The sequence below is a fragment of the Gossypium arboreum genome, chromosome 8 (genome assembly GCF_025698485.1).
Source record: "Gossypium arboreum isolate Shixiya-1 chromosome 8, ASM2569848v2, whole genome shotgun sequence".
Taxonomy (NCBI): domain Eukaryota; kingdom Viridiplantae; phylum Streptophyta; class Magnoliopsida; order Malvales; family Malvaceae; genus Gossypium; species Gossypium arboreum.
This window is the reverse complement of record NC_069077.1, coordinates 75,187,996-75,260,084: the sequence shown is the minus strand read 5'-3', so window position 1 is coordinate 75,260,084 and position 72,089 is coordinate 75,187,996. Positions and strand designations below refer to the sequence as shown.

At 37.0% G+C, this 72,089-nt stretch overlaps 1 pseudogene; it reads right to left on the bottom strand.

Moving 5' to 3' along the window:
• Nucleotides 1-46,013: 46,013 nt before the first annotated feature.
• On the bottom strand, nucleotides 46,014-55,335 carry LOC108466638 (mitochondrial carrier protein MTM1-like; annotated as a pseudogene).
• Nucleotides 55,336-72,089: the final 16,754 nt, after the last annotated feature.

The window sequence follows — 72,089 nt, the reverse complement described above, 5'->3', positions numbered from 1 at the left end:
TATGAATTTTGGTGATTTTTCACATTCACGCCACTGCAGCTGGCAGCATCTGTTTTAAGGTAGGTCTTACCTATTTGGTAGTCTCCATGAACCAACTAGTCTTGCCATACATAGGTTCATATATGATCATTTTAACCATGCCAATGGCTGATCATATGACCAACATTCCCATTTCAATCCATAGCCACATCATGACACCAAATATATACATACAAACCACAATTAGTCTAAGTTCATGCTTCCTTTTCGAGCCATTTTCGCATGGCCGTACATACTTACATTACAACATATTTAACAAACAAGAGGTAGTCCTATACATGCCATCTCAAGTTCAACCAAAATTTATACCAAAATGGAGGCTTGATAGTGTGGATGACTTGACTTCAACGATCCCGAATCCGATTGCTATCGGCGAAATCTAGAAAAGCGAGAGCCAAAGCAATGAGTAAGCATTTTTATGCTTAGTAAGTCTCAAGGAATATAATCAACTCTAATTACAGCAATACATTCACATAGTTAAATGCATCATTTCATTAATGCACATTCACATAATCATACTTACTTCACCATCTCAACTCTTATGTTCATACACAAATAACGGCTTCATTAAGGCCGATAACTCGCTCCATCATAGGAGCGGATATTCATACGCTCTTACTCCTAGCGCGCAAAGCACACACCGCACTTACCTTATCATTGGGAAATTTCACAAGTGCATTAGCTGAAATTTTCCAGCAAGCTCATAATTTTCAAATTACATACCTTGGAGTTTATCCGGATGTCGGTACTCGTTCAATCGCCTTGGGACATAGCCGGTTATGGTAACCCGCACCAAGGCCTCACGGGACTTTACCGGATATCACGATTTGCACAAATGCCTTGGTCTTAGCCGGATTTAACAACTTGCACGAATGCCTTGGTCTTAGCCCGGATTTAACAACTTGCACGAATGCCTTGGTCTTAGCCGGATATAGCTACTAGCACAATTGCCTTGGTCTTAACCGGATATAAATTTCAGCATAATTGTCTTGGGGCTTAGCCGGATATCATTCAATTTCTCATGCACACATACATCAATAATCATTGGACATACATATTTCATTTTCGTTACTAAGGCTCAAACACAATTATAATCATTAGCATATTCGCCTTGGGACTTAGCCGGGTGGAATTCAAATACTCATACACACATGATCAATAATCATACACATCCATGTTTCATCTTACATAATTCAAGTAAGATCACTTCTTGAGGACTTACCTCGGATGTTGTCGAACGGCTTTTTCGGCTATTCGATCACCTTTTCCTTCCCCTTGTCCAATTGTGGCCCTCTAGCTCTTGAGCTAATTCAAACAAATTCAATTTATTAAAACCTCATTGTGCTTGCTTATGGCCGAATATGACAAGGATTTTAAGTGGTCATATGGCCACTCTTTAGCTCGAATACACAATGGTCATGCACATTTTATACTACATCAAGCAATTCAATACAATTTGTTTGAACATCAAGGAAATGCTAAGGCCTTCAATGGGCTACCCAAGGCCGAATATTCATGTACTTGTTGAGGTCAAAATTTGCACTTAATACCTCACAAAAACAGCATGCAATCTACTAATTAATGCTTGCACATTGTGGCCCAAAACTTATAATATAGCATCAAGCACTTATATGTGTGCTAGGCCGAATTGTGCTTGCAATTTCACAAGCATTCTTCCACATTTTCTTCTTTAAATCAATATATTCATCACTTAGTTCATAACCAAACAAAATGTGCAATCATATATATGCATATATGAGCATGGCGAATTTTCAAAGTGTCCATAGCCATCCAAAACACAAACTTTTAACTAACATGCAAGAAGCATGAATCATGCTCAAGAATGCATCATGGCCAAGTATGACAATCATGCTCCTTTTCAACTTTAATCATGATAAAACAAAGAAAACTCAAAATCTTACTCATGAGTAGAAAATCCATCATTGCATGCATCATCATCAAGCTTCACACTTAGCATGCAATGGCTTTATCACTATAACAACTTTGGCCAAATACCATTTCCATGGCATACCAAAGATTTGAGCCATGGTTAACATGCACATCAAGTTAGCAACCAAAACATGCATGAAACTCCCAACACAACCTCATACATACCTTAATCTTGATGCAAACTTAGCCAAATCTCCTTCTAGATCTCTTCCAAACCAAGCATGAAGCAAAATCCTCCTTCTTCCTTAGTTTTGGCTCAAAGAAAGGATGAACAAAATTTTTTTCTTTCCTTCTCTACAACTCACGGCAATGGGGGATTACACACACACACATTTTTTTTTTTTTTTTTTTCATTTTTTATCACCCATACACCTTTGTTTATTATTTCACCCTAATGCACCAACAAAACATGTTTCATGACATGTTTAGCCCATCCTCCTTGTCATGGCGCCACCACCTATAAAGGGGGAATTTGACATGCAAGTCCATTATTTTGCATGCATGCTTTAATTAGTCATCACACATTTCCCTATCATACTTTCAAAGTTCATTACTAAGTCCTTTCTTGTGGAATACACCCTTATAACACTAAATCAATCATCATAAAATGTCATACATGAGCACACACATATTATAGGCATCAAAATAAATTTTTAATTATTTTTATGCCTCGGTTTTGTGGTCCCGAGACCACCTTCCGACTAGGGTCAATTTTGGGCTGTCACAAAGAAACGATTTGACAACAACATATTGAAGTGCAACTTTCATCCTGAGTAGGGCATTTCTCTTTCGCCACAACAAGATTTGGGTAAACAAGTCTCCAAAACCATCTCGAACTTAAAGTGGAAACTTTTTGCAACCATCCTGGAAGCTGCTTGCCTTCACTGGTACGTGAGTTCTATGCCAATCTCTACTATCATGAGTTAGATTTTATTTTTGTTCGAAAATGTTTAATACCATGGGACACTGCAAACATCAACGAGTTATACAACACCAAGGTCGATGTCGGTAAACACTCTAAGTTCATGGATGACATCACAGATGAAAAATGCAAGCTATTGGTGAGAGACTTGTGCGTAAAGAAAGCAGTTTGGATAGGTTCTCATCAAAAGAACTATACGATGCATCGTCACTTCCTGACACTACAAGGTAAAATTTGGTTTCACTTTGTCAACTGCAGACTAAAGCCCTACACTCACAACACCACAGTCACCCTAGACAGAATGTGTCTAATACATTCTATATTCAAGGGCCAAAAAATTGATGTGGGTGCAATTCTTCACCAAGAAATAGCTAACTGTGCTACAAGGCAGACTGGGATCTTATTTTCACATCCCTATTGATGTTATTGTGCCAGCAAACAGGAATCATGCCCCGTGCTGGTGAGGAAATCCTAGAAAATAAGTGCCCAATCAATGAAGCTTCTATAGAAAGAATGACTCGAGGTAAGGGCACACCAATAGTGAAGGAGACAGAGACCAGCAAGACAAGAAAGAGCAAAGCCAAAGTCGACAGAAAAGAAACAAGCATGAATACAGAGACATCATTATGGCGCAAACTGAATAATGTCAAAAAAAATGGTAAATTCCATCAACAATAGGCAGATCAAGCTTGTTCCTATAGTAGAAGATATGGAGCGATCCTAGAATTTGTTTTATGCTTATACCAGAGCCTGGAACAGTTCTATTGCAGCCACATTAGGCCAACTAAGCCCATCCCCACTACTGGAATTCCCTATGTTTCTACCAATCATTCCTAACTATTACCACTCTTCCTCGAATGATGACTTAGAAGACTGAGATAGACCAATGGCATCCTAACCCATTATTCAAGTCTCTGATACTAAGAAATAAGAAGAATCCAAGGACATCGACGAATGCCTGCGAAAGATTGATAGCTTATTTGAGGATAGTGTCTTTGCTGATCAAGAAGACACTATTGTTGAGAAGGAAGTTGGTGCTGCAAAAGAAGAAGTTATTGGTCAAGAAGAAGAAGATGCTGAAAAGGAAAAAGAAAAATAAGAAGAATATTTTGTTGAGAAGTTTGTCACCACATCTAAATCTGTGGGTGCAAATATTATGAATTTGGAGCGAATTGGAGTAAAACTGGTGAAAGTTGCTGAGATCACCAGTGAGGAGCAATGCAATTCATTGGCAATAGTGGTATACACTAGACCACTCCAAGTGGACTCTCTTACAAAAATAGCAGCCGATGATGCCGGGGCTAAGCCAGGAACTAAGGAGCAATCTGTAGACCGTGCAAAGCCCAAAGAAAAGAAAAGTAAGCGCTCCAAGGATAAAAAAAAATGAAAGAATGAGGATAAAGAAACATCATGCAGCCACATCGACGGCTACAGATAACTGGGTTAGTTTGTTTTAAACTTTAGTTGTAGTATTCATGCATTGCATGTAGCTATAGGTTTTATTTTGATAAGTATATATTGTCGTTGCATTTCTATTGTCATTGCATTTAAATTTTACTGTATTGGGGACAATGCAAACTTTAAGTTTGGGGGAATGCATATGAGGTTTGGAATTACACCCACATTTCAAAACTTTTTTTTGAAATATGCAAGGTTTATTTATGGTTAATGCAAATGTGTGTGAAAATTTTTGTTACATTCGATGTTTAATTCTTGAAACACATAACTTATTAGTGAATGACTTGGATAAATTTGATAGAAGATTGTAGCTTCAATTTTTTGATGAATGGATTAGGTTGCATGAGTAATGGATGACTGTCATCATTCCTTAAATCTTGAATAAATCCACCTTTTACAGCTGCTTATATATGTATATATAGTTATAAAGTAGAGATACTCCAAAGTGGGTGTAGTATGGAATGTTAAAAAGGGAACACTTCAATACAAGCGTTAGAAAAATCAATCTGGCCAAAGACTATCGCTGCATGGGTGAGTGTCGGCGTAGTTACGTACTCCCTGAGCGTTTGTTGCACCCCATCGTTACTTCTCAAGAACAAAGGTACAATAATGCAACGATATCCCTTATTCCAAAAAAAAAAAGTATATATATACTTAGTATCATACAATAAATGTTGTTATGGTAGATAGAGTTTAGGGTTTGAAGCATTATGCTAGCATTGATGAAGTTGTAATCTTATTGTAAGCATGATACAATAAATGCTAGCATGATACATAAGTTGTATCATACTTATGTATTGTCGATGCAATATTCTTTCACCTGAATATGATTCATTCATTGGGATTTTAGGTGATTCAAGTTGCAAAAATGATCATTTGCTTTAGTGAATTTTTGGGTAGCCTTACTAGAATATTTCAAAATGGTTGTTCGTGTGGGCATGATAAGTGACCATTCGGTAAAAACATTGCTTCCTTTAATGCACTGTCCAAGTGAGAGAATGAATAAGACTCTTTGGCAGCCTTCTAGAAGATGGTTATTGATTATTCATATGCTCAATTGAATGCCACAATCTACAAATGAGCTAAATGTGCTTCTTGATGAAATGGTTTAATGAATACCATTTTGGTTGTTCGATTATAGAGAAGATATTAACACATCTTAATTGTTAAGTGAAGTTCATGTACATCATTTAAGGTTGAATTTAGCCATCCATCTACTAGGTGTTCTATATATATTTCATTTTTATCGTTTTTGTAAGGTTAGACTATTTTTTTATCAAAAATACATTTTGAGTTTCAATTCTTTTTTCTTTTTAGAACTTCCTGAACTTATCAAGAATTCCATTCTTGTGGCATTCACCAAACCCAATCTTATCACTTAAACCTATTCCAAAGTGTGGCGATCATCATATACCTTTGGTTCCTATCTCAATATAGATAGTGGGTCAAGGTTTCATCCATTTCCAAACTTTGCGAGTTTAAGCAATCCTATAGAATTTGGATCGCATTGTTTTATAACATCGATTCTTTTCTAGTTCGTTTAAGTTCGTAAGTTATATCCTAAATTTACCTTATTGTTTATTTTTCTTCATAATTAACCATATTTCGAGTAAGTGCTTGTTTAGATGATCAAGACCATTCAAACCACGAATCAAATTTCAAACTCATAACCAGGTTCACGTCAACTTTATTCGTTGTTTAATCAAATTTATCTTCTGCACAATTTGTCAAACTAAATTTTTAACCCAGAATAAATGTTGTTAGTTTAGAATATATATCAGAAGTTGTAAGATTTTGCTTTTTCATTTTCGTGTCTTAGTTGTAGAATTTGTCTTTATCATAAAATTAGTTAATAAGAAATTATTTCTTTTCATAACCAAAGAAAATTATGTTCGAATTGCTGGGATTAATCTTTTTAATTTCACACACCTTAAGGAAACTGTTATAGATATTGTCACAAAATTTAAAATTTAAAATTTAAATTAATATGTTATCATTTATGTAATCATATTTTTCATAAATTTAAATTAAATAAACGTCAGAATAAAAATATGTAGTAAAGTAGTGGTGGCCACTAGTAAACCTCTAAAGTTTAAAGGCAGTACATGCATGTTTTTTATAAGGATTTTAAATTATCAAATATATATGGTTGAGGTTGATTAAGTTTTACCATTGATGGTGAAGGAAATAAGCACCGTACCATTAACGGCGTTAATGTCGACATGTAGAATTTCAAGCGAGAGGTGTTTAAGGCAGACATTATTTTGACTAGCTGACGAGAAAACTAAGGAGACACCATCATTGAAAGAAAATTTTTTCCTGAAAACTTCACTTTCACGTTGACTGTTGGAGACTTGGAGTTTGCAACGAGCTCGTTAGTATCATCCACGCCATAGCCATGATGATTTCATGGTTTGAGTCCCTTGTTGAGTAAATAAACTTGGCTTAAAACAGCTTTGAACTATTTTGATGCCCAATTCTTTGAAAGCTTATATATCTGAGACAGTCTTAAAACAGATGCTGAAGTAGTTGGAGATGTGCCCCTAAAATGTTAGTAAAGAAAATGTAACATCTATGTTCCACCCATTTTAGTAAAGAAAATTAGTTAATAGGGAGTACTTGACAATAAGTGTAACACCCCGTACCCGAGACCGTCGCCGGAGTCGGACACGAGGAGTTAACGGGCTTAATCCACTTACTTGCACAATTCATTTTAAAAATTTCCAGACAGCTGGCTAACTGTGTCACTGTCACCTTAAAAATCATATCTTGAGTTCCACAACTCGAAAATCAGTTTTGTGATTTTTCCCTGAAACTAGACTCATATATGCATCTAAAAATGTTTTTCTAGAATTTTTGGTTGGGCCAATTAGTACATTTTATTAGTTAAAGTCTCCCCTGTTACAGGGTGTGACTACACTGACCTTCCTGCATTACGATTTTGATATCTCCCTGTACAGGGCTTCAATACTGATTCCGTTTGTTTCTACGGAAATTAGACTCAAAAAGGAATCTTTACATATATGGCATGACTTCTAATTATCTCTGGTCAATTTATAATGAATTTCCAAAGTCGGAACAGGGACTCCAGAAACCGTTCTGGCCCTGTCTCACGAAAACTTAAATATCTCTTAACATACTGCTCATATGATCATTTCGTTACTCTCCTATGAAAATAGACTCGTCAAGGTTCGTTTAAATAATTTATTCACTATTTAATTCCATTCCTAATATTTTTAGTGATTTTTCACATCCACGTCACTGCAGCTGTCAGCATCTGTCTTTAAGGTAGGCTTTACCTATTTCATAGTTTCCATGATTCAACTAGCCCTTAAACATAAATAGCACAAAATATGATCATGATTAACCATCCCAATGGCTAATCGTTTCCAAACATTTCCATACCTCTTAATGAACAACATACAATGATTATAATACCATGCCCAAAGTATACTTAAGCCATTTTCGCATGGCTATCCAAATTTACACAAAACCGAAAGGTACATGACCTACAATAAAAGGGTAGTCCTATACAAGCCATTTCAAAGTTCAACCAAAATAGTATACCAAGAAGGAGCTTTGATAGTGTGGGCGACTTCGACTTCAAAATCCGAGTCCGATTGCTGAAGAACCAAAATCTATAAAATAGAAAATCAAAGAAAAGCAGAGTAAGCATTTAATGCTTAGTAAGTTTGAGCCATGAATTTAAACACAACCAAAGTATAGCATTCATGTAGCTAAGCAGATAATTTCATATGCACAAATTCTCAATATCATACTTACTTCACATTACCAACCCTTATATTCATACACAAAGATCAACTTAGCCAAAGGCGGTAGCTCATTTATCAACTGGCGAATACTTATTTGTAAGGGCTCAACTAATTCAAAGCACATCTGAAACATACCTCATTGTTGGGATTTCACAAGCGTATTAACTGAAATTTTTACAGCAAGTTCATTCATTCCCGAATCACGTACCTTGAGTTTAACGGATATAGCTACTCGTTCAAATGCCTTGAGACATAGCCGGTTATAGTAACTCGCCTGAGATGCCTTTGGGACTTAACCCGGATTTAGTAACTCGCACAAATGCCTTGGATCTTAGTCCGATTTAGTAACTCGCACGAATGCCTTGAATCTTAGTCCGGATATAGTCACTTAGCACAAAGCCTTGGGACTTAGCCGGACATCATTCGAATAACCATGCACATTTATCAATAAATCATGACACATTCGTATTTCATTTTCATTAGCAAAACTCAAACACAAGGCACTTTTCACACTTGCAATTTCAGCTCAATAGCCACACACAAAGAGCATGATTTTGATTTGCTTAAAACATGATCTAATCAAATCATAATCTAAGTTCCATTACTCGAAAACTTACCTTGGATGTTGTCGAACGATTTCGATGGCTATTCGACCACTTTTTCCTTCCCTTTATCGGATTTAGTTCCCTTTGCTCTTGAGCTTAATATCGACCTAAGATGACCGATTGCTTCACTCCTTTCTTCCCCCTCTCAAATCGGCCAAGAAGAACCAAAGAACACAACTTGTTTTTTTTTCTTCCTTAGAATTTTCAGCCAAAAGAAGTGAAAAATGATGGACACCTTTTTTTTTTCTTCTTTCCCTCAACTCACGGCAATGGGGGGGGGGGGGAAACACTCACACCATTCTTTTTTTTTTCCCATTTCTTTATTACCCATACTCCTTATTTTATTTTTCCTAACATACACCATTGTCACAACATGTTTTATGACATGTTTTGCCCATCACCCTTGTCATGGCGGCCACTAGCAATTAAAAGGGGAAATTGACATGCAAGTCCACCCTTTGATTACATGCACTAATAGATCCTTATAGATTTACCTATCACATTTCAAAAGTGTCACACATAAGTCCTATCGACTAACTTCACATGCAATTTACTAAATCGAAGCTTAAAACCTTCACACATTCATAATCACATATTTTAGAAAATAGATATCATATTCAAATAATTTGGTGACTCGGTTTAGCGGTCCCGAAACCGCTTTCCGACTAGGGTCACTTTAGGGCTGTCACAACTCTCTCCCACTTAAGAAATTTTCGTCCCCGAAAATCTTACCGGTAAATAGGTTTGGGTATCGCTCTTTCATAGAGTTCTCGGGTTCCCAAGTAGCTTCTTCTATCCCGTGTTTGAGCCATAACACTTTTACTAACGGAACCCTTTTGTTTCACAACTCCTTCACTTCACGAGCTAAGATACGAATCGGTTCTTCTTCATAACTCATATCAGCTTGAATTTCGACCTCGGAAGGGTTTATTACGTGTGAAGGATCGGATCTGTAACGTCGAAGCATCGAAACATGAAAAACGTTGTGGATCCTTTCGAGTTCAGGGGGTAAAAGCAACCTATATGCAACTGGGCCAACTCGTTCAGAGATTTCATACGGCCCAACGAATCTCGGACTCAATTTGCCCTTACGGCCAAATCTGAGTATCTTTTTCCAAGGCGACACCTTAAGAAACACTTTGTCTCCCACCTGATACTCAATATCTCTTCGTTTTAAATCCGCGTACGACTTCTGACGATCTGATGCTGCCTTCAGACTTTCACAAATTATTATTACTTTCTGCTCAGCATCTTTAATCAAATTCACTCCGAAAATTTTACTTTCACCGAGCTCGGTCCAAAACAATGGCGTACGGCATTTTTGACCGTACAAAGCCTCGTAAGGTGCCATCTTAATACTTGACTGAAAACTATTGTTGTAAGCGAATTCAATCAAAGGTAAATACCGTTCCCATGAACCACTAAACTCGAGGATGCAACATCTCAACATATCCTCAAGTATCTCGAATTATCCGCTCGGATTGACCATCATTTGTGGATGAAAGCGGTGCTAAAATACGACTTGGTACCCAAAGCTTCTTGCAATTTCTTCCAAAATCGTGAGGTGAATCTCGGATCTCTATCCGACACGATAGAAATAGGTACCCGTGTAATCTCACAATCGAGAAACATACAATTCAGCTAATTTATCCATTGAAAAATCCGTGCGTCACGGGGATAAAGTGAGCCGACTTAGTCAATCTATCAACAATGACCCAAATCGCATCTTTCTTACTTGCCGACACTTTGGCGGCCGGATACAAAATCCATCGTTACTCGATCCCATTTCCATTCAGGTATCATGATCGGTTGGAGCAAACCCGTAGGCACTTGATGTTCCGCCTTCACTTGCTGACATATTAAACACTTCGAAACAAAATCAGAAATGTCTCGTTTCATACCATGCCACCAAAACTGACGTCTTAGGTCGTGGTACATTTTTGTACTCCCCGGGTGAATTGACATTCGGCTACAATGAGCTTCGTTCAAAATCATCGAAATGAGTTTTGAATTTCTTGGAACACACAACCGATTTCTGTACCTCAAACAATCGTCATCATCAATTTGAAACTCCGATTCCACATTGAACACATTCACCCGTCTTGCAACCAACTCATCGTCGACTTTACGAGCTTCACGAATTTGATGAATCAATAATGGTTTGGCCTTTAATTGGCTACTAACACATTGTCGGGTAGAACAGACAAGTGTACATTCATTGCTAAATAAAGCGACGGTGATTTCGGCTTAAGGCGTCCGCAACCACATTAGCCTTTCCCGGGTGATAGTCAATGACCAACTCATAATCTTTCAACAACTCAAGCCAACGCCTTTGTCGCAGATTCAAGTCTCTTTGAGTCATCAAATATTTAAGACTTTTGTGATCCGAAAATAAATGGCACTTCTCACCAAATAAGTAATGTCGCCATATTTTCAAGGCGAATACGATGGCAGCTAATTCGAGATCATGGGTCGGATAATTTTCCTCATGTGGCTTTAATTGTCTCGACGCATAGGCCACATGTGACAGCCCAAAATTGACCCTAGTCGGGAAGTGGTTTTGAGACCGCTAAACCGAGTCACCGAAATGTTTGAACGTAATATTTATTGTCTAGAATATGTAATTATGAATGTGTGAAAATTTCAAGCTTCGATTTAGTCGATTGCATGTGAATTCAGTTAGTAGGACTTGTGTGACACTTTTGAAATGTGATAGGCTAATCTATAAGGACCTAATAGTGCATGTAATCAAAAGGAGGACTTGCATGTCAAATTTCCCCTAATTGATAGTGGCGGCCATGACAAAGGATTATGGGCAAAACATGTCATAGACATGTTATGTTGGTGCATCATGGGAGGAAAAAATAAATTAATGAGTATGGGTAATAAAGAAATGGAAAAGAAAAAAAAAGAAAGAATGTGTGAGTGTTACCCCCCATTTTTGCCGTGAGTTGAAGAAAAAAAAAAAAATTGTTGTTCATCCTTTTTCATTTCTTTGAGCCGAAAATTCTAAGGAAGAAGGAAGGAGTTCTTGCTTCATGCTTGGTTTGAAAGAGGATTAGGAGGAGGTTTGGCCATACTTGTGTCTAGATTAAGGTATGTTTGAGGTTGTGCCATGAGATTCATGCATGTTTTTAGTTGCTAGCTTGAGTTCTAATTAGCCCATGGTTCAAATCTTTGCTATGTCATGGGGATGATATTCGGCCAAGGTGGATTTTGTGTTAATGCCATTGCATGCTAAATATGAAGCTTGTTAATGATATATGTGATGGTGGGTTGATGACTCTTGGATTTTCTTTTTAGCATTTTGAGTGAGACATTAAGTTCTTTGTTTAACCATGACCAAAATTGAAATGGTATGGTGTTGTGATGTATTCGCCATGGTATATCCATAAGTATGATTTATGCTTATTGCATAGTAGGTAAGATTTGTGTTTTGGATATATGTTTATATTTGGTTATAATCAACTTGAGATTGGCCCTTGCACCTATATGTATATATGTTTGCACATGATGTATTGGTATGACATATATACTATCTCAAGGTATATATTTACTTATGATGATGTTTGGTTATGAAGTAAATGATAGATGCGTATTGAGCTACAATATGTAATGCATTAGTTAGTAAAATGTATGCCATTTATGTGTGGTATTAAATATGTAATTGGCCTCAACATCAACATGCATATTCGGCCACATGAGATGAATTGGTGTGCATGCATTCGGTTAGAGGCAAGCATATTGATGCCTTTATCTTGGTTAGGACAATCGGCTAAAAAGGGAGTGTGGGTTAATATCTTGAGTTGATGCATGATTTCACATGTATGTGACTTTAATGTCTAATGTATAAATGAGGGCTAAGTGCCTTGTGTTCCTCTTTTCGATGCTCAAATGATTAAATCGATTTATTTATTTAATTAACCTCAAGAGCAAAGGGGATCTAAATCCGATAAAGGGAAGGAAAAAGTGGTCGAATAGCCATCGAAATCGTTCGACAACATCCGAGGTAAGTTCTTGAGTAATAGAGCTTAAATTATGATTTGATTAGATCATGTTTTAAGCAAATCGAAATCATGCTCTTTGTGTGTGGATATTGAGCCGAAATTTGGAAGAGTGATAAGTGTATTGTGTTTGAGTTTTGCTAATGAAAATGAAATACGAATGTGTCATGATTTAGTGTTAAATGTGCATGGTTATTCGAATGATGTCCGGGCTAAGTCCGAAGGCTTTGTGCTAAGTGACCATATCCGGACTAAGATCCGAAGGCATTTGTGCGAGTTCCCAAATTCGGGTTAAGTCCGAAGGCATTTGTGCGACTATTATAACCGGGCTATGTCCCAAGGCTTTTGAGCGAGTCGCTATATCCGGATAAAATCCAAGGTACGTGATTCGGGAATGAGCAATCTTGCTGTAAAATTTCAGTTAATACGCTTGCAAAATTCCAGCAATGAGGTATGTTTCGTATGTGCTTTGAATTAGTTGAGCCCTTACAAATAAGTATTCGCTCGGTTGATAAGCGAGCTACCGGCCTTTGGCTAAGTTGATCTTTGTGTATGAACATAAGGGTTGGTAATGTGAAGTAAGTATGATATTGAGAATGCGTGCATATGAAATTATCCGTTTAGCTATATGAATGCTATGCTTTTGTTGTCTTGGAATCCCTTGCTCAAAACTTACTAAGCATAAATTGCTTACTCCGTTTCTTTGTTCTCTGTTTTATAGATTTTGGCTCGTCACTATCGGACTCGGGATTTTTGGAAGTCAAGTCTCCCACACTATCAAAGCCCCTTTTGGTACAAATTTTGGTTGAACATTGAAATGGCATGTATAGGACTACTCTTTCGTTTGTTGGTCATAGACCCTTTGATTTTGTATAAATTTGGATAGCCATGCGAAAATGGATTATATACACTTTGGCATGGTATCATAATCATTTTGTATGTTGTTCATTAAGAGATGTGGAAATGTTTGGAATCGATTAGCCCTTGGAATGGTTAACCGTGATCATCTTTTGTGCCATGTATGCTAAAAGGGCTAGTTGAATCAAGGAAATTATGAAGTAGGTAAAATCTACCTTAAAGACAGAGGTTGACAGCTGCAGTGATGTGGATGTGAAAAATCACTAAAAATAGTAGGAATGGAATTAAATAGTGAATAAATTTTGTAAATGAACCTTGATGAATATATTTTCATAGGAAAGTAATGAAACGATCATATGAACAGTATGTTAAGAGATATTGAAGTTTTCGCGAGACAGGGCCAGAACGGTTTCTGGATTCCCTGTTCCGACTTTGGAAATTCATTGTAAATTAACCAGAGATAATTAGGAGACATGACATATATTTATAGATTCCTATTTGAGTCTAGTTTCTATAGAAACAAACGGCATCAGTATTGAAGTCCTGTACAGGGAGATATCCAAGTTGTAATGCACGAAGGTCAGTGTAGTCGATCCCTGTAACATGGGAGAATTTAACTAATAAACTGTATTAATTGGCCTGACCAAAAATTCTAGAAAAAAAATTTTAGATGCATATATGAGTCTAGTTTCAGGGAAAAATCACGAAACTGATTTTCGAGTTGTGGAACTCAAGATATGATTTTTAAGGAGACAGTGACACAGTTAGCCAGCTGGCTGGAAATTTTTAAATGGACTGTGAAAATAAATATATTTATGTCTGTTAGCACTTCGTGTTCGACTCCGGTGACGGACTCGGGTACGGCGTGTTACAATTTTATTGGTATCAGAGCTACGGTTTAGTCAATTCTAGGACTACCGTAATGCGTTTGGGTCTAGCTATACATGCCATTTTATGTGATTATTTGATAGTGTGGTGATTTCTGACAATTGCAAATGTGTTTATTTATAGTGATGGATCCCGATCCCGACCGAGCGGTAGCTGATGATCTTGAGAGTGTAGCACCTGCTCCCACACAAGGGACAGCGCCGGCGGACTCTCAACCTAATGCTAGTAATCCAAATGATGAAGCTAGACAAGCTTTCTATAGCGTGATGAATGATTGGTTCAACCAATACATTCGAACTAATCTGTTGTTCCACAACCTCCATTCCCAACAAACACAACCCCGCACCTACAATGCCTCAGTAACCGACCAAATAAGGTCAAATAAGCCCCAGTTGATGTAATCCGAAAACATGGGGCTCTTGAATTTAAAGCTATGGATAGCGACGATGCCGAAAGCAAGCTGAATTTTGGTTGGACAACACTATCCAAGATTTTCGATGAGCTATCTTGTACACCGATGAATGCCTAAAGTGTACTATCTCCTTGCTACGCGATTACGCCTACTATTGGTGGAGTACTCGACTTGTTGTGCCTCGAGAGCAAGTAACTTGGGAGTTTTTCCAAAGCGAGTTTGGAAAAAGTATATCGATCGAGATTTGTTGATCAAAAGCGGAAGGAATTTCTTGAGCTTAAGCAAGGTTCTATGTCGATTCATCGATTCGAGCGAAAATTTGTTAGACTTAGTAGATACGCTCGGGAATGTATTTCGTCCAAGGCTATCATGTGTAAACGCTCGAGGATGGGCTGAAGGAAGATATAAAATGTTCGTTGGCATTCTTGAAATACGAGAGTTCGTAGTACTTGTCGGCGAGCTTGTAAAGTCGAAGAGCTTAGAAAAGAAAAACAAAAAGTTGATGTGGGAACTGGAGAGTTTAGTAAAGATCCTCGGAAAGTCTCTTCAACAGCATCGAAGAAATTTCGTGATGATGTAGGCGGTCTAGAGGCACCGGGCCTTTTAGACGAGATCGTGATCGACCCCTCAATGGGTACACGAGGCACTTGATCGCCGATGTTGGGAATGAACGTCGAGACGTAAGCAGAGTGTCGACATTGTGGCAAATGGCATTCGGAAGTTGTAAATTCCATGACCACTCCTATTACAAGTGCGGATCGGTTGACCACTTCATTAAAGATTGCCCGAGGTTGCTCGAGCGAATATAAATCGAGTGGGAAACCGGTGCTACCACCGCCGAGGTAGACCATCCGGAAATACTGAGCAATGCTAGTGGTGGTTAGAGAGGATCTAGAGATGCTACGACCGGATCCGAGGCTCGGCGCTCTGCTAGGGCTTATGCTATCTGCGACGCGAGGATGCTTCCTCGCCAGATGTTATTACCGGTACTTTCACTCTCTTTGATACTAATGTGATTGCTTTGATTGACCCTGGTTCTACTCACTCTTATATATGCGAAACCTTAGCATCCAGTAAGACTTTACCTATTGAGTCTACTGAGTTCGTAATTCGGGTGTCAAATCCCTTGGGTCGTTACGTGCTTGTCGACAAAGTGTGTAAGAAATGTCCCCTAGTAATTCGAGGTTCCTATTTTCCGGCGGACTTGATGCTTTTGTCGTTCGATGAATTTGATGTTATTCTTGGTTTGGATTGGTTGACCGTGCATGATGCGGTTGTGAATTGCAAAAGCAAGACTATTGATTTGAGGTGCGCAAATAACGAGATGATCCGAGTTGAGTCTACGGACTTAAAGGGGTTGCCAGCTGTAATATCATCAATGTTGGCCCAGAAATATGTAAGAAAGGGGTGCGAAGCATACCTTGCGTATGTACTTGATGATAAGGAGTTAGAAATAAAACCCGAGTTTTTCCCGAAGAATTACTGAGTTTGCCACCTGTTCGGGAGATAGAGTTTGGTATTGAGCTTGTACACAGGACTACGCTGATTTCGATAGCTCCGATCGTATGGCACCAACCGAGTTAAAAAGTTGAAAGCTCGGTTGCAAGAATTGACGGATAGAGGTTTCGCTCGACCAAGTTTCTCACCACAGGGTGCACCAAGTATTGTTTGTGAAAAGAAGGACGGAACCATGAGGTTGTGCATTGACTATCGTCGGTGAATAAAGTGACGATAAAGAATAAATATCCGTTACAGCGTATTGATAATTTGTTTGATCAACTAAAGGGAGCCTCGGTGTTTTCAAAGATAGATTTGAGATCGGGTTATTATCGATTCATGGATTCGAGATTCGGATGTACCCAAAACTACTTTCGAATGAGGTACGGTCACTACGAGTTCTTAGTGATGCCGTTCGGGCTCACTAATGCCCTGCGGTATTTATGGATTTGATGAATCGGATCTTGGACAATATTTGGACGGTTCGTAGTTGTGTTCATTGATGACATCTTGGTCTATTCAAGAGATGAGACCGAACATCTTTGAACACACGAGATTAGTGTTGCAAATATTACGGGATAAGCGATTATATGCTAAGTTTAGCAAGTGTGAGTTACGGTTAGAGAGGTTAGCTTCTTGGGTCATGTGGTATCTGCGATCGGGTATTCGAGTCGGCCGAGCAAAATTTCAGCCATACTTAGCTGGAAGCCTCCAGAAATATTCTTGAGGTTCGGAGCTTTTGGGGCTTTAGGTTACTACCGACGGTTTGTAAAGGTTTCTCGATGATAGCCACACCCATGACGAAGCTACTTCAAAAGATGTTAAGTTCGAATGGACGGAAAAATGTCGAAAAGTTTTGATCAACTGAAAACTTATTTGACGAAGCTCAAATTTTAGTGCGGCGAATCGGGCAAAGAGTTTGTCATCTATAGTGGCGCCTCCCTACTTGGGTTAGGTTGCGTATTGATGTAAGAAGGTCGAGTTGTGGCCTATGCGTCGAGACAATTAAAGCCACATGAGAAGAATTATCCGACGCATGATCTCGAATTAGCTGCCATTGTATTCGCCTTGAAAATATGGCGACATTACTTATTTGGTGAGAAGTGCCATGTGTATTCGGATCACAAAAGTCTTAAATATTTGATGACTCAAAGAGACTTAAATCTGCGACAAAGACGTTGGCTCGATTTGTTAAAGGATTATGAGCTTGTCATTGACTATCACCGGAAAGGCTAATGTGGTTGGGATGCCTTAAGTCGTAAATCTTTGTTTCGCTTTCTGAGCGATGAATGTACACTTATGCATTCTACCCGACAATGTGTTAGTAGTGAATTAAAAGCCAAACCATTATTGATTCATCAAATTTGTGAGGCTCGAGAAAGTCGATGATGAATTGGTTGCAAAGCGGGCTGAATGTGCTCGAATGTGGAATCAGAGTTTCCAGTTGATGATGACGATTGTTTGAGGTTCAGAAATCATTTGTGTATTCCAAGAAATTCAGAACTTATTTCGATGATTCTGAACGAAGCTCATTGTAGCCGAATGTCAATTCACCCGGGAAGTACGAAAATGTACCACGACCTAAGGCGTCGCTTTTGGTGGCATGGTATGAAACGAGACATTTCGATTTTGTTTGAAGTGTTTAATATGTCGACAAGTGAAGGCGGAACATCAAGTGCCTACGGGTTTACTCCAACCAATCATGATACCTGAATGGAAATGGGATCGAGTAACGATGGATTTTGTATCTGGGTTGCCAGTGTCGGCAAGTAAGAAAGATGCGATATGGGTTGTTGTTGATAGACCGACTAAGTCGGCTCACTTTATCCCGTGCGTCACGGATTTTCATTGGATAAACTAGCTGAATTGTACGTTTCTCAGTTGTGAGATTACACGGGTACCGATTTACATTGTGTCGGATAGAGATCCGAGATTCACCTCGCAATTTTGGAAGAAATTGCAAGAAGCTTTGGGCACCAAGTTGCATTTAGCACCGCTTTTCACCCCCAAACCGATGGTCAATCCGGCGGATAATTCGGATACTTGAGGATATGTTGAGATGTTGCATCCTCGAGTTCGATGGTTCATGGAGCGGTATTTACCTTTGATTGAATTCGCTTACAACAATAGTTTTCAATCAAGTATTAAGATGGCACCTTACGAGGCTTTGTGCGGGCGTAAATGCCGTACACCATTGTTTTGGACCGAGCTCGGTGAAAGCAAAATTTTGAGTGGATTTGATTAAAGATCTTTGAATGCAGAAAGTAAAAGTAATCCGTGAAAATCGAAGATAGCCTCCGATCGTCGAAGTCGACGCGGATCTGAAACGAAAAGACATTGAGTATCGGTGGGAGATAAAGTGTTTCTTAAAGTTTCGCCTTGGAAAAAGATACTCGATTTGGCCAGTAAAGGCAAATTGAGTCCGAGGTTCATCGGGCCATATGAAGTATCCTAACGAGTCGGTCCGATTGCATATCAATTGATTTTGCCTCTGAACTTGAAAAGATTCACGACGTCTTTCATGTTTCGATGCTTGACGTTATAGATCGATCCATCGCACATAATTAGTCCATCAGAGGTCGAAATTCAAGCCGATATGAGTTATGAAGAAGAACCGATTCGTATCCTAGCTCGTGAAGTGAAGGAGTTGCGAAACAAAAGGGTTCCGTTAGTAAAAGTGTTATGGCTCAAACACGGGATGGAAGAAGCTACTTGGGAACCCGAGAACTCTATGAAAGAGCGTTACCCAAACCTATTTACCGGTAAGATTTTCGGGGACGAAAATTTCTTAAGTGGGGGAGAGTTGTGACAGCCCAAAATTGACCATAGTCGGGAAATGGTTTTGAGACCGCTAAACCGAGTCACTGAAATGTTTGAACGTAATATTTATTGTCTAGAATATGTAATTATGAATGTGTGACAATTTCAAGCTTCGATTTAGTTGATTGCATGTGAATTCAGTTAGTAGGACTTGTGTGACACTTTTGAAATGTGATAGGCTAATCTATAAGGACCTAATAGTGCATGTAATCAAAAGGGAGGACTTGCATGTCAAATTTCCCACCCGAATTGATAGTGGCCGGCCATGACAAAGGATTATGGGCAAAACATGTCATAGACATGTTATGTTGGTGCATCATGGGAGGAAAAAAATAAATTAATGAGTATGGGTAATAAAGAAATGGAAAAGAAAAAAAAAAGCAAGAATGTGTGAGTGTTACCCCCCATTTTTGCCGTGAGTTGAAGAAAAAAGAAAAAAAAAATTGTTGTTCATCCTTTTTCATTTCTTTGAGCCGAAAATTCTAAGGAAGAAGGAAGGAGTTCTTGCTTCATGCTTGGTTTGGAAGAGGATTAGGAGGAGGTTTGGCCATACTTGTGTCTAGATTAAGGTATGTTTGAGGTTGTGCCATGAGATTCATGCATGTTTTTAGTTGCTAGCTTGAGTTCTAATTAGCCCATGGTTCAAATCTTTGCTATGTCATGGAGATGATATTCCGCCAAGGTGGATTTTGTGTTAATGCCATTGCATGCTAAATATGAAGCTTGTTAATGATATATGTGATGGTGGGTTGATGACTCTTGGATTTTCTTTTTAGCATTTTTGAGTGAGACATTAAGTTCTTTGTTTAACCATGACCAAAATTGAAATGGTATGGTGTTGTGATGTATTCGGCCATGGTATATCCATAAGTATGATTTATGCTTATTGCATGGTAGGTAAGATTTGTGTTTTGGATATATGTTTATATTTGGTTATAATCAACTTGAGATTCGCCCTTGCACCTATATGTATATATGTTTGCACATGATGTATTGGTATGACATATATACTATCTCAAGGTATATATTTACTTATGATGATGTTTCGGTTATGAAGTAAATGATAGATGCGTATTGAGCTACAATATGTAATGCATTAGTTAGTAAAATGTATGCCATTTATGTGTGGTATTAAATATGTAATTGGCCTCAACATCAACATGCATATTCGGCCACATGAGATGAATTGGTGTGCATGCATTCGGTTAGAGGCAAGCATATTGATGCATTTATCTTGGTTAGGACAATCGGCTAAAAAGGGAGTGTGGGTTAATATCTTGAGTTGATGCATGATTTCACATGTATGTGACTTTAATGTCTAATGTATAAATGAGGGCTAAGTGCCTTGTGTTCCTCTTTTCGATGCTCAAATGATTAAATCGATTTATTTATTTAATTAACCTCAAGAGCAAAGGGGATCTAAATCCGATAAAGGGAAGGAAAAAGTGGTCGAATAGCCATCGAAATCGTTCAACAACATCCGAGGTAAGTTCTTGAGTAATAGAGCTTAAATTATGATTTGATTAGATCATGTTTTAAGCAAATCGAAATCATGCTCTTTGTGTGTGGATATTGAGCCAAAATTTGCAAGAGTGATAAGTGTATTGTGTTTGAGTTTTGCTAATGAAAATGAAATACGAATGTGTCATGATTTAGTGTTAAATGTGCATGGTTATTGAATGATGTTCGGGCTAAGTCCGAAGGCTTTGTGCTAAGTGACCATATCCGGACTAAGATCCGAAGGCATTTGTGCGAGTTCCCAAATCCGGGTTAAGTCCGAAGGCATTTGTGCGAGCTATTATAACCGGCTATGTCCGAAGGCTTTTGAGCGAGTCGCTATATCCGGATAAAATTGAAGGTACGTGATTCGGGAATGAGCAATCTTGCTGTAAAATTTCAGTTAATACGCTTGCAAAATTCCAGCAATGAGGTATGTTTCAGATGTGCTTTGAATTAGTTGAGCCCTTACAAATAAGTATTCGCTCGGTTGATAAACGAGCTACCGCCTTTGGCTAAGTTGATCTTTTGTGTATGAACATAAGGGTTGGTAATGTGAAGTAAGTATGATATTGAGAATGCGTGCATTGAAATTATCTGTTTAGCTATATGAATGCTATGCTTTTGTTGTGCTGGAATCCCTTGCTCAAAACTTACTAAGCATAAATTGCTTACTCCGTTTCTTTGTTCTCTGTTTTATAGATTTTGGCTCGTCAGCTATCGGACTCGGGATTTTTGGAAGTCGAAGTCTCCCACACTATCAAAGCCCCCTTTTGGTACAAATTTTGGTTGAACATTGGAATGGCATGTATAGGACTACTCTTTCGTTTGTTGGTCATAGACCCTTTGATTTTGTATAAATTTGGATAGCCATGCGAAAATGGCTTATATACACTTTGGCATGGTATCATAATCATTTTGTATGATGTTCATTAAGAGATGTGGAAATGTTTGGAATCGATTAGCCCTTGGAATGGTTAACCGTGATCATCTTTTGTGCCATGTATGCTAAAAGGGCTAGTTGAATCAAGGAAATTATGAAGTAGGTAAAATCTACCTTAAAGACAGAGGTTGACAGCTGCAGTGATGTGGATGTGAAAAATTACTAAAAATATTAGGAATGGAATTAAATAGTGAATAAATTGTGTAAATGAACCTTGATGAATCTATTTTCATAGGAAAGTAATGAAACGATCATATGAACAGTATGTTAAGAGATATTGAAGTTTTCGTGAGACAGGGGCAGAATGGTTTCTGGATTCTCTGTTCCGACTTTGGAAATTCATTGTAAATTAACCAGAGATAATTAGGAGTCATGCCATATATTTATAGATTCCTCTTTGAGTCTAGTTTCTATAGAAACAAACAGCATCAGTATTGAAGCCCTGTACAGGGATATATCCAAGTTTTAATGCGCGAAGGTCAGTGTAGTCGATCCCTGTAACATGGGAGAATTTAACTAATAAACTGTACTAATTGGCCTGACCAAAAATTCTAGAAAAATATTTTTAGATGCATATATGAGTCTAGTTTCAGGAAAAATCACGAAACTGATTTTCGAGTTGTGGAACTCAAGATATGATTTTTAAGGTGACGGTGACACGCTTAGCCGGTGGCTGGAAATTTTAAATGGATTTGTGAAAATAAATATATTTATGTCTCATTAGCACTTCATGTTCGACTCGGTGACGGACTCGGTGCAGGTGTTACACCACAACTCGACCTTCTTGCATCAGACGCAACCTAACCCAAGTAGGGAGGCGTCACTATAGATGACAAACTCTTTGCACGATTCGGTTTGCACTAAAATTGAGCTTAGTCAAATAAGTTTTCATTGATCAAAACTTTTCGACATTTTTCCGTCCATTCGAACTTAACATCTTTTTGAAGTAGCTTCGTCATGGGTGTGGCTATCATCGAGAAACCTTTTTCAAACCGTCGGTAGTAACCGGCAAGTCCTAAAAAGCTCCAAACCTCAGTAATATTTCTCGGAGGCTTCCAGTTAAGTATGGCTGAAATTTTGCTCGGGTCAACTCGAATACCCGATGCGGATACCACGTGACCCAAGAAGCTAACCTCTCTTAACCAGAACTCACACTTACTGAACTTACCATATAACTGCTTATCCCGTAAAATTTGCAACACTAATCTCAGGTGCTTAGCATGTTCGGTCTCGTCTCTTGAATAGACCAAGATGTCGTCAATGAACACAACTACGAACCGGTCCAAATACTGTCTGAAGATCCGATTCATCAAATCCATAAATACGTAGGGGCATTAGTGAGCCCAAATGGCATCACTAAGAACTCGTAGTGGCCGTATCTCGTTCTGAAAGCAGTTTTGGGTATATCTTAATCTCGAATTCGCAACTGGTAATACCCCGATCTCAAATCTATCTTTGAAAACACTGAGGCTCCCTTTAGTTGATCAAACAAGTCATCAATACGCGGTAACGGATATTTATTCTTTATCGTCACTTTATTCAGCTGATGATAGTCAATGCACAACCTCGTGGTTCCGTCCTTCTTTTCACAAACAATCTTGGTGCACCCCAAGGTGAGAAACTTGGTCGAGCGAAACCTCTATCCGTCAACTCTTGCAACCGAGCTTTCAATTCTTTTAACTCGGTTGGTGCCATACGACACGGAGCTATCGAAATTGGCGTAGTCCCGGTACAAGCTCAATACCAAACTCTACTTCCGAACAGTGGTAAACCCAGTAATTCTTGGGAAAAACATCCGGTATTCACAAACCACCAAGCGCAGATTCGGTTTCTTTTCCAATTCCTTGTCATCAAGTATATACGCAAGGTATACTTCGCACCCTTTCTTACATATTTACGGGCCAACATTGCGATATTACGGTGGCAACCCCTTTAAGTCCGTAGACTCAACTCGGATTATCTCGTTATTTGCGCACCTCAAATCAATAGTCTTGCTTTTGCAATTCACAAGCTGCATCATGCACGGTCAACCAATCCAAACCAAGAATAACATCAAATTTATCGAGCGGCAAAAGCATCAAGTCCGGAAAAGCAGAACCTAGAATTACTAGGGGCATTTCTTATACACTTTGTCAACAAGCACGAACGACCCAAGGATTTGACACCGAATTACGAACTCAAGAGACTCAATAGGTAGAGTCTTCTTGGATGGTAAGGTTTCATATATATAAGAATGAGTAGAACCAGGTCAATCAAAGCAATCACATTAGTATCAAAGAGAGTGAAAGTACCGGTAATAACATCTGGCGAGGAAGCATCCTCGCGTGCGCATATGGCATAAGCCCTAGCAGGAGCACGAGCCTCAGATCTGGTGGTAGCATCTCTAGATCCTCTCTGACCGCCGCTAGCATTGCCCGTATTCCTAGATGGTCTACCCCGAGCAGTGGTAGCACCCGGTTTCCCACTCTGATTTACATTCTGTTCAGACAATCTCGGGCAATCTTTGATAAAGTGGTCGGCTGACCCGCACTTGTAACAGGAGCGGTCATGGAACCTACAACTCCCCGAATGCCATTTACCACAATACTGGCATTCCGCTCTGTCTCGACGGTCATTTCCAACACTGGCGATCGAAGTGACTCGTGTGCTCATAGGGGGTCGATCGTGATCTTGTCTAGAAAAGCCCGAAGTGTCCCTAGACCGGCCCAAGCCATCTCTAAATTTCTTCGATGACTGTGGGAAGGGCTTCCCAAGGCCTCTTCTGAAACTCCTTGCTCCCACCTCAGCTTTTCTTTTCTCCATCTTGAGCTCCTCGGCCTTGCAAGCTCGCTCAACAAGTACCACAAATTCTCGGATTTCAAGATGCCAACATACGACTTTATATCATCATTTAGTCCATCCTCGAAACGTTTACACATTACGGCTTCTGGGGAAATGCATTCTCGTGCGTACCGGCTAAGCCTCACAAATTTTCGTTCATAGTCGGTAACCGACATGGAACCTTGTTTAAGTTCAAGAAATTCCTTCCGTTTTTGATCCATAAATCTCTGACTGATATACTTTTTCCGAAACTCGGTTTGGAAAAACTCCCAAGTTACTTGCTCTCTAGGCACAACAGAAGTCAACGTATTCTACCAATAGTAGGCAGAATCACGTAGCAAGGAGATAGTACACTTTAGGCACTCATCGGGTGTGCAAGATAGCTCATCGAGTACCCGGATAGTGCTGTCCAACCAAAATTCAGCTTGCTCGGCATCATCGCTGTCCGTAGCTTTAAATTGATATCTGTGTTTTCGGATTCATCAGCTGGGGCTTATTTGACCTTATTTGGTCAGCTACCGAGGTATCGAGGTGTGGGGTGGTATTTGTCGGGAATGGAGGTTGTGGAACAGCCGTATTAGTTCGAATGTATTGGTTGAACCAATCATTCATCACGCTATAGAAAGCTTGTCTAGCTTCATCATTCGGATTACTAGCATTAGGTTGAGAGTCCGCCGCGCTGTCCCTCAAAGGGAGCAGCGCTACACTCTCAAGATCATCAGCTACCGCTTCGGTCGGGATCGGGATCCATTACTATAAATAAACACATTTGCAAATGTCAGAAATCACCACACTATCAAATAATCAAATAAAATGGCATGTATAGCTAATCCCAAACGCATTACGGTAGTCCTAGAATCGACTAAACCATAGCTCTGATACCAATAAAACTGTAACACCCCGTACCCGAGACCGTCGCCGGAGTCGGACACGAGGGGTTAATGGGCTTAATCCACTTACTTGCACAATTCATTTTAAAAATTTCCAGACAGCCGGCTAACTGTGTCACTGTCACCTTAAAAATCATATCTTGAGTTCCACAACTCGAAAATCAGTTTCGTGATTTTTTCCTGAAACTAGACTCATATATGCATCTACAAATTTTTTTCTAGAATTTTTGGTCGGGCCAATTAGTACAGTTTATTAGTTAAAGTCTCCCCTGTTACAGGGTGAGACTACACTGACCTTCCTGCATTACGATTTCAATATCTCCCTGTACAGGGCTTCAATACTGATGCCATTTGTTTCTACGGAAACTAGACTCGAAAAGTAATCTTTACATATATTGCATGACTTCTAATTATCTCTGGTCAATTTATAATGAATTTCCAAATTCGGAACAGGGACTCCAGAAACCGTTCTGGCCCTGTCACACTAAAACTTAAATATCTCTTAACATACTGTTCATATGATCGTTTCGTTACTCTCCTATGAAAATAGACTCGTCAAGGTTCGTTTGCATAATTTATTCACTATTTAATTCCATTCCTACTATTTTTAGTGATTTTTCACATCCACATCACTGCAGCTGTCAGCATCTGTCTTTAAGGTAGGCTTTACCTATTTCATAGTTTCCATGATTCAACTAGCCCTTAAACATAAATAGCACAAAATATGATCATGATTAACCATCCCAATGGCTAATCGTTTCCAAACATTTCCATACCTCTTAATGAACAACATACAATGATTATAATACCATGCCCAAAGTATACTTAAGCCATTTTCGCATGGCTATCCAAATTTACACAAAACCGAAAGGTACATGACCTACAACAAAAGGGTAGTCCTATGCATGCCATTTCAAAGTTCAACCAAAATAGTATACCGAGAAGGAGCTTTGATAGTGTGGGCGACTTCGACTTCAAAATCCGAGTCCGATAGCTGAAGAACCAAAATCTATAAAGCAGAAAATCAAAGAAAGCGGAGTAAGCATTTAATGCTTAGTAAGTTTGAGCCATGAATTTAAACACAACCAAAGTATAGCATTCATGTAGCTAAACAGATAATTTCATATGCACAAATTCTCAATATCATACTTACTTCACATTACCAACCCTTATATTCATACACAAAGATCAACTTAGCCAAAGGCCGGTAGCTCATTTATCAAGCGGCGAATACTTATTTGTAAGGGCTCAACTAATTCAAAGCACATACGAAACATACCTCATTGTTGGGATTTCACAAGCGTATTAACTGAAATTTTTACAGCAAGTTCATTCATTCCCGAATCACGTACCTTCGGAGTTTAACCAGATATAGCTACTCATTCAAATGCCTTGGGACATAGCCGGTTATAGTAACTTCGCACAGATGCCTTGATTTAACCCGGATTTAGTAACTCGCACAAATGCCTTCGGATCTTAGTCCGGATTTAGTAACTCGCACGAATGCCTTCGGATCTTAGTCCGGATATAGTCACTTAGCACAAAGCCTTGGGACTTAGCCGGACATCATTGAATAACCATGCACATTTATCAATAAATCATGACACATTAGTATTTCATTTTCATTAGCAAAACTCAAACACAAGGCACTTTTCACACTTGCAATTTCGGCTCAATAGCCACACACAAAGAGCATGATTTTGATTTGCTTAAAACATGATCTAATCAAATCATAATCTAAGTTCCATTACTCGAAAACTTACCTTGGATGTTGTCGAATGATTTCGATGGCTATTCGACCACTTTTTCCTTCCCTTTATCGGATTTAGTTCCCCTTTGCTCTTGAGCTTAATATCGACCTAAGATGACCGATTGCTTCACTCCTTTCTTCCCCCTCTCAAATCGGCCAAGAAGAACCAAAGAACACAACTTGTTTTTTTTTCTTCCTTAGAATTTTCAGCCAAAAGAAGTGAAAAATGATGGACACCTTTTTTTTTTCTTCTTTCCCTCAACTCACGGCAATGGGGGGGGGGAAACACTCACACCATTCTTTTTTTTTTCCATTTCTTTATTACCCATACTCCTTATTTTATTTTTCCTAACATACACCATTGTCACAACATGTTTTATGACATGTTTTGCCCATCACCCTTTGTCATGGCCGGCCACTAGCAATTAAAAAGGGGGAAATTGACATGCAAGTCCACCCCTTTGATTACATGCACTAATAGATCCTTATAGATTTACCTATCACATTTCAAAAGTGTCACACATAAGTCCTATCGACTAATTTCACATGCAATTTACTAAATCGAGGCTTAAAACCTTCACACATTCATAATCACATATTTTAGACAATAGATATCATATTCAAATAATTTGGTGACTCGGTTTAGCGGTCCCGAAACCGCTTTCCGACTAGGGTCACTTTAGGGCTGTCACAATAAGATTGGATGACTTTATGCATAAGTAATCATTGATCCTATCTAACCATCCTTCTAATTTACTTATCCAGCAACATTCTATTGGTCTAGATGCCTCAAAGAATACATATCATAGTCGCTTTGGCAGAGCACAAATCTCTAGTTGCTACAGTAACACATTCTGAACCTATTTAAACCTTTATGAAGTCATTCATTAGATAATATCAATGAGAACAAGAGCAAAAAATGGCTAATGCTATACTAATACAATGTCTGTTTGTTGACACGAGGGTTTTATCTGTCTGTTGACACAATTTTTGTTTTTAGTCCTTTTGTTTTGATTCTAGAGTGATTTGTTTTGTTGTCTTCTTTGTGATGAAAGAAGATTTGGCTAATCTGAATTTGGTTGATGAGGAAGAGGATGCATTCCAGGAGGACAATGTGGCGGTTGATTAGAACTATCATCTCAGTTTGGTAGGACGTTGTTTGACTGATAGTGTTGTTCATTTTTCCTTTTTACGAAATACTTTGGCAGATCCTTGGCACCCTATCAGGGGAATCTGTATTTCTAACTTGGGAGAGAAACGGTACCTTTTTCAATTCTTTCATGAGGTTGAAGTTCAAAGAGTAGTTGTGGGAACACCATGGCTTTTTAACAATCATTTACTATTGCTTCATAGAATCCAGTCGGGGAAAAATCTGTTGCTGGTCCCGTTAAATTTATCAGAATTCTGAGCCCAAATTTATGACCTTCCCCCGGGATTAATGACTGAATCTATGGCCAAACAAATTGGGAATTTTATAAGGCAGTTTCTTAACTATGACACAGCGTTTCAGTCAATGGGTTTTCAAATTTTTATGCATATTCGGGTTCGATTAGATGTGTCAATCCCATTGAAAAAGAAGAAGAAGATTCTAATCAGCAATGATCGGGTTGTCTATGCTAGATTTCAGTATGAAAAACTCAGTTTGTCTTGTTTCATTTGTGGCAAGCTTGGGCATAGTGAGAGTTTTTGCCCATTTCGTACCAGAATCGAGCCATCCAAAATAGTTTTTGGTTGGGATATCTCCTTACGTGCAACGGTGCATCAGGCGAAATACAATGGTTAGCAAGTGGCTTTGGGAAGTAGATGGATCAGAATGCGGTATGTTGAATAAGGAAAGAGAAAATCAAGACAACATTTTAGGGGAAGGGAGGGATTCTGGGCATAATCGTGGGAGTGATTCGGCTAAATCTTACAAAATCCCATTTTGACTCGTCTTGGATATGATCAAATGATGTTAATTAAAGGAATTGATAAATGGCCAAATATGGATGCTAGGGAGTAGTCTAGGGCCAAATGTGGAAATGGGCCTATGGATTTACAAGTGGATAAAGAAAATAACCCGCTTCATTCTATTGAAGGAAAGAAACACCAGCGTGTGCTGAGTGCTTCAGCTAATCTTCCAAGCATTGCCTCTGTTGGAGGGAATCATGATATATCGACTAGCTTTGAAGGGCAGAGCAGCCGGATGCAATGAAGTTCCTTAGCTGGAATGTTCGTGGTTGGGGGAGGTCACGGACGGTCAACAAACTCAAAAATAGATTAAGGGCCATTAATCCCCAAATTTTGTTTCTTATGGAAACAAAGTTGGAAACACAAAAATTTACACACTTTTTCATACCTTTTTTAACTTAAATTCATACGAATTCGGTTAAATTCTTGTCAAAATTAATTAAATTTTATAAAATAATTAAAGTGAACTTAAAATATGAACTTATTGAATTTTAGTTAATTTTATAATTAATTTTGGTTATTTTCAACAGAATTGCACAAAAGGTGAAAAATGGCTCGGTAGACACTACTAGAAGCACAAAACCGAGAGCCAATTTGAAGTATTGAGGCTAACTAAATTTCATCTTAAGACGGTCCAAAATTATATGTATTTATTCATAATATAAGTAAATTTAATTTATATCCAATTTAATCTGGGTTAATAAATTATGATTAATTAATTATGAAAAAGTGGTCCGATTGAACCGAACCGAGTGAACCGAACCAGCCAAGAAAAGGACAACCCAAAACCGTCCAAGTGCTGACCCAATTCAGCTTATTAGCTGATTATTTAAGCTGCAAAGAAGCCCTTTAAGACTTCTTCAAATTGCAATGTAACCCCTCCACAATTGGTGGCTTTGAAGATTTGCCCCAAGCCATATTTAGCAAAGTTGAAGCCATCAACTTTGCCACATAGGTGGCCAGCCAAGGGGTGGCTCTTTGGCTGCTATTTTTAGCAAATTTTAGCTGCCACATTCAGCTATAAAAACCCCTTTGGCTGATCATTCAAAGCATTTCTCATTCATTCACATCTCTCCTCTCCTCTCTCACTTTCTCCTCTCATTTTCCCATTCCAAGTCCCTTGCTCTCTTGTCGATTTCTCCTATTGAAAAAGGGGCATTCATCAGCCATTTTGGAGCAACACCAAAGTGTTCATAGCAGCCTTGATCGGCTAGGACAACAAAGAACGAAGACGGAGGAAACTAGTCAAGCCACAGAGAAACATCGGATTTGATTCTTGTTCCCTATCTCTTTAATTTTTGTTGTTGTTATGATGAATATATCTATGAATATTTATGTTGTTGGAATGGTTAATTTAATCAGCTTAGCTTGAATTTAATTCGTGTTGGTTTGATTGCATTTCATATGCTTAAATTATTAAAATTGTGTTTATGCTGTTGTAGGCCTCGATAAAATGCTTGATTAAGTAAAATCATGCTTAAGTTATTCTTGCATTACGATTGTGTGGTAGCTAATAAATTAATTATTTAAACAGATTGAAATTGTAATTAATTGACACAATACTTAGTTAGTGTATGTTTATTCTTCTAAGGTAACTGAAGGTTAAATTAACAATGTATCTGGCGATACACTTGCCTTGTATACTTGCAAGATTAGTGATTAAACTATTTCAAGGTAAGAATAACTTGTTACCTCACATAGTCTTTTATGTACTTATTAGATTTAATTAATCGTTTGAATTAACATAGGGATATGCAAGAGATTAGTTCAATTTAATGAGTATGTATGTGCAATAACATGTTTGCTTATTAAGATCTATTTAACCGTTTGAATTAACATAGGGATATGTTAAGAGATGAATGGATTTGTGTAGGTGAGTATGTTCATAAGTTAGAAAATTACCGAGTTGCCGTGAATTTATTCATAACAATATAAACATGAGTTTAATAATTCTAAGTTAAAGAAATGTAATTAATCCAACACAATTATGTCGTCTTGATTAAATCGTATTTTGAAATCGTGTATTTGAGATTTATTTCTTTAGTTTACTTAGTTTAAAATCTTAGTTTTTAATCACCCTCTTCAAACAAAATATTTTTATTCACCAAAGTGTTTTAAATAACATTCATAAATAATTCTTTTCATCGTCCCTGTGGGTACGATAACTCGACATTTACTTGTCACTTTATTACTTATTGCGATTGTGTACACTTTCACATTTTTGTCGTTCCAAAATTTAAACGTGAAGAAAATGGAATTGGTTAGGTTGAAATGCGGATTTACAAATGGTATTGACATTGGTGCAGTTGGTTCCAAAGGAGGATTACCTCTGGGTTGGAAAAGTAATTCTTTGGTCTCTCTCAAAAGCTACTCTCATTACCATGTGGATGTTGGCATTCATGACAATGAAAATGGCGTAACTTGGAGACTTAATGTGTGACATCCCAAAATTGACCCTAGTCGGGATGTGGTTTCGGGACCATTAAAACCGAGGCATAAAAATAATTTATAATTTATTTTGATGCCTATAATATGTGTTAATTCATGTGTGACATTTTGATGTTTCGATTTAGAGTTATAAATGTGAATTTCACTAGAAAGGGCCTAGTAGTAAACATTGAAAGTATGATGGGGAAATGTGGGATGACTAGTTGATAATACATGCAAAAATAAGGATTTGCATGTCAAATTTCCCCTAACATGAAGTGGCCGCCATGACAAGGAATCATGGGCTAAACATGTCATGAAACATGTTTTGTTGGTGCACTAGGGAGAAACAATAAACAAATGGGTATGGGTAATAAAGAAAGAAAAAAAAAATGTGTGTGTGAGTGAAACCCCCCTTTGCCGTGCATTGTGGAAGAGAAAAGAAAAATTTTGTTCATCCATTTTCTCTTCTTTGGCCGAAAATACTAAGGAAAAGGGAGGATTTTTGCTTCATGCTTGGTTTAGAAGAGAACTAGAAGGGATTTGGCTATACTTGCATCAAGATTAAGGTATGTTTGAGGTTGTGTCATGAGATTCATGCTTGTTTTGGTTGCTAACTTGATGTGCATGTTAGCCATGGTTCAAATCCTTGTTATGCCATGGAAATGGTATTTGGCCAAGGTGGATTTTGTGTTAATGCCATTGCATGTTAAATATGAAGCTTGTTAATGGTGTACGTGATGGGGATTGATGGCTCTTGGACTTTCTTTTTAGTATTTTTGAGTGAGACATTAAGTTCTTTGCTTAATCATGACCAAAATGATGGTGTTGTGATGTATTCGGTCATGGTATATCTACAAGTATGATTCATGCATGTTGCATGGTAGGTAAGATTTGAGCTTTGAATATGTGTTTGCACATGATGAATTGGTATGACATATATACTATTTCAAGGTATATATTTGCTTGGGATGATGTTTTCGGTTATGTAGTACATGAGAGATGTGTATTGAGCTACAATATGTAATCGTTAGTTAGTAAAATGCATGCTGTTTTTGTGTGGTATTAAGTGCATAATCGGCCTCAACATGGACATGCATATTCGCCACATGAGGGAAATTGGTGTGCATGCATTCGGTTAGAGGCAAGCATATTGATGCCTATTCTTGGCTTAGAAAATTGGCTAAGAGGAATACTAACTAAGGTGTTGAGTTCGATTCATGATTTTGTACATATGCGACTTTGATGCCTAATGAGTAGATATTTATATATTGGCTAGGCATCTTGAATTCCTCTTCCGATGCTCAAATGATAAAACCAATTTATTTGTTAAATTTAGCTCAAGAAGCTAGAGGTGGAGAATCAAGCAAAGGCAAAGGAAAGATAATCGAGTAGTCGATTGGAAATCGTTTCATCCAATATAAGGTAAGTCATTAAGCATATATTTGGTGTTGATGTAAATGACCATAATATATACACAATTGTGTTTAAATGAATTGATGTGTAAATGGGAATGTATGTGTATGGAATGATGCCATTGTTGAATGTATAAAGGCAGCAAAATGCATAAGGTATTGGTCTCGGCACTAAGTGTGCGGGTATAAATGGACACGGTGACAAGATTGGCACTAAGTGTGCGGGTTTAAATTGTACAGCACTAAGTGTGCGAGTTTGATTATATAGCACTAAGTGTGCGAGCTGAAAATTATATAGCACTAAGTGTGCGAGCTGAAAATATATAGCACTAAGTGTGCGGATTCACTATATGCTCTTGTATTACAATTGGCACTGAGTGTGCGACATTATCGAGTTAATCCGGACAGCGGATCGGGTAAGTACCTCGAGCTCATGATGAATAGAGAATACGTTCATGCTTGGGGATGAATTGGTAAGCCTTAAATCTATGTGGTGATTGAAATTGTATGGTTGTGCTGGAAAATGAGTTAATGTGTAAAATGCTTCGATTATCTTGTTGTGTAGAATATGAAATGTGGATGTATGACTTGGTGCGAGATTGGACCGAAAGGTCCGAGGTATTATGGTATAGATTCGATATGGATGAGTACCTAGCCTCGTTTTTTTGTACATGTTGTAGTGATGTCGGTGGATTGATGAATGCTTATGACTTATGAGTTGTAAACTCACTCGGTGTTTTTCTCTTATCACCCATTTTAGGTCTCTCGGATTCGTATTGCTTGCGTGATCGGGACCGTCGTTGAAGTCATCACACCGCTGAAATCTTGTGGTATTGTTTTCGTTGTTGAAGAACATTTGGCATGTATAGGCTATTATATTTTGTCGAATTGTGGGTTGTAAACTTTAAGCCATGTGAAAATGGCCTATGTGGTCGTCGAGTGGGATGCTAGAACCTATAGCCACGAGTCTTAGAAACTCTAATTTTGATAAGGTGGCCACAATTTGTGTCATGTATGATGGATGATTAAGGCCAAGGAAAGATTCATGAAATTGGCATAGTCTACTGCAGTAACTGTTGCGGACAGCAGCAGTGAGATGAGATTGAAAAATCACTAAAAATAGTAGAAGTAGAATTAAATAGTGAGTAAATTATGAAATTGAACCTTGATGAATCTATTTTCATATGGATGAAACGAAACGACCATATGAGCAGTATACTGAGAAATATTAAAGTTCTCGTGAGACAGGGCCAGAACGGTTTCTGGGTCCCCTAACGCGACTTTGAAAATTTACTATAAATTATCCAGAAAGAATTAGAGTCATGCCTTATATGTACAGATTCCATTTTGAGTCTAGTTTCATAAGAAACAAACGGTACCAGTATTAAAGCCCTGTACAGAGAGATATTCAAGTTGTAACGCGCAAAGGTCAGAGCAGTCGATCCCTGTAACATGGGTGACTTTAACTAATAAACTGTACCAATTGGCCCGACCAAAATTCTAGAAATAAATCCATGGATGGGTATGTGAGTCTAAATTCAGGTAAAATTTACGAAACCAGTTTCCGAGTTTTGAAACTCGAGATATGATTTTTAAGGCGACGGTGACGCAGTTTTCCAGCCTGACTGGAAATGACAAATTGGTTGGTACCTTGAGAGGATTTGGCGTTAACCTCTCGTGTCCGACACGGCGACGGTCACGAGTTAGGGTGTGACAATTTTATTGGTATCGAGCTACGGTTTAGTCGGTTCTAGGACTACCATAACGCGTGTGAGTCTAGCTATACATGCCAAATTGTTAGTGCTGAATAATGTGATGACTTCGACGGTTGAAATTTTTGTTTTAAATAGCAATGGAACCCGGATAGAGAGACCCTTGGCGGATGACGTTGAAGGTGTAGCGGCTGCTCCGCACAAGGGACACCGCTGTTGAGCCTCGGTCATCCGCGAATAATCAAAATGAAGGCGAAACAAGCCTTCTTCACCATGATGAATGAGTGGGTCGCGAATATGCCCGAACCGACCCGGCTGTCCAACCATTCCCGAATTTAAATACTCCACCCCAAGAGCCCGTAATGCCATCGCCATCGATCCTGTGAGGCTGAGTAAACCACCGTGGACTTGATTAGGAAGCGTGGGGCCGAGGAGTTTAAGGCCATAGTTACCGATTTATGCCGAAAGGGCCGAAGTTCGCTTGATAACACCATTAGAGTGTTTGATGAATTGTCATGCACACCGATGAATGTCTTAAGTGTGCTATATCTTTGTTAGAGACTCACCTACTATTGGTGGAGGACCTTGATTTCCATAGTCCCAAAGGAACAAGTTACTTGGGATTTCTTTCAAACGAATTTCGGAAGAAATATATTAGTCAACGGTTCATTGATCGAAGCGTAAGGAGTTCTTGGAACTCAAGCAAGGCCGATGATCAGATCTCGAATACGAACATGAGTTCGTAAGACTTAGTCGGTATGCTCGGAGTGTGTGGCTGATGAGGTTGCGATGTGCAAAAGATTTGAAGAAGGATTGAATGAAGAGTTAAAGTTACTAGTGGGAATTTTGGAGATAAAGGAGTTCGTGACACTAGTCGAACGAGCTCGCAAGGCGGAAGAACTTGGGAAGGAGAAGAAGAAGGCTGAATTTGAAGCAAGAGATTACCGTAAAAGATCGACGAGTAAAGCTCCGTTCTCGGCTGTAAAGAGGTTCGGGAGGACACCAAGAAGTCGAGGACGATCGGGAATTTCCATTAGAGCCGACCATTGACGGACTCCAGAGCTACTTGAGTAGCTAGTGTGGGCAATAATCGTCAAGAGAGACCTGAATGCCCCCAATGTGGAAGACGACACCTAGGTGAATGTTGGGGTAAGTCATTAATAGGGCTCTGTTATGGATGCGGTTCAAGGACCACTTCATTAGAGATTGCACGAGCTAGATGAGAGGAATAAGACGCAAGGTGCAAGACCTAGTGGAACGACGGTGGAGGTAGGCCCCGAGAATCTCTGGAGGTAGGGGTGGTAATCGAGAGGAGCCTCTAATACGGCTGTCCGATCCGAGACCCGTACTCTGCTAGAACATATGCCATCCGCGCGAGAGGAGGCATCCTCCCGACGTTATCACCTTGGTACTTTTACTTTCTTTGATACTAGTGTGATTGCATTGATTGACCCGGCTCTACTCATTCATATGTATGTGAAACCTTAGCATCCAAAGAAGACTCTACCGTTGAGTCTCTCGAGTTCATAATTCGAGTGTCAAACCCTTTGGGTCGACACGTACTGTTGATAAAGTGTGCAAGAGATGCCCCTAATAATTCGAGAATCTGCTTTCCTACCGATCCGATGCTTCTACCATTTAATGAATTCGATGTTATTCTTGGTATGGATTGGTGATCGTACATGATGCGTTGGTGGATCGCAAAAGGAAAACCATTGATTTGAGGAGTGCAAATAATGAGGTAGTCCGAGTCGAGTCTCATCGATTTAAAAGGAGCGCCAACGATAATATCTTCTATGACCGCCGGAGGTATGTGAAAAGGGTGTGAAACATACCTTGCGTATGTGTTTGGAAGTAAAGAGACGGAAAGGAAACTCGAATCGGTACCAGTGGTTTGTGAGTATTCAGATGTTTTTCCGAGGAGTTACCGGATTGCCACCGGTTCGAGAAGTGGAATTCGCATCGGTTGTCTTGGGTACTACGCCGATTTCAATAACCCCGTGATCGTATGGCATTAACGGAATTAAAGGAATTGAAGGTTCAATTGCAAGAATTGACGGATAGAGGTTTCGCTCGACCGAGTTTTTCTCCATGGGCGCACTGTATTGTTTGTGAAGAAGAAGGACGGAACCATGAGGTTGTGCATCGACTATCGTCAACTCAATAAAGTGACGATAAAGAATAAATATCCATTGCCACGAATTGACGATTTGTTTGATCAATTAAAGGGAGCCTCGGTGTTTTCAAAGATAGATTTGAGGTCGGGTACTATCGGTTGAGGGTCCGAGAATCGGACATACCCAAAACCGCTTTTAGAACGAGGTACGGTCACTCTTAATTCTTGGTGATGCCGTTTGGGCTCACTAATGCCCTGCGGTGTTTATGGATTTAATGAATAGAATTTTCAGGCCATACTTGGATCGGTTCGTAGTTGTATTTATCGATGACATTTTGGTCTATTCGAGAGATGAAACCGAGCATCTTGAACACTTGACGCTAGTGTTGCAAATTTTACGAGATAAGCGATTATACGCAAAGTTCAAGAATGTGAATTTTGGTTGAAAGAGGTTAGCTTTTTGGGGCACGTGGTGTCCGCGATCGGTATCGAGGATGGACCCAACAAAATTCGCCATAGTCGATTGGAAACCACCAAGGAATGTTATCGAAGTTAGGAGCTTTTGGGGCTTGCGGTTATTCTTGACGATTTGTAAAGGTTTCTCGACGATAGCCACACCAATGACGGCTTACTCCAAAGGGATGTTAAGTTCGAATGGACGGAGAAATGTCGAAAAGTTTCGATCAACGAAAGCTTATTTGATGAAGCCCCAATTCTAGTGCAACCCGAATCGGGCAAAGAGTTTGTCATTTATAGTGACGTATCCCTACTTGGGTTGGGTTGCGTATTGATGCAAGAAGGGCGAGTTGTGGCCTGCGCGTCGAGGCAATTAAAGCCACATGAGAAAAATTATCCGACCCATGATCTCGAATTGGTCGCCATCGTATTCGCCTTAAAGATATGGCGACATTACTTATTTGGTGAGAAGTGTCATGTGTATTCGGATCACAAAAGTCTCAAATATTTGATGACCCAAAGAGACTTAAATCTGCGACAAAGGCGATGGCTCGAGTTGTTAAAAGATTATGAGCTCGTCATTGATTATCACCCGAAGGGCTAATGTGGTCGCGGATGCCTTAAGCCGAAATCACTATTTGCTTTATGAAGCGATGAATGTACACTTGTCTATCCTACCCGACAATGTGTTAGTAGCTGAATTGAAAGCCAAACCATTATTGATACGTCAAATTCGTGAAGCTCGTAAAGTCGACGATGAGTTGGTTGCAAAACGGGATGAGTGTGTTCGAACAAGGACTCGAATTTCAAATCGATGATGATGATTGTTTGAGGTTCGAAGTCGTCGTGTGTCCTAAAGAATTGAACTTATTCCAATAATTTTGAACGAAGCCCCTTTGTAGCCGAATGGCAATCCACCCGGGGAGTACGAAGATGTACAACGATTTGAAACGTCGGTTTTGGTGGCATGGTATGAAACGGGACATCTCCGACTTTGTTTCGAGATGTTTAATATGTCAACAAGTGAAAGCGAACATCAAGTGCCTTCAGATTGCTTCACCGATCACGATACCCGAGTGGAAATGGGATCGAGTCACAATGGACTTTGTGTCCGGGCTGCCATTGTCAGCTAATAAGAAGGATGCGATTTGGGTTGTTGTTGATAGACTGACTAAGTCGGCTCACTTTATCCCCGTGCGTACGGATTTTTCATTGGATAAACTAGCCGAATTGTACGCTTCTCGATTGTGAGATTACACGGGTACCGATTTCTATTGTGTCGGATAGAGATCCGAGATTTACCTCGCGATTTTGGAAGAAATTTCAAGAAGCTTTGGGTACCAAGTTGCATTTCAAGACCGCTTTTCACCCCAAACCGATGGTCAATCCGAACGGATAATTCAAATACTCGAGGATATGTTGAGATGTTGTATCCTTGAGTTTAGTGGTTCATGGGAGCAGATTCGCCTTTGATTGAATTCGCCACAATAATAGCTTTCAATCAAGTATTAAGATGGCGCCTTACGAGGCTTTATACGATCGTAAATGCCGTACCCCATTATTCGGATGAACTTAGTGAAGGTAAATTCTTGAGGTTGATTTGGTTAAGGATGCCGAGCAAAAGTTCGAGTGATTCGTGAAAGTTTGAAGGTCTGCTACGGATCGCCAAAAGTCGATGCGGATTTGAAAAAGGAAAGACATTGAATATCGGGTTGGAGACAAGGTATTTCTCAAAGTCTCACCCGGAAGAAGGTGCTTAGATTTGGCCATAAGGGCAAATTGAGTCCGAGGTTCATCGGTCCGTATGAAGTATCTCGAACGAGTTGGGCCAAGAGCGCATCGATTAATTTTACCCCGAGCTCGAAAAGATTCACAATGTTTTCCATGTTTCGATGCTTGACGATATAGGTCGACCCGACACACGTAATTACTCCATCCGAGGTCGAGGTTCACCTAATTTGAGTTATGAAGAAGAGCCGGTTCAGATTCGATGCATGAAGTAAAAGAGCTACGAAACAAGAAAATCCCATTAGTGAAGGTGTTGTGGCATAAACACGAATTGAAGAAGCCACTTGGGAACTTGAGGACTCTATGAGAGAGCGATACCGAGCCTATTTCTGGCAGTAAGATTTTCTGGGACGAAAATTTCTAAGTGGGGAGAGTTGTGACATCCCAAAATTGACCCTAGTCGGGATGTGGTTTCGGGACCATTAAAAGCGAGGCATAAAAATAATTTATAATTTATTTTGATGCCTATAATATGTGTTAATTCATGTGTGACATTTTGATGTTTCGATTTAGAGTTATAAATGTGAATTTCACTAGAAAGGGCCTAGTAGTAAACATTGAAAGTATGATGGGGAAATGTGGGATGACTAGTTGATAATACATGCAAAAATAAGGATTTGCATGTCAAATTTCCCCTAACATGAAGTGGCCGGCCATGACAAGGAATCATGGGCTAAACATGTCATGAAACATGTTTTGTTGGTGCACTAGGAGAAACAATAAACAAATGGGTATGGGTAATAAAGAAAGAAAAAAATGTGTGTGTGTGAGTGAAACCCCCCTTTGCCGTGCATTGTGGAAGAGAAAAGAAAATTTTGTTCATCCATTTTCTCTTCTTTGGCCGAAAATACTAAGGAAAAGGGAGGATTTTGCTTCATGCTTGGTTTAGAAGAGAACTAGAAGGGATTTGGCTATACTTGCATCAAGATTAAGGTATGTTTGAGGTTGTGTCATGAGATTCATGCTTGTTTTGGTTGCTAACTTGATGTGCATGTTAGCCATGGTTCAAATCCTTGTTATGCCATGGAAATGGTATTTGGCCAAGGTGGATTTTGTGTTAATGCCATTGCATGTTAAATATGAAGCTTGTTAATGGTGTACGTGATGGGGATTGATGGCTCTTGGACTTTCTTTTTAGTATTTTTGAGTGAGACATTAAGTTCTTTGCTTAATCATGACCAAAATGATGGTGTTGTGATGTATTCGGTCATGGTATATCTATAAGTATGATTCATGCATGTTGCATGGTAGGTAAGATTTGAGCTTTGAATATGTGTTTGCACATGATGAATTGGTATGACATATATACTATTTCAAGGTATATATTTGCTTGGGATGATGTTTTCGGTTATGTAGTACATGAGAGATGTGTATTGAGCTACAATATGTAATCGTTAGTTAGTAAAATGCATGCTGTTTTTGTGTGGTATTAAGTGCATAATCGGCCTCAACATGGACATGCATATTCGGCCACATGAGGGAAATTGGTGTGCATGCATTCGGTTAGAGGCAAGCATATTGATGCCTATTCTTGGCTTAGAAAATTCGCTAAGAGGAATACTAACTAAGGTGTTGAGTTCGATTCATGATTTTGTACATATGCGACTTTGATGCCTAATGAGTAGATATTTATATATTGGCTAGGCATCTTGAATTCCTCTTCCGATGCTCAAATGATAAAACCAATTTATTTGTTAAATTTAGCTCAAGAAGCTAGAGGTGGAGAATCAAGCAAAGGCAAAGGAAAGATAATCGAGTAGTCGATTGGAAATCGTTTCATCCAATATAAGGTAAGTCATTAAGCATATATTTGGTGTTGATGTAAATGACCATAATATATACACAATTGTGTTTAAATGAATTGATGTGTAAATGGGAATGTATGTGTATGGAATGATGCCATTGTTGAATGTATAAAGGCAGCAAAATGCATAAGGTATTGGTCTCGGCACTAAGTGTGCGGGTATAAATGGACACGGTGACAAGATTGGCACTAAGTGTGCGGGTTTAAAATTGTACAGCACTAAGTGTGCGAGTTTGATTATATAGCACTAAGTGTGCGAGCTGAAAATTATATAGCACTAAGTGTGCGAGCTGAAAATATATAGCACTAAGTGTGCGGATTCACTATATGCTCTTGTATTACAATTGGCACTGAGTGTGCGACATTATCGAGTTAATCCCGGACAGCGGATCGGGTAAGTACCTCGAGCTCATGATGAATAGAGAATACGTTCATGCTTGGGGATGAATTGGTAAGCCTTAAATCTATGTGGTGATTGAAATTGTATGGTTGTGCTGGAAAATGAGTTAATGTGTAAAAATGCTTCGATTATCTTGTTGTGTAGAATATGAAATGTGGATGTATGACTTGGTACGAGATTGGACCGAAAGGTCCGAGGTATTATGGTATAGATTCGATATGGATGAGTACCTAGCCTCGCTTCTTTGTACATGTTGTAGTGGTGTGTCGGTGGATTGATGAATGCTTATGACTTACTGAGTTGTAAACTCACTCGGTGTTTTTTTTCTCTTATCACCCATTTTAGGTCTCTCGGATTCGTATTGCTTGCGTGATCGGGACCGTCGTTGAAGTCATCACACCGGCTGAAATCTTGTGGTATTGTTTTCGTTGTTGAAGAACATTTGGCATGTATAGGCTATTATATTTTGTCGAATTGTGGGTTGTAAACTTTAAGCCATGTGAAAATGGCCTATGTGGTCGTCGAGTGGGATGCTAGAACCTATAGCCACGAGTCTTAGAAACTCTAATTTTGATAAGGTGGCCACAATTTGTGTCATGTATGATGGATGATTAAGGCCAAGGAAAGATTCATGAAATTGGCATAGTCTACTGCAGTAACTGTTGCGGACAGCAGCAGTGAGATGAGATTGAAAAATCACTAAAAATAGTAGAAGTAGAATTAAATAGTGAGTAAATTATGAAATTGAACCTTGATGAATCTATTTTCATATGGATGAAACGAAACGACCATATGAGCAGTATACTGAGAAATATTAAAGTTCTCGTGAGACAGGGCCAGAACGGTTTCTGGGTCCCTAACGCGACTTTGAAAATTTACTATAAATTATCCAGAAAGAATTAGGAGTCATGCCTTATATGTACAGATTCCATTTTGAGTCTAGTTTCATAAGAAACAAACGGTACCAGTATTAAAGCCCTGTACAGAGAGATATTCAAGTTGTAACGCGCAAAGGTCAGAGCAGTCGATCCCTGTAACATGGGTGACTTTAACTAATAAACTGTACCAATTGGCCCGACCAAAAATTCTAGAAATAAATCCATGGATGGGTATGTGAGTCTAAATTCAGGTAAAATTTACGAAACCAGTTTCCGAGTTTTGAAACTCGAGATATGATTTTTAAGGCGACGGTGACGCAGTTTTCCAGCCTGACTGGAAATGACAAATTGGTTGGTACCTTGAGAGGATTTGGCCGTTAACCTCTCGTGTCCGACACCGGCGACGGTCACGAGTTAGGGGTGTGACATAATGGGCTTTATGGAAACCCTGATGAACGATATCGACGGAAGTCTTGGGAGCTACTTCGTCATTTGGGTATTGACCAATCAGTCTCATGGCTCGTGGTTGGGGATTTTAATGAGATTACAAGCTCTTTTAAAAAGAAAGGGGGACGACTTAGATCTAAACGACAAATGGCTGAGTTTAGAAACGTTTTGGAGGAGTGTAGTCTTAATGATTTGGGATTTATTGGTAGGAGGTTCACATGGGAGAGAGGAAGATTTCTGTCCACTAATATTCAGGAGAGGCTTGACAGGGGAGTTGCTAGTCTGGATTGGATGAATCTTTTTCGAAAATATTAGGTTTAGCATCTGAGTCATTCTATATCAAATTATTGCCCAGTCCTTATGGATGCAATCGAAAATCTGCAATGTGGAGAGACCCATGGGTCTAAGCTGTTCCATTTTGAAGCCTAATGGTGTTTAGACCAATCTTTTGAAAAGGCTAGTCGACAGGCTTGGGCTGATCCAACTGTTAGTGTCCCGGGTAAGTTAACTAAGGCAGGTCAACAGTTTAAACTTTGGAGCTGTTCAAAGACTCAGACGCAAAAACAACATCGAATTTTTTTGGAGAAACGCCTGTTTGACCTCTATGATCAGGATCCTACTGATGAGATTTTGGCAGAAATTATGGAGGTGCAATTAGGTTTGAACTTAGAAGCTAACAAAAAGGAAGTTTTTTGGGAACAACGTGTGAGGGTGAATTGGTTGCAAAATGGTGATAGAAACACGAGTTTCTTTCACAAAGTTACTGTTTCTCGTCATAATCGTAATCGAATTTTGGGTTTGGAAGATGAGAATGGTCTGTAGGTTCTCAAACTGGGGAGATGGTGCAGGTTGCTTTGAAGCATTTTGGTGATCTCTATACGGCTTCCGAATCTGATGGTGATGACCAACTGCTTGGTTTCGTTGAGCAAAGGATCACAAAGCGCATGAATTATGAGTTGCTAAAACCTTTTCCTGAGGATGAAATTTGGCAAGTGGTGAAGACGATAGTGCCCCTTAAGGCCCCAGAAATTGACGGGTTTCCAGTAATGTTCTATCAAAGGTATTGGCATCTTGTTGGGGCTGAAATTTCTAGCTATTGCTTGTCTGTTTTAAAAGGGGAGATTGATATGGGCGAAATCAATAAAACCCACCTAGTGTTAATTCCAAAAGTTGAGAAACCAAAAAATCTCTTTCAAATTCATCCTATAAGTTTATATAATATGATTTATAAGATTATTACAAAAGTTTTGGTGGATCGGATAAGTATAGCGCTGGGTTACTGTATTGATAAAGCTCAAGGGCCTTTTATACTAGGAAGACACATATCGGATAATGTTTTAATCGCTTATGAGGTCTTACATTCCTTTAAAATAAAGAAACGGAGTAAATAAGGGAATTTTGCACTTAAACTCTATATGAGTAAAGCGTACGATCGAGTTGAAAGAGACTTTATGGCTGGTATGATGTCTAGGTTGGGTTTCCAACCTGATTGGATCGTTCTTATCATGCGGTGCGTTTGTTCAATTACCTATACTATGGGCATTAATGAGGGTATTAGTGAAGGCTTTTCTCTGACACGGGGGTTTCGACAAGGTGACCCGCTCAGCCCTTAGCTTTTCTTAATCTACACTGAAGGTCTCTCTCTATTGCTGAATGAGGCAAAACTTAAAAATCTGATGAGGGGAGCTCCGATTGGAAGGGAAAGATTTGCGATTAATCACTTGTTGTTTGCGGATGATTGCATTCTTTTTGGTGATGCTTCGGAGGATGGGGCTCATATAGTTCGTAATATAATCATGGAATATGAATTGGTTTCAGGGCAACAAGTAAATTTTGATAAATCACTTATTTACTTTAGAGCAAGTGTGGGCCGACATGAGAGGGATCAAGTCACCAACATTCTGGGAGTGCAGGTGGTCACAACCCGGAGAAATATTTGGGCTTACCAATGATGGTTGGGAAAGGAAGAGATGGGCTTTTGTAAATTTTGTGGACAGATTCAGAAATAGGATTGAGAGTTGGAGTCTTCGGTACCTTTCGATGGGGAGTAAGGAAGTATTCATCAAGGCAGTGTTACAAGCAATTCCTATCTACGTTATGCAATGCTTTGCTTTACTAAAAACCTTATATCAAAAGTTAGAAAGTATTTTAAACAAATTCTAGTGGTCTAATAGTAAATCAACTAAAGGTATTCGTTGGAGTACTTGGAGTGAACTATGTACTTCCAAAGCTGAAGGCGGGCTGGGATTTCGGGACCTCTTTTTGTTTAATAAAGCTCTACTTGCTAAGCAAGTTTAGCGACTTTTATCCCAACCCGATTGTCTTTCAGCAAAAGTTTTTAAGCTCGTTATTATCCTTTTACTAATATTATGTCAGCTAAAGTTGGTTCTCACCCCTCCTTTTCCTGGAGAAGCATATGCAGTGCTAGGGAGTTGATTGCGGATGGCTTACTTTGGCGAATTGGCAGTGGTGAGACTGTGAATATCTGGAATGATCCTTGGCTGCCTGGTCCTGGTAATAGTGGATTATTAATTCAGAATATTAGTACTTATTGGTCTACAGTGAACCATTTAATTGATGAAAATTCAGGTACCTGGAACAAAGACGTGATCTGCAGGATTGTTGACCAATAACAAGCTAGACGCATTTTCAATAATTCCCTTGCAAAGTTCAGAGCTCAGGATATGTTGGTTTGGCATCATGATGCCACCGGGGAGTACTCTGTGAAGAGTAGGTATTGGGCTTTGCTTACAAGAAAATTTCAGCTGTCTGAATACAACTCGAATACTACAAACAATTACAAAAAGTTCTACAAGTTACTTTGGGATATACTTCCTTCTAAAATTAAAATACACATGTGGCGGTTAATTAAAGATTATGTGCCTCATTTTAATAACTTAAGCAAGCGAAGTCTAAGAGTTGTCAATGTTTTCCCTGTAACACCCCGAACCCGAGACCGTTGCCGGTGTCGGACACGAGGGGTTAACAAGCCAAAACCACTTATGGCACCGACCAATTTGACATTCCCAGGCAAGCTGGAAAACTGCATCGCTGTTGCCTTAAAAAGCATATCTCGAGTTTCACAACTCGGAAACTGATTCCGTAAATTTTACCTGAATTTAGACTCATATATCCATCCATGTATTTATTTCTAGAATTTTTGGTTCGGCCAATTGGTACAGTTTATTAGTTAAAGTCGCCCATGTTACAGGGGTCGACTACACTGACCTTCGCGCATTACAACTTGAATATCTCTCTGTACAGGGTTTCAATACTGATACCGTTTGTTTCCAATGAAACTAGACTCAAAAATAAATCTGCATATATAAGGTATGACTTCTAATTCATTCTGGATAATTTATGGAAAATTTTCAAAGCCGCGACAGGGGACCCAGAAACTGTTCCGGCCCTGTCTCACGAGAACTTTAATATCTCTCGGTATACTGATCATATGATCGTTTCGTTACTTTCATATGAAAATAGACTCGTCAAGGTTCGATCACATAATTTATTCACTATTTAACACCATTTCTACAAATTTTGGTGATTTTTCACATCCACGTCACTGCAGCTGGCAGCCTCTGTTTTTAAGGTAGGCTTTACCTATATTGTAGTTCCCATGGACCAACTATAGTCTAGTCATACTTAGGTCCACATGTGATCATATTTAGCCATTCCAATGGCTGATCATGTGAGCAACTCTCTCATTCCAAACCATAATCACATCATGAAACCAAATATAATTACAAACCACATATGGTCAAATTCCATACTCCACTTTTACGAACCATTTTCGCATGGCCGTACACATATACATCACAAGTACTTAAAACAACCGAGGGTGGTCCTATACATGCCATATCCGAACTCAACTAAAGGAGTACCAAAAGGGCTTTGATAGTGTGGTTGACTTCAACTTCTATGATCCCGAATCCGATCGCTAACGAGCAAAATCTATAACAGAGAAACAAAGAAACGGAGTAAGCAATTTATGCTTAGTAAGTTTGAGCCATAATATACACACAACCAAAGAATAGCATTCAAGTAGCTAAACAATAATTCATATGCACAATTTCTCAAAGACATGCTTACTTCACAATCCCAACTCTTATTTTCATACACAAACAACGGCTTAGTTAAGGCCGATAGCTCGTTTATCATTGGAGCGAATATTCAACGACTTACTCATAGTGTGCAAAGCACACACAAAACATACCTTGTTGGGAATTTCACAAGTGCATTAACTGAAAATTTTCCAGCAGCTTATAAATTTGAATCACATACCTTCGGAGTTTATCCAGATATAGCTACTCGTTCAAAACACCTTGGGACATAGCCGGTTATGGTAACCCGCACAAATGCCTTCGGGACTTAACCCGGATATCACAACTCGCACAATTGCCTTGAGCTTAGCCCGGATATCATAGCTCGCGACAATTGCCTTCGGCTTAGCCCGGATATCTGGTCGCACAATTGCCTTGGGCTTAGCCCGGATATCACTCGAACATTCATGCACATCTTTGTTTCATTTTCACAACAAAACTTTTATGCACAATTCACTTAACAAAAATATCATTTCGCTCAATGGCCATATACAAAGGCGAATTTCGATTGCTTATTACTTCATTCAATCGAATCAAAATCTAAGTTTCGATACTCGAAAACTTACCTCGGATGTTGTCGAACGATTCGATGGCTATTCGACTACTTTTTCCTTCCCTTTATCGGATTTGGTCCCCTTTGCTCTTGAGCTTAATTTAACAAATAATTTGATTCAATCATTTGAGTATCGAAAAGAAGAACTCAAGGCACTTAGCCCACATATATTCACTAGACATTAAAGTCACATAAGTACGAATTCATGAATCGACTTAACACACAAAGCCTTCAACATGCTTACTCATGGCGAACAACACAACCTCTTAGGCACTCATTCATGGTCGATTATGCATGTTGATGTTAAGGCCAATTACATGTTTAACACCACACATGAATGGCACACATTTTACTAGCTAATGCTTTACATATTGTAGCTCAATACTTATAATATAGCATCAAGCACTCATATGGCCGATTATACTTAGTCATACTTGCACCAAATCAACAATAAATTCCAAGATTTTCACATCATATGTGTACTAGGCCGAATGTACTTGCAATTTCACAACCATTCTTCAACATTTTCAATTTCACAACCATTCTTCAACATTTTCTTCTTTAAGCAAACATATTTATCACTTACTTCATAACCAAAACATCATGTGCAAACATATACACATATAGGTGCATGGCCGAATCTCAAGGTGTTCATAACCATCTAAAACACAAATTTTTTACCATTCAAGTAACAAGCATAAATCATGCTCATGAATGCACCATGGCGAATACATCACAACCATACCCTTTCAACTTCGGTCATGGTTAAACAAAGATTTCAATGCCCTACTCAAGAATACTAAAAAGAAATTTCAAGAGTAGTCAATTCATCATTACATGCATCATCAACAAGCTTCACATTTAGCATGCAATGGCTTTAACACAATATCAACCTTGGCCAAATACCATTTTCATGGCATAACAAGGATTTGAACCATGGCTAACATGCACATCAAGTTAGCAACCAAAACAAGCATGAACTTCATGACACAACCTCAAACATACTTTAATCTTGATACAAGTATAGCCAAATCTCCTTCTTGTTCTCTTCCAAACCAAGCATGAAGCAAAACTCCTATCTCCTCCCTTAGTATTTTCGGCCAAAAGGAAAGAACAAGGATGAACAATTTTTTCTTGTTCTTCTTTCACTTGCACACGGCAATGGGGGAAATGCCACACTCACACACATTTTTTATTTCTCATCCAACATCATTAATTTTTTATCATTTAATACATCATGCATTAACAAAACATGTTTCAACATATTTTCTTTGCCCATAAACCATGTCATGGCCGCCACTATGCCATCTTTGGGAATTTGACATGCAAATCCCTTAATTTTGCATGCATTTTCAACTAGTCATCACACATTTCCCCATCATACTTTCAAAGTTTACTACTAGGTCCTTTCTAGTGAAATTCACCTTTATAACACTAAATCGAACCATCAAAAATGTCACACATGAATACACACATATTATAGGCATCAAAATAAATTTTAAATTATTTTTACGCCTTGGTTTTGTGGTCCCGAAACCACATTCCGACTAGGGTCAATTTTGGGCTGTCACATGCCCTCTGCGCAAGGAGGCTCCGGAGGATCCTGACCACTTATTGTGGTTCTGTGGTGCATTACGGCAGCTTTGGCAGTCTCTAAATCTCTCAATTGATCTCAGCAGGAATACCTCACATTACAAAAATCGATTAGTAAGCATTTTTATTGCAACTGATGAGGGTACCAAAAAATTGTTAATCATTTCTTTTTGGGTCCTTTGGTTTAAACGAAATAAGATGGTATGAAGGTCTCAATTTCTCTATGCAGGATCTGTTAGGTTTTGTTCAGTGCATAAGAGTTGAGTTTGAGTAAAGTTTCTGTTTTTTCTCTTAGATCTTAAGTGACTGAGTTCTAGTGACCCCCTAATACTAGGTTTATCAAATTAAATTTTGATGCCTCTTTTAATGGTGAATCTAATACCTTTATTGCGATTGTTATAGCCCATAATGATGTGGGTCAAATAATGGGTGCATGTACTTACCCTTATGTAGGCGTTGCAGATGCTTTTGTTGCAGAAGCTAAGGCTTGTGAACGAGCGCTCCTCTTCAAGATTGATATGGGTTTCAGGATGGTTATTTTGAAAGGGGATTCCTTAACGATTATCAAAAAACTTAAATCTAAAAGGGAGGATAGATCCATTCTCAGACCAATTTCTCAGAATATTCAGATGCTAGAGGATTATTTAGAGGAAGTGGCTTACCATTTTGTCCCAAGAGATGTTAATAGGGTGGCGCATACTATGGCTTTGGAGGGGCGTAGACGACTATCTCCATGTTTTTAGGTTGAAGAGGCACCAGATTCTGTCGAAGAATTGGTAGCAGAGGACTGGTCTGTTTGGCTTCGTCAATGTTGAGGGGGTTTTGTTGAGCTTTGAAGTTTGGAGAAGGTTCCTTGAATCTCCAATAATTGGTTTTTCAAAGCTGGTTCCTTTCCCGTTTTAGCTACGATGGTTTTTCTATTGTTCAACGAGAAGGTTTTGGTTGGTATTCTTTGTTGGATGTTCTTTTGGGGATTGTTTTGTGGTTTTCGTTTATGGTTTTTGGTTCTCTGTGTGCTTTCGTTTTCCTATTTTGTTAGGTAGTCTGTTTTGTTGTCTTTTCATTTTCTTTGGGGCGTTGTTTGGTCAGTTATTTTTTGAGCTAATCCCCTTATTAATGAATTCTAATTTTCAAAGAAAAAAAATGGCTAATGCTATGGAAAATCATACCTAGTATGTTATGTACAGTAGCTTTTATTAAAAACTAAAAATATGTTGAGAAATCAGAGCCGTTGATTTTTTTCATTGGTTCGTGTTTGTGTTACATTTTTTAGCTCACCTCAGCAAAAAGCATTTTAAGTTTTAACTAAACTAATTAGATTTTCTGCTCAACTTGATCAGTAAGGAACAGAAATTTTTTTTTTTATCAAAATTGTTGTAAAAAGCAAAACTTATGTGCTACCCTGCTTGATCATTTGAAGACCTAGATATCTTTATCCACATGTAACACTAAATCGTGAGACCTAGAGCAAAGGATGTACACCTCATCAGCATGTTACATTATCCGCATCAAAATATTGGTCTCCCGCAAATGCTGGGTAGACATAAAAAACTGGGAATCGGCAGCTTTTGTTCATCATGAAGTTGCATAATGGTTTTGCAGCACATATTTTACCACTTCATAGATCGAAATCACAATCCCAACTGAAGGGCCAGCACGGCTAACACGAGGACCAATTCCTGTAAAAAGACCCCTCATCCCTCCATCCCTGTTTCAAAGAAAATACGGTAAGGAAACCCTCATCCCAAATTAAACAAGTTGTTTTAACTCAAATCTCTCAACGAATTGGTTCTCACATACAATGCAGCACAACCAAATATAAATTTAAAAAAAAAAAAACTCATGCCAGTAGCACAACCAAACAAATAAAAGCAATGAAATCCATTAACACCAAAAGGAGAAAAATATTCTCGAGACTAACCTAGGGGTGTAAACGAGATATCTCGCTTGAAAGCTACTCAGATTTGACTAAAAAAAAGCACTTGAAATCAATTCAGCCATTCTTAAGCTCAAGCATCTCAAGCTACCAAGCAAGTCGAATTCAAATATCCTAATGCTTAAATCAAATAACTTGAGAGTCTAATGGAGCTTTGTTATTTTTAATTATACATTTTTATTTTAATTAGTATTCACAATTTCAGTTCAAGAGCGCAGCATAAATGAGTTTGAATTTATTTTTATTAGGTAAACAAGTTGAATCGAACCTGAATGAGCTCGAGCATCTCAAATTTTATCTCAAATCATGTTCGAGCCCTCAAAGTGATACTCTAGTGAGCTCAAGCCAAGCTCAAGCTTCTTACAACTTAAACTCAGCTCAGCTTGATTCTACCCCTAAACTTATCCAAGCAAGGCTTCAAACAGAAATATAATCAAGTTTGATTCCAGTCCTACCACCATATTAGATGTAATTGTTTTTCAAGCATAGTGCCGCCTGGGGGGAATCAAGCTATTTCATTCGATCCAGTGTTGTCAAGGCGTGTGCAGAGGCCTAGGAATGCCTACCCGTTGCACCTCAGTGCTAGACAACACTTTTCACACTTGAGCTCAGACTCACAATTTACTCAAGCAACTTGAGTTCGGGTCTGTAAGGCTCAGTAATATTGTAAATATAAATACTAATGGCTATATTTTAGTAATAAACTTATATAAACATATTAAATATGTATTCGACAAATAAAAGCTCAATAAGACCTAAAGCTTCTCCAGTAGAGTTAAAGATACCCAAACTGAACTCATTACTAGAGCAGCTCGAGCTTGGCTTGATAATGTAAAGCTTGAGTTCCACTATAGCGAGCCCAACTAGCCCACATGTAACTTGACTTGTTTACACCCCTAGAAGGCTGCCTAAGTAAATTATTAGCAACTTATTATTGAAGATCATAAGACATGTTTGAGTCTTGGCGCATTGAAACCATGTTATATGCACATGTATCTGAAAGTTTTCAAGAGAGCATTTTACAAACAGTATCATCACCATCAAAGAAGCTTAATTCATTTTACAAACAGTGACTCCACTATAGCGAGCCCAACTAGCTCACATGTAACTTGACTTGTTTACACCCTAGAAGAATGCCTAAGAAAATTATTAGCAACTTATTATTGAAGGTCATAAGACAAGTTTGAGTCTTGGGGCATTGAAACCATTTTTTATGCACATGTATCATCACCATCAAAGAAGCTTAATTCATTTTACAAACAGTAACTAGGAAAGATACCTCCAAACTTCCATCAGCGTCTGTCGTGTTGTCATTCGCAATGCCCTCACAAGGTCCTTCTGAAAATGAAGACAGATGCCACATTAGAAAACGGCTTGTGCACCAAATTTAGTCAATTTCAACTTCTAATATATTTCTGATACCAGGCAAAAATGGCAAAAGTAACTAATAATTACATATCAACACTGAGCAACATTAAGAACCATCAGCAAGCTTTTGAAGGACAAAAACCTCTATCTGTCTCCGAGTTTTAGCAACATCTAGAGGACAGGTAGCAGCAGCAGCAAGACTTCCAGCAACAAACCCAGCAGAAAAGTTTGCCCCAAGGATGGTAGCTATATTGGATTCTTTGCCTACCAAGGACAGAAGTCTTCTCCTAAGCTGCATAAATAGATACAAAAACCAAGCAATTCAGTTTCTGGGGTCTTTACCCTATTTATTGAAAATGCCAAGGTTGTTTTTTCCCCTAAAAGTTATGTTACTTGAGGCAGGAAGGAAGTAGATGACCATAGGAGTTTCAAGTTCTAACAAATGGAAACTCACAGGTTCAAGGGTTGACCAACAAATTCCAGAGAAAGGAACATCACGAGCAAGCTGTGCTCCCACGTCAGTCCATAAGACACGATAACCTAGAGCTGTCAACGTAAACATCAGAAAATCAGGACTTCCTTTTTCTGTATGTAGGTGGTAGAAAGAGAATAGTTATCAGCAAAAAACTGCCATTTGTGACTCTCGTTGGAACAAATCGGAATCACTTCCATCTAGGAATGCAGTTCTTTGAGCACACAGCAAAATATTTCACATTTACATTTACTAAAATAACAGGTTTAGCGGAATTATGCAGTGATCATTTAGCGTTAAGCAATAATTCTAACAAAACTCCGAGGAAAAACATCACTTATCAATTATGATTTTAACAAATATCATAAAAGCATAGACATTTCATATTGCCCAAATTAATCATAGAAGACGCAAGCCATCATGTTGTCATGTTAAACTATCTACGCAAGAATGTATTACTCTAGACTATATATACCATGCTCGCTTCTAAAGTAGCTAAAGTTCGACGATAAAATTAAGCTTAAACCTTATACATCAGTTCCTCAATTTTCTGTTAAGTCAGACAAAATCAGCTGAATTAGAGAAACATAAGTCTACGTTGTAAACATGTAAGAAGAACTTGCAATAAACTTATGCCAATTGCCAACCAATTGGTCATGAAAACTCTAATAGGAACATTTGAGGTTATGAGTTAGTATCAATGACTAATGGACTTTTAGAGGTTTAGGACGTAGCAAGTAAACAGACAGGCAGAAGAAGAAGAATATATATGCAATATATATAGTGAAAAGACTGAAGGCTTTCAGCATTTAATTGTTGAAAAATAAACCAGAAACAGGTACTGTGGAGATTAACATACAACTGTTCTGAGGGTTTGTGCCCTTTACATTGGAGAGGACTCCAACAAGGGTACTAAAAACTCCAGGAGGCTTCTTTTGGATTTGAGTGTCCTTAACTGCCTGTGATTGAAAAGAAAACTGCAAAGGATTAGACAATGCAATGATAAAGGTAATTACATTTTTTAGACAATGAATAGAGAAATATCAAATTTTAAGTAACCAAAATAAGAAACCAATTTTTATTAAAAATGAAAAAAAAAAACACATAACTTAGCATTAAATAACAGCAGTAGTGAAGCAATCACTTTTACTATGATAAAATCAATAACATGAGTGAGTATTTGAATTAACGTCAAAATTACCTGCATGCGTGTTCTAGCAAGCTCAATAGGGTAGCATGTTGCGCAGGCTATTGATCTTGCCGATGAGCCAGCAACCAAAGGAACATAGAGAGTCACAATAGGTATATGTTCTGCTGCAAGCCCCTCCATCCAGTTGCGGAATATATCATAGCACGGTAAATAGATTCCCACCTATACACGATGTGAGTGATGTTCACAAAAGCTTTATAAATAATTAGTACAAATGTACCCAAAAATACTTGCGCGGACTTCTAAAAGGATAACTAATCAAAATAGGAACTCACAGTTGGTACAGCCAAGGCCAGGCCTGCATTAGTCCCTCTCCACAACCTAGAAAATCCCTCCTGCAGAACATTTCCTATAAGGTGGTTGAAAACAGTAGAAAACAAAAAGGAAAGCGCATAACAAACACACTAAGATCAAGACAAAGCACTCACTTAAGGTTATTGCAACACCAACCTGGCGAATTATCTTGTTGAAGACATCTTGAAAACAATCAGAAGGACAAATTGCTACTGTACCATGGACTCCAGCACGTGTGCATGATGGTGAGCATCGGTGAGCATCTTAAATCCGCAAACATCTAATCCAAAACATTCACACACGGCAAAATTAAGCACAAATCTAACATGTAATTCCTTTCTAGAAAACGAAAAGCAAGGGATTAGCACTGCATCCGCACCGTGTTCGGTCCAAAATATGCCATTTGACCAATAAGATTACTTAGTGGATGCGAATAAGGTACTCCGGCAGCTTGAGCTTGCAACCTTGTCTGTTAATCGCAAAGGAAAAGAAAGACACTTAGCAATGTTTCAAAACAACCGATACAATGAACATCTACATAACAAACAATAATACGACAGAAAAAAAAAACAAAAAGAAAAAGAAAGTCTGTGCCGGTTATCATTACCTTGACAACATCGAGAGGATTAACGATAATGGCGGATAAAAAGGCGGCACCGGCAGCAGAGAAAGTCTTCTCTCCTATCCCTAAATTCAAATTGCACGCATCGTTATCTTTTTGACGCTGAGGAGCACAGAATTCACTCCCATTAATACGGGTTATCATTGGTTCCGCGATGAACAAATCGTGACCGCTGATTTCGACTGTTGAAGATGGTTGAGAACTCAGCCACTGATTCTTTGTTCGTTGCTCTGTTTCAGCCATCTTCATTTGTTTCTTCTTCCAAGTAGAATATCCATCGACAATAAGTGTGCAAACAGAATCAACGACGAATTGATTCCTAGATCATCAAATATTAAGACATTTGGTTGACTTTAGAGGACAACAAAAATTTTAAAAAATGTAATGAAAATGAAATTACTTGTTTTGGGGAAATGGTGGTGAAGAGTCCTTTAAAGAAGGAATAGAGAAATAAACAGGACCATATATTTTTCTTGATGAAAGTTTACCGTTGGGGGGGTATTGCAGGGCTTTCATTTCTACTCTGCGCTTGAAACAAGGCGCTACTCGCGGTGAGTCAGCCGATCCAAGTCTTGACGGCGAGTGGTGAAACCATAACGTAGGCAGCATCAGTAATAACTCACAACGGTAAACGTAAAGCGGAAGTCAAAACTTAACAAATTAAAATTTTCTTAATCCACCTAATATTTAAACTATACCATATCATCTACACTGGTACCTAAAATATATTTTATTATTTAAATTATTTTAGCCTTTAAAAAATATTTAATTAATCATTGAGATATGACACTTTTAAATTAAATTAAATTATAAAAATAAAATGTAATTAAAAATTATTTGACCCATGGCTAGTGAAATTTTCTAATAGTTAAAAAATAATTAAAAGAGAAGAAAAATCCTAGGAAGAGAAAGAGTGTAAAAAATTGAAAAATTTAATTTAATTAAAGGTAGTTATTTGATACATTAATAGTGAACTTTTTTAAGCGCTACAAACAGATTAAGAATTTAACAAATGTATTATAAGATGTATTCAAAATAAAATATAATAATTACATAAATAAATATAACACTTGTCACAATCTCCACCCACTTGTAAAATCTAAAAAATTTACTACTAATATATCAAATAATTACTCTTTAATTAAATTAGAATTTTTCAAAAAAATTTACCCTCTTTCCTTCCTAAGATTGTTTCTTCTCTTTTAATACATTTTTTAACCATTATAATTTTTTTCTTTGCAATCCTTTAACCATTTTTTAACTCAACTTCTTCCTGATATTTAGATTTCATATTTTACCTGAGTCTTTTCATTATAAAGGTTCACACATCATTAACTAATTTATGTAAACTGTGAAAAAGTTCCTTTTAAGAAAAATAATATCAGGGTGAGAAATGAATTAAATTTGAGGTTTAATAACAATAAAAAAAAGCTCACCGAAATTTGGGTTCTATAACCAAAATTCTACAGTACTAAATGTCTATAAAAGACTATGAATTCTGAAAAAATTTTCATCTGATATCCTCTCATATTGAATAAATTATTCTATTTATATTTTATTTCTTATATAAACATGTGTTTATTTCATTTAAATATTTTATTCGCTAACGTGTTTTGTCCAACAAAAAAATGTTAAAGGAAAATTATTCAACATTTTTTAAATTTTTAGTTAAAATGTCATGTTTCATAGAATGATTGGCTAAGAGATTTCTTTTAACATTTGGGGTAATTGAGTAACAGAGTATAATTTAGGTATCACTTATCACCAAATAAAAATTTAGTACCATTTTAGAAAATTTGATATAATTTAGATACCATTTTGTGATTTAAGCCTTCAAAATTTTGATAAAAACTTTACTCACCTTGGAAATTATTTATTAAACAAAATTAAAATAAAATAATAAATTTACCTATTATTAATTATGTAACATCCCGAATTAGGGCCTAGTTGGAACAATGGCTTCGAGACCACAAATTTGACGTAAGAAAATTCATTTTTATTATATTTATATGGTCTACAATTTCACGGAATGATTTCCTAAAAATCTCGTTCGAAAATTTTGACGTTTGGGCACTCATTTTAGTCAAAAGTACTAAATTGTAAAAAGTGCAAAAATTGAGTTCTACATGTTAGTGGTGTCTAATTGTTATGAAATTTTAAATTGGAGGTACTTAAATGGTAATTAGACCATTGGTTAATTTTTGGACAAAAATATACATGAAATGAGTGAAATAAAATATTTTTAAGTTAGGGGCATTTTGGTAATCTAATAATTAAAAGAATTAAAAAGGGAAAATAAGCCAAATTTGTCCATCTTCTTCTTTTCCAGCCGAATCTACCATGGAAGCCATGGCTAGGGTTTGGTTCAAGCTTCCAAGCTCATTTGTAAGTGATCCCGGGCCCCGTTTTTAATGTTCTTTACATTTTTAAAGTCTCGGTAACTCGATTTACCTATTTCTACCATTATTTTGAGCTAGGGTTCATGTTTAAATTTTAACCATGAGTGATATGCATGTGTTTTGATGTTAATGGTAGAAAATGAATCTTGGGTGTCAAATAAACAACTTTTGCTAAGTGATTTCCAGTGGAAATGCTTAAAAGGATCGTTTTGTAAAAGTTATAAAATTTGTCATAAAAGTGTGATTTAGTGGAAATTGTGGGCTTCTATAGTTATGAAAATATTCGGCTTGGCTTAAAGTGCAAAGAAATTGAATAAAAATCATTTTACAAGCTTAGGGGCCAAAGTGTAAATAAGTGAAAGTTTAGGGGTATAAATGAAAATTTGTAAAAGTATAATTTTTGAGTCAATTTGAATAATGTGAATAATAAATGAGCTATATTTGAAATGTTAGATCAAGAAAACAGAGATTCGGGCTTAAATCGGGAAAGTTCGAGATTATGGATTAAATTGGAATAGTTAGTCGTAATTGCATTCGAGGTAAGTTTGTGTGACTAAATAAGCATGTTATTCGTGTTATTGTTATTATACTTGAAATCCATTTTGCTATGATTGTATTGAATTATATGTTAATAATATTGTGTGAGGGAAAGTAATGAACCCCATGAAGTAATCAATAGCTCAAATGTCGTTAACATGACACGTGATGATTGAATATATTGGAAGTTTGATGGAACATGATGTTCCTTTGAAACAAGTAAGTTTGTATGAAAGTAATTCATCAACTTCATTATCATGTGCTTAATACTTGATATTGTACGAGATGTGGATATATGTTTTTATTGGCACTGACTTGTGATGATTTAATGAAAATGTGATGATAGCTTTGTATCTCAGAAATCTCGTGTGATTCTGAAGAATGCTTAGGATTTCGGGTATCATGGCAACATATTAATGTGTGCTAGAGTAAGACCATGTTTGGGACATGGCATCGGCGATGATATGTGTGCCAGTGTAAGACCATGTCTAGGACATGGCATCAGCAATGATATGTGTGCCAGTGTAAGACCATGTGTGGGACATGGCATCGGCAATGATCTGTATGTCAGTGTAAGGCCATATCTGGATATGGCATCGGTGATGATATGTTTGCTAGTATAAAACCATGTCTGGGACATGGCATCAACACTGACATGAGACCTTGCATAAGACCATATCCGGGATATGACAATGATATGTGGATCCATGTAAGACCATGTATGGGATATGGCTTTGGTATTCTATTTGGCGTATGATAATTTCGAACATCCTTTGGCATCCCGAGTGTTCAACGGGTAATGTAATGGATGATGGGATGAAAGCCCTAAGGAGGGCATGTTAAAAAAGGTATGATTATATGCTGTATTACGACTCGATACGGGTATGTACACTAAATTCACGAGTAATACCATGATATATGATGGTTCATGATAAAGAGGTATATGGATGACAAGTAAGTCAAGGGTTTTGAATAATGAATAAACTTATGTTTATGTTTATGTTTATGTTTATTATGTCATCATATGATAGTTATCATGATATTGCACTAAAACATTTTTGGACTGCAGTAGTAATTTGAATTTGAAAATCCACCAAAAATTATGGAAATCGAATTAGAGACTGAATAAGATATGAAATTAAATATTATTGAGTGTAGGTTCACATAGAGGAAACGGTGTAAGAAAAATAATTTCATATTGTGAGATATTTTAATTTTTGGGAGATAGGGTCAGAGTGATTCTAGGCTCCCCTATCTTAATTTTGAAAAATCATTAAAAATTGTATGAAAATAATTATGTGTTATAATTCATATGAATAAATCCTTACTGAGTCTATTTTCAATAGAAATAGACGAAAACATTATCCGGATCCCATACTATGAGATAATTAATTTTTATTAAAGAGATATCGAAGCTGTTAAATAGCAGAATAGGGGAAACTTTAAAGAATAAAATGTACTTATTTGCTAGATCAAAAATTTTGAAAATTTTATGGTAAGAATATTTGTTAGTCTAGTTTCATGGAAAATTAGCGGATCTTGATTTGGAGTTCTGTAGCTCAAGATATAAATAATTGAGTGACTATGACTCAAGAAAACAGCTTGACCAGAACATAAGTACAAAAAAATGTAATTAGGACTGTATTACTTTGAGAAGCATGTTGACCTATTGCTTATTATTTTCATACGGACTTACTAAGTTTTAAGCTTACTCCCTCATTTTCATTTCTTTAGTGATGTTAGGTTAGCTCGGGGTTGAAGATTGTCGGAGGCAGCATCGCACTATCAAACTATTACTGTTAGGGTATTGATAAACCTTAAGTGTATTAGAGTGAGTGGCATGTATAGGGACTTAGTTACTATGATGTGTAACCTTTTGATTTGGCCAATTTTTTGGCTTAAATTGATTCGTTGTGTTTAGCCATGAGACGTGGCTTATATGGGTTATGGCTTGTAAGCCTATTTATCCAAGCTATGTATTCAATGCCCTGTGATGTGGTCATGTGATTATATTTGTTTGATATGAATGATTAGTGTTGCGGTATGTAAGCTTGATGAATGTCTTATGACCAAATGAAGTGATCATAATCGGAGAATAAAAGTGTGATATGGCAATAAGTCAATAATGCTTGAACATGAAATTGGTGTGGAATGACTTAGGCAAGCATGGTATAAATGTATAAGTGATAATCAAAATGACATGTTCAATTGATTGTGAATTGGTGTGTTTAGACATATAAAATGAGTAAGCAAAACACATGTATGATGACATATGAATATTACAATTGAGTCTTAATGGAGGATGTTTAATCATTTACTTGATGTTACATTATATGTGTCTATAATGTATTTAAGTATGTGACGTATTAATGGTAACAAAGGGCTTGAAAAAAATATATAGCCTAAGTGTTGGCCATACGGGCAGAGACACGGCCATGTGTCTTAGCCGTGCGGAGGACGGGGCTTAGCACACGAGCGTATGACTTGGCCTTGTGGTTCAATTTATTTGGCTGACGTCATAAATAGAGAGTTACATAGCCTAAAGACATGGGCGTGTTAAAGACACACGGGCTTGTCCCTGTGTCCACACAGGCGTGTGACCCTGTTTCATGAAATTTTTTTTTAAGTTTTCCCAAAACTGTAATAGCCCGATTTAGACCCTAATCGGAATGGTGATTTTGGGACCACGAGTTCGAGTCAGAAAAATATTTAAAAATTATTTTCTGTGTTTATTTTGTGTGAATTTTTATCTGTAAAATTTTTGTGATTTAATTTTGTTGTTTAGGCGTCCGATTAAATAAAAGGACTTAATCGCGTAAATTAAAAATTTGATAGTTTAAAATAAAAGGGCCAAATAGTTAGTGGTTTTCTAAGTTGGAGTATTTATAATGTAATTATTCCATTAACATGTGGCTTGTACTATAATGGACATAGGTTATATAACTTTATTATTATTTCATTAAGGTTAATTATGTAAATTAATAATAAGTTAATATATGTTATTATATTATAAAATAATAAGCCATATTCATGTTTTTTTCTTCATCCTTGCACCGAAACTAAAACAAAGAAAAAGAAAGAAAACAAAGTAGGGTTCGGCCTTGTTCAAGCTAGATTAAGGTAAGTGTTCAACTCAGTTTTTGATAATTTTTACATTTTTGAGATCGTTGCTTCGAGTACTACAAAACTCATGCTTGAATTTTTTATTTTGATGAATATTTTGAATTATGCCATTGTTGATAGCTTGTGATTTTTTTTGTTTGATGATGAAAAATGAAAGATATGTTTTAGATTAACATATTTTGTATTGGAGTTTTTGATGATTTTGAGTAATTAGGACTAAATTGCAAAAATAATAATTTGAGGGACTAAAATGTAAAATAAATTGAATATAAGGACTTGTTTGAGAGTGGGTAAAATTTGGCCCAACATAAGTATAGAGAAATTTGGTGTATTTTGTGTTTTGTGCAATAGGAACTAAATTGTAAAAATTGTAAATGTCAGGGGTAAAATGGTAATTTTCCTATTTATGTGTTTTTGGACTAAATTGAATGAAAATATGTTTGAATGAACTTAATTTGAATATGTTTAGATCAAGAACTAAAGAAATCAGATTTGGACCGGGGAAAATCAAAAGTTGTCGACTAGTCGATCCGTATCGGTTTTTTGTTGTCCAAGGTAAGTTTATAAGCAAATAGACGTGTTTATTTGGAAATTAAATGTTATATTTATATGCTGTTATGAAATGTTAGAATTTAAATATGCTATGGTCGAACATGATTAAATTTGGCTACTACACTTTCAAGTTCGATTCGACTGAGTTACAACGTTCAAAAGCCCCGTATGAACCTTAGGAATAATTAGGATACATATGTCATGACATAGGATTCCGATACATGTGTGCGAGTAAGACCATGGCATTGATATGTGGTTCTGATATGTGTTTACGAGTAAGACCCTGTCTGGAACAGTGGCATCGATTTGTGGCTACATGTAAGACCACGTCTGGGACGTTGGCATTGTACGATTTATGTTATTATCCAAGTGTCCTATCCAATTCCGAATGGTTCATCGGGCAAAGGTAAATCGTGATTGAATGTGTAAAATGGGCTAAAAGGCCAGGTATGATTTAACTTGTTAGCTATCGATAATAAGGTATGTATGTGACTTGATAGTTGATAAATTATATGTGATGTAAGGTTAAATATATACATGAATTAAATAAGTGTATTCGGCTTTGAACAAATGGTAAGTATATTATGGAATTAATTTTTGGTTATGCATATATAAGTGATCATAAATAATCGGTCTTATAAGAGTTATATGTACATAATATTAAATTACGGTTCTTGGACTTATATAATTGAGTAAGTGTACGTTGATTATATTATGATATTTTGGCTTTTGAAAATTGAGTAGTGGTTTTATGACTTAACTTGTGAATATTCGGCTAAGGTAATAAATATATGTGGTTGGTATATTATTATTGAAGATATAGGTTGAGAGTAAGCTTGTTAATGATATTGAAATTTGGTTAAATTAAGTTAATTATATTATCGGCTTGTTTATTTGCTTATGACTTACTAAGTTTAAGTAGCTTACTATGTGTATATCTATCTTTATTTTATAGATTTGGAGTCAAGCTACAAGCTCAGGGACTGTCAGCCAAGTTCATCACACTATCTACTATTTTGGTACCTTTTTAGCTAAGCTTAAATTATGACATGTATAGGCTGGAAAATATATTAAAAAGTGTTAATTTTGGTTATGTATTAAAAGCCATGTGAAAATGGCTTGCTATTTATGTTGGGATTTGATTTTATGTGTGCTTAGTTATAATGTTCATGATCTTGGTTTGATATATGCATTTATGCTTGATTATGATTTGATTCGTGTTAAGTATTTTGTATAATGAAAATGGTTTTATTTTTTTTAGGCTTGAATTCGGTTGGGTTGAATTATGGCTTAAGTCTTTTGATAAATATGCTGCATGTTATGATCGTTTAAAATTGTGTTATTTTGAAGGTGTAATTAAGTATATTTAGCTTGTAAAGGTGCTTTGTGGTTCGGTCATAAGTCTTTGATTGATGTTAATTATGCTAAGATTGCCATGTGTTTGTTAAGCAAAAATTATGACATATGCTTGCAATAAATTGATAACCATTATAAATTTATACTAGAACATGCGTATATGTGATATTTGGCCACATTGTTTTAGTTAAATTTTATTTATACTTTACTTGTGTATAAGGTGATTATACTATGGCTGTTATGTGTATCTGTGAATATGCTTGTGGCTGTATTTATAAATTTGTAAGTTGCCTATAAGTTTGCAAATAGGTACAAATGATCCATGATAGCCGAATAGGCTAGATTAATGAAGTGTAGAGTATTTAATTTAATTATCATGGTAATTTAGACATATTGGGCCTTAGATTAATGTAAGAAGTTTGGTAAGGACAAGAATATGTCTGCTTAAGTATTCAGCTTTGACATATTGATGAGCTTTTATATGACTATATATATATACACGTATACTTTCACCTTTAGTTTATATATATTTGTGCATGGCAGTGTAATTCGCTTGGTAATTATGAATTATTAATTATGTATATATGAAATTAAAATAGCCAAGTGGACATAGAATTAAAAGAGTTATTTATAAACGAATGTTTGTTTCTAAAGCATGCTAATAATTATAACAAATAATTAACCCACAGTCTAGCTTATTAATGTCGCATAGTCTATATGAATGAAAGGAGTTAGTAATGTAATTTAGTTTAATGGATAATTAACTTCTGAATATGCATGACTTGCTTAAGTATATATATAAAAAAGGGTCATATATTCTGTAAGGATATTATTGATTAATTACAAGCTCTGTATATGCAATGAATTCTTTTAATATTTATATATTTTGGATTAAGTTTTATTTACGCTATGTGGAGATCGATAATAAATTTATGATTAGATATTAGTTTGAATATTAAGCATTGATGTAATTTAAAACTTAAATTAAAGTGAAAATTTTTAGAATCATGCATTTGTCTAGTAATGTCTCGTAACCCCATTCCGGCGACGGATACAGGTTAGGGGTGTTACAAAAACTTTTCAAAGTTCTCGGTTTAGTCCCAAATCGCTTTTAATGCATGTTTAGAGCCTCCAAAGCTCGTGTATGGGACATTATGCACGTGATTGAATGTTCTTAATTTAAATGAAATTTTATGGCCCGGTTTTATGAAATTGTGTATGTTTAAGTCTGGTAATGCCTCGTACCCTGTCTCGGCATCGGATACGGGTAAGGGTTGTTACAAATTATTTATTAGTTTATTTATTTTATTATATTCAATATTTATATCTAATAATATTTAATTAAAAATAATAAAAATCTATTTAGTTATAAAAATATTTTAATTATTATTAAATTAAATTATAAATCACATTAAATTGTAATATACTCATATGCTAAATATAAAAACCTCACTAAATGCAAAAGATATTAATTTTAGAAAAATCCTTAAGGGCCAATGGAAATATAAAATAATAATTTATTAAATATATTGAACATTTTATATACAATACATAAAAATAAAGTGAAGATTTTATATTAAATTTGGAGGCAAAAAGAATAATTCAATGTTTTCAAGCCTTCAATACCTTGGGATGGGCTGGGCAATTGTCTACTATAAGCAACACCTTTCTACCAGTCATTCTAGCATCAAACTAGATAACAAAATCTTGAAAAAGTAATCTAGTCTTCTATGTTTTTTTGTTGGCTCGATAATGACAGTTAAAATTGTCAATATTTACATATTTAAAGCATCTAGGATTAGCAAACTTACCAATAACCCAAAGAGGCACTTTATATGAACCATCCCTATTGCAACAAACCACAATTGTAAGTCTTATCCTTTTTTGTCTTTCTAATTGCTTTGTAGCCCGTGAATGATCTGCTTACAAATGATAAAATAAGCTTGTTTCGTCCATATTATAGATATCCTTCCAATCAAAATTTTCCAATTTAGCTCTTATTTGAGGTAAAGCATATTCAATATTCTCCATAATAACTGAACCACTTTCACCAAATCTTCTATAAGACTTATCTCATGTCTTGCCTTCAACTGTTCTAGCCAACCAATTGAGAAGTTAAATTCGAAATTTATATCACCATACATTTTCTGTCGAATCTCCTTTGTTTTAGTTTGAATCATTTCTCTAATCATGTTTACTTTCTCTTGATATTGGAGAAACCACTCATACAATGCCTTTTCTAATTCGGGATATTTGGTTGATTTGTGCCTTTTAACATTACTATTCTTTATCTTTTTTGACAAATATTCAGATAACCTTTTAAGAGTATTTAATATTGTTGATTAGCTAACAAAGAGATCAAATGTTTGTTGAACCCACTGTTGTAAATCTTTTTGACTTGAAGAGGGATGCTCATTTTTGTACTCACATAATGTTTTTCTCATCTCATCTGTCAATGTAGACTTTTTTACACCTTTCGAATGGGAAGCCATGAAGGAAAAGGTTATATGAATTATAATATTTTGATACGTACATGTGCTTATTTATAATAAAATTTTTAATCTATCGAATGAATATAAATGTTTTGGATTTTGAAACCATTAACTCTTTTTTTTTTCTTTTTGGTTACATGAACCAATTAATTAACTTTTATTGTTGTTACATGAACCAATTAATTTTGATTTATTGCACCTACATGCATATTGGATTTTGATAAAAAAAATCTCATGCATAAAGTATGAAATATTCTCTAAATTAATAAATATTAATTTATTGATAAATTAATAAAATATTCATTTATCGATAAACAATTAGCCTTGATAAAATAATAATTTTTGGGTCCCAAAGGTATTATATTTTAGAGGTTTTACTATAAGTTGTTTTTTTTAAGTTAAAAGTATAATCACAATTGCAATTACAAAAATAAATCGATCTATAACTAGAAGTAATAATTAAAAAGAATAACCAAATTGTTGATCGAATATATTTATGCCTAGACTAAAAGAGATTTATACAAAACTCATACATAGTGGGATGTAAACTAAAATAAATATGAATCAAGAACTTATACATTATTTACACATAGTGAAACTCGAATATGGGTTCTTACCGTTCCTAAAACATTAACCTTACTAATAAACCAAGGCCTAAATGATATAAGTTTATTTTTAAAATTTATTATCAAATGATAAGTATATTTTGTTTTTGTTTTTATTTCTTTTTAATATTTTTATGTAAATATATGTTAAATATTTAAAACTTAATTATAATTTAACTATACATATTAATTTTAGATGAATTTATTCCCTTATTTTCCTCTTTTATATTTGATTTAATCAACAAATTGATGTCTAAACTATATCATCTCTCCCATCTTGGTACCTAAACTTTTTGTGGTCACAAGTGGTACTGAACTACCTTTTTTCTTTCTCAAGTTTGTACCTTCGTTAGTACAACTGTTAGTCAAATTATTAAATTTATTTAAAAAAAAACTTAACCTACAAATTGATACCTAAACTATGTCCCTTTTTCCCCATTTTGGTACCTAAATATTTTTTGGTCAAAAGAGAGGTACCTAAATTGTTGGGATAAGTATTTGAGCTAAATAAGGGCTATAGGTTTTTTTTTTAATTAGGCTTTTAGGCCATTTTTAATATTAATTAGGAAAATAGGCCAATTTTAGGAGAGAGAAAGTGAAAGCGCATCCAATTGGCTACACTTTCTGCACAGATGGTAGGAAGGTGTGCCCAATTAGACTCATTTTCTCTCAACGGTAAACTGCAACGGCTTTTTTATCGTTGCCACGCCAAATGGTAAAAAAAAATTTAAACCCAACGGTAAAATTTTTTAACCTATAGTACCCCCCAAAATTTTTTTTTCATTCACATCCTTCTCTCAAACTCTCTCAACTCTCCCAAGTTTTTATTCAAAATTTATTTATATTTTCATTTAAAAATATTATTTTTTTAATTATATCATATTTTATTCGTTCAGATCAATTTCTCGAGAATGGACGCCTTTCTAATCTGCTTCGACGACAACCATATTTCCTCTACCCAATTAGCAATGGTAATACATTATTTGTAATTATGTTAATTTTTTTGATAAATCTAAATGATTTTTTTATGTTATAAATAGGCGGGCAATTATGTGCTGGAGGCGTTCATACATAATGTGGGGGAGCCTCTGATCCTTGAAATTCATGGGTATCTGTAAAAGGTTGGATTCTTGCATGCATCTCGCATATAAAGGGGCTGCAAACTCTATCCCACATTAATCAATGCATTAGTAGAAAGATGGAGGCCCAAAACACTCACTTTCCACCTTCCATGCGGCAAATGTACAATCACACTCGAGGACGTAATGTTACAGCTCGATCTATCGGTGGATGGGTCAGTCATCACGGGATCAGTGGTGGTTCAAAGGAAAGTGGACCTCTGGACAGCAATGTTGGGGAAGGTCCCAAACAGGTTTGAAAGTGGTTGGATATCGATCAATTGGTTGGAGAAAAATTTCTATAAGCTTCCCGATGACGCAACAGAATAGGTCATACAACAGTACGCCTGAGTATTCATCATGCAGTTAATAGAGGGAATTTTAATACCTAAAAAATCTAGAAATTCTATGCACGTAAAGTGGCTTCTACATCTAATGAACTTCAGTGAATGCACAAAACTAAGTTAGGGATCTGTCGTGTTATCAATCTTATACCGGGAGCTTTGTCGGGCAATGCAATTGGATAAGATGTCGATTGGTGGTTTCCTGCTACTGCTACAGTCGTGGACCTAGTGGCGAATATCATTTCTACATCCCAGAGTGACTGACCCATACACGTTCCTATTAGAGACGAGGTAAACATCATTTATTAATAAATACGTAGTTTGTGCAGTAAATGTTTTTATTTATTATATGTTTCACCTAATATATAGCTTGTACAAGTGGAACCTGTAACACCCCGTACCCGAGTCCGTTACCGGAGTCGAACACAAGGTGCGTACAGACTTAATTATTTTCACAGTCCATTTAAAAAAAAATTTCAGACAGGCTGGCTAACTGCGTCACTGTCGCCTTAAAAATCATATCTCGAGTTCCAAAACTCGAAAACTGATTCCGTAAATTTTTCCTGAAATTAGACTCATATATCCATATATGGATTTATTTCTAGAATTTTTGGTCGGGCCAATTGGTACAGTTTATTAGTTAAAGTCTCCCCTGATTCTGGGTTTGACTACTCTGACCTTCATGTATTACGACTTGGATATCTCCCTGTACAGAGCTTCAATACTCATGTCATTTGTTTCTAATGAAACTAGACTCAAAGGGGAATCTATAAATATAAGGCATGACTTCTAATTGTCTCTGGATAATTTATAATAAATTTTCAAAGTCAAAACAGGGGATCAAGAAACTGTTCTGGCCCTATTTCACGAGAACTTTAATATCTCTTAATATACTGTTCATATGTTCGTTTTGTTACTTTCATATGAAAATAGATTCATCAAGGTTCGATTACATAATTTATTCACTATTTAATTCCATTCCTAAAAATTTTAGTGATTTTTCAAATCCACACCACTGCTGCTGTCAGCATCTGTTTTCAAGGTAAACTTTACCTATTTCGTGGTTTCCATGGACCAACTAGAGTTTTGTCATACATAGGTCCACATATAATCATATTTAGCCATTCCAATGGCTGATCATTTGCCCAACACTTCCATTCCAGTCCATAGTCACATCATGAAACCATACATATATACATAAACACAAATGGTCTAATGCCATACTCCACTTCTACGAGCCATTTTCGCATGGCTGTACACACATACATCACAAAACGTACTTGAAAAACAACAAAGGGTAGTCCTATACATGCCATATCCAGAGTTCAACTAAAAGAGTACCAAAAGGGCTTTGATAGTGTAACACCCCGTACCCGAGTCCGTTACCGGAGTCGAACACAAGGTGCACACAGACTTAACTTAATTGTTTTCACAGTCCTAAAAAAAAAAAAAAAATTCCAGACTAACTGGTTACTGCATCACTGTCGCCTTAAAAATCATATCTTGAGTTTTAAAGCTCGAAAACCAGTTTCGTAAATTTTACCTGAAACTAGACTCATAAGTCCATCAACATAATTTTTTCTAGAATTTTTGGTCAGGCCAATTAGTACAGTTTATTAGTTAAAGTCTCCCCTAATCCAGGGTTTGACTACACTGACCCTCACGCATTACGAATTGGATATCACCCTGTAAAGGGCTTCAATACTGATGCCGTTTGTTTCTATAGAAACTAGACTCAGAGAGAAATCTATACATATATGGCATGACTCCTAATTATCTCTGGTTAATTTACAATGAATTTCCAAAGTCGGAACAGGGGATCCAGAAACCGTTCTGGCCCTGTTTCACGAGAACTTTAATATCTATTAACAAATAACTCATATGACCGTTTCGTTTCTTCCATATGAAAGTAGATTCATCAAGGTTCATTTACATAATTTATTCGCTATTTAATACCATTCCTACTATTTTTAGTGATTTTTCACATCCACATCACTGCTGCTGTCAGCATCTGCCTTTAAGGTAGGCTTTACCTATTTCATGATTTCCATGATTCAATTGGCCCTTTTTGCATACATAGCACAAAGTGTGATCATGATTAACCATTCCAATGGCTAATCGTTTCAAAACAATTCCATACCTCATAATGATCAACATACAAACGATTATAGTACTATGCTAAAAACGTATATAAGCCATTTTCGCATGGCTATCCAAGTTTACACAAAACCGAAAGGTACATGACCTACAACAAAAGGGTAGTCCTATACATGCCATTTCAAAGTTCAACCAAAATTGTACCAAAATGGGGGCTTTGATAGTGTGGGAGACTTCGACTTCCAAAAATCCGAGTCCGATAGTGACGAGCCAAAATCTATAAACAAAGAAGCAGAGAAAGCGGAGTAAGCAATTTATGCTTAGTAAGTTTGAGCAAGAAATTCCAACACAACAAAAGCATAGCATTCATAAAGCTAACGGATAATTTCATATGCACAAATTCTCAATATCCTACTCATTTCACATTCCAACCCCTATGTTCATACATAAGGGATCATCTTAGCCAAATACCGGAAACTCATTACTCGATTGGCGAATATTATTCAAGGAATCAACTAATTCAAGCACATACGAACATACCTCATTGCTGGAATTTTTCAAGCGTATTAACTGAAAATTTTACAGCAAGATCGCTCATTCTCAAATCACGTACCTTGAAATTTAACCGGATATAACGACTCGCTCAAATGCCTTCGGACGAAGCCGGTTATAGTGACTCGCACGAATGCCTTCGGGACTTAACTCGGGTTTAGTAACTTGCACAAATGCCTTGGGCTTAGCCCGGATTTATTAACTTCGCATACGAATGCCTTGGATCCTAGTCCGGATATAGTCACTTAGCACAAAGCCTTGGGACTTAGCCGGACATCATTGAATAACCGAGCACAATTATCAATAAATTATGACACATTCAGTATTTCATTTTCATTAGCAAAACTCAAACACAAGGCACTTTTCACACTTGCAATTTCGGCTCAATAGCCACACACAAAGAGCATGATTTTAATTTGCTTTAAACATGATCTAATCAATTCGAATTTAAGCTCTATTACTCAAGAACTTACCTAGGATGTCGTCGAGCGATTTCAATGGCTATTCGACCACTTTTTCCTTCCCTTTGTCGGATCTAGTTCCCTTTGCTCTTGAGCTTAATTTAACAAATAAATCGATTTAATCATTTGAGCATCGAAGAGGAATACAAGGTACTTAGCCAATATATATACTCATTAGGCATCAAAGTCGCATGTATACGAAATCATGAATCGAACTCAACACATTAGTTAATATTCCTCTTAGCCGAATTTTCTAAGCCAAAATAGGCATCAATATGCTTGCCTCTAACCGAATGCATGCACACCAATTTCCCCTCATGTGGCTGAATATGCATGTCCATGTTGAGGCCAATTATACACTTAATACCACACAAAACAGCATACATTTTACTAACTAACGCATTACATATCGTAGCTCAATACACATCTCTCATTTACTTCATAACCGAAACATCATCACAAGCAAATATACACCTTGAAATAGTATATATGTCATACCAATACATCATGTACAAACATATATACATATATATATATGCTAGAGCGAATCTCAAGTTGATTGTAACTAAACATGAACAAAATTTCAAAACACAAATCTTACTTTCCATGCAATGAGCATAAATCACACTTTTGGATGTACCATGGCGAATACATCACAACACCATAATTTTGGTCATGATTAAACAAAGAACTTAATGTCTTACTCAAAATACTAAAAAGAAAGTCCAAGAGCCATCAATCCACCATCACATATATCATTAGCAAGCTTCATATTTAACATGCAATGGCATTAACACAAAATCCACCTTGGCCAAATACCATCCCCATGATATAACAAAGGTTTGAACCATGGGCTAACAAGAGCATCAAGCTATCAACAAAAAAAAAACATGCATGAATCTCATGGCACAACCTCAAACATACCTTAATCTTGATGCAAGTATAGCCAAACCTCTTCCTAATCCTCTTCCAAACCAAGCATGAAGCAAAATTCCTCCCTTCCCCTCTAGTATTTTCGGTCAAGAGAGAATGAAAAATGGATGAACAAATTTTTTTTTCTTTTCTTTTCCTCATTACACGGCAATGGGGCATGCATGAGACCATTTTTTTCTTTTTCCATTTCTTTATTACCCATGCTCATTAATTTATTTTTTTTCACCCATGATTCACCAACAAAACATGTCTATGACATGTTTTGCCCATATTCTTTGTCATGGCGGCCATCACTTGTAAAAGAGGGTATTTGACATGCAAGGCCATTGTTTTGCATGCATGCTTTAATTAGTCATCACACATTCCCCCATCATACTTTCAAAGTTTTCTACTAGGTCCTTTCTAGTGAAATTCACATTTATAACTCTAAATTAAAGCATCAAAAATGTCACACATGAGTTAACACATATTATAGGCATCAAAATAAATATCAAATTATTTTTATGCCTCGGTTTTTGTGGTCCCGAAACCACATTCCGACTAGGGTCGTTTTAAGGCTGTCACAGATAGTGTGGATGACTTCGACTTCGATGATCCCGAATCCGATAGCTAACGAACAAAATCTAGAAAACAAAGAGCCAAAGCAAACGGGGTAAGCATTTTAATGCTTAGTAAGTTTCAAGTAATGAAATCGACTTCGACTAAAGTATTACGTTCACATAGCTAAATGAATCACTTTATTTATACACATTCTCATAATCATACTTACTTCACACTTCATCAACATACACACACAAGGTATCAACCTATCTAAGAGCCGAAAGTTCGTTAGTCGATTGAGCGAATACTA